The 72,089-nt window shown below is 33.7% G+C and overlaps 3 protein-coding genes and 1 non-coding gene across 9 annotated transcripts; 2 read left to right on the top strand and 2 right to left on the bottom strand.

The window, feature by feature from the left end:
* Positions 1-9,126: 9,126 nt before the first annotated feature.
* On the top strand, positions 9,127-20,941 carry LOC141684193 (CSC1-like protein At4g02900). Of its 4 annotated transcripts, none has more exons than XM_074489035.1 (12): positions 9,127-9,346; positions 10,143-10,493; positions 10,669-10,818; positions 11,545-11,680; positions 13,035-13,136; positions 13,382-13,501; positions 13,634-13,714; positions 15,590-15,930; positions 16,754-16,999; positions 18,750-19,074; positions 19,550-19,783; positions 20,526-20,941. In XM_074489035.1, exons 2-12 carry the CDS (start codon positions 10,183-10,185, stop codon positions 20,748-20,750), a joined length of 2,271 nt encoding a protein of 756 aa, XP_074345136.1. In that variant the 5' UTR covers positions 9,127-9,346; positions 10,143-10,182; the 3' UTR covers positions 20,751-20,941. The 4 variants fall into 4 exon arrangements, with proteins under 4 accessions (XP_074345136.1, XP_074345135.1, XP_074345138.1 ...); XM_074489034.1 differs by having other exon boundaries at positions 10,158-10,493; XM_074489036.1 differs by lacking the exon at positions 9,127-9,346 and adding an exon at positions 9,425-9,794 and having other exon boundaries at positions 10,158-10,493.
* Positions 20,942-21,822: 881 nt separating this feature from the next.
* On the top strand, positions 21,823-25,487 carry LOC141683155 (isoamylase 2, chloroplastic). 2 transcript variants are annotated; one of them, XM_074487842.1, is made up of 2 exons: positions 21,823-22,069; positions 22,447-25,487. In XM_074487842.1, exon 2 carries the CDS (start codon positions 22,540-22,542, stop codon positions 25,123-25,125), a length of 2,586 nt encoding a protein of 861 aa, XP_074343943.1. In that variant the 5' UTR covers positions 21,823-22,069; positions 22,447-22,539; the 3' UTR covers positions 25,126-25,487. The 2 variants fall into 2 exon arrangements, with proteins under 2 accessions (XP_074343943.1, XP_074343944.1); XM_074487843.1 differs by having other exon boundaries at positions 22,457-25,487.
* Positions 25,488-25,936: 449 nt separating this feature from the next.
* LOC141683157 (protein PALE CRESS, chloroplastic) lies at positions 25,937-30,401 on the bottom strand. Of its 2 annotated transcripts, XM_074487844.1 has the most exons (7): positions 30,226-30,399; positions 30,038-30,132; positions 28,616-28,810; positions 27,838-27,924; positions 27,114-27,164; positions 26,673-26,852; positions 25,937-26,332 (listed from the first exon to the last, which is right to left on the bottom strand). In XM_074487844.1, exons 1-7 carry the CDS (start codon positions 30,323-30,325, stop codon positions 26,099-26,101), a joined length of 942 nt encoding a protein of 313 aa, XP_074343945.1. In that variant the 5' UTR covers positions 30,326-30,399; the 3' UTR covers positions 25,937-26,098. The 2 variants fall into 2 exon arrangements, with proteins under 2 accessions (XP_074343945.1, XP_074343946.1); XM_074487845.1 differs by lacking the exon at positions 27,114-27,164 and having other exon boundaries at positions 30,226-30,401.
* Positions 30,402-47,915: 17,514 nt separating this feature from the next.
* LOC141688513 (small nucleolar RNA R71) lies at positions 47,916-48,022 on the bottom strand. The gene has a single exon (XR_012561951.1). It is a non-coding gene; the product is annotated as a small nucleolar RNA R71 (small nucleolar RNA).
* Between the last annotated feature and the right edge of the window lie 24,067 nt (positions 48,023-72,089).

The following is a 72,089-nucleotide window of genomic DNA, read 5'->3' on the forward strand; positions in this document are numbered from 1 at the left end:
GACTTTCTACACTCATTGGAAAATGCCCTGCCAAGCCACATTTGAAACATTTGAATTTGAATTTATCTACCATGTTTCTATTTGGCTTGGCTGCTCCAAAATTCTTTTTAAATTTGAGCTTGGCAAATCTTTTGGATAGGAATGCTAGATGTTCATCAATATCATCCATGTCATCTTGGCTCAAGTGATCTTCATTTTCAGCTACCAGCCCTTTACCCTTGCTTTTACAGACCTTTGATGGAGACTCAACAGCTTCTACCTTCATCTCTTTCTCCTTCTCTAACTCAGCAACCAATGTTATGGACCCTCCTTTCTTCCTTCCTTTCTCCATCCTCTCATCTTGCTCAATTTCAAGCTCATAAGTTTTTAGGATGCCATACAGTGTTTCCAAGGTGAACTCCTTGTAATCCTGAGAATTTCTCAATGAGACTGTCACTGGCTTCCACTCTTTTGGAAGAGATCTAAGGAACTTGAGGTTAAAGTCTTTTATTTGATAGACTCTTTCATGCAACTTCAGAGCATTTAGTAGCTTTTGAAATCTACTAAAAATATCTGTGAGAGACTCACTTTCTTCACAGTGGAAATGCTCATATTGCTGAATCAGTAGCTGCATCTTGTTCTCCCTTACTTGCTCGGTACCATCACAAATAATCTGGATTATGTCCCAAACCTCTTTGACTGTTTTACAGTTAATGATGTTATCTAAACATATCACCATCAACTCCATTGAACAATATATTCATGGCCTTCTTATCTTTCCCGACTTGCTCAATATCGGGGTTTGACCATTAATGTTTAGGTTTGGGAACAGATGGTTTATTGCCAGTTGCAGCTCTCATTGGTACATGAGGACCTCTCTCTATGCAATCCACATAAGCCTCATCTTGAGAAAGAATATGGAGGTGCATCTTCACCTTCCAGTGATGATAATTGTCTTTATCCAGAAATGGAATTTTGACTCCAACATCCTTCTTGTTTATCTTGCTATTTGTTTTGATCTTTATACTCTTTGTACTTCAAGAGTTTCCTCTGATACCAATTGTTATTCCCTAACAATATAACAAGAATTACAGAAGGGCGGTTGAATGTAATTCTGGCTACCTTTTCAGATTATAAAAACAATTATAATTTGATAAATATAACATTGTTTGATTAGCAGTTGTGCGGAATAAAAAGATGATAGAAATCAAAACACTAAGTCATAAAAACTAAAGCTTTTAAAACTTTCAGGTGGATTTGAAAGTATCCACCATATATATATATCATATGAGAACCCTATGAAGCTTGAATAGCTCACAACTGCTTACAAGTTTTAACAACTAAAGCTACAGAGAAATGCTTACAGGATATAGCTTAATATATTTCTCAAAAAATGTATGTGCTTAGTTAATTATTCTACTTGCTACACTTGGTTTATATATCACCAAGTTTACATGATAATAAGATAAGATAATAAAACAAAGCATATCTAGTCTAACTCCATGCTGCTTCACTACTCTATTCCAGCATCTTTGAATATCTTCACAATTACATGGAAATGGGAATGCTTCTTTGTTCTCAAATTCCTGTTTAACAGGCTGCCACATTCCTTTTGCAAACACCCGATGCATGTGACTGTGTTATCACTATCAATAGTTATTTGAATTTGATCATCCGTCGGGTCTATGCTTATCATCCATCGGGAAGTTTTGTTGATCATCTGTCGGGAGTCTTGTAAATTATCTGTCGTGTGTCTATTTGTCACTTGACTCCATTTTAGTTATACAGAATTACAAGACATCTCATATATACAATTAATCAACCTACTCTGCATATCAATCTAGTAGTCAACATGACTTACAAATCCCTAAGCAATCTACTTGACTTATACATGTTGTTTGCAGAAATGTGCTACAGTTCTTATTATTACATAAGCTACTCACTCGATGGATGTTAATTTGTCATCCGTCGGGACTATAAAGTTTATCCGTCAGGACTATATTAGATCATCCGTCGAGTGCTACAAAATTCACTAAGTTAAATCTACTAAGGTGATTTGTTTAACTTATCATCAAGTTCATAACATATTCCTAACAAAAGTCATCTGATAAAAAATACCTTGGATCTTATGTTTGAGACTCCAAGGCCAGATGAAAAGAAGCTGTTGGAAAGGTCCATTGCATTCTTCAAAGATCCAACTGACTCGGTGCTAAAGAGAAGAATTGCTAAAATCTACAAGAATGGGAAAAAAAATTGTGTGGTGGTTGGACACCCTCAGTTTGCAGAAGCTAAGAAGGAAGAAAAGGAGAAGATTAAATAAGAAAAGAAGCAAGTTGATTTAGATGCTAAGAAGCTCAAATAGAAGAAAAAGCAAGCTGCTATAGTAGCCAAGCTCCAAGTTGTGAAAACTACAACTGAAATTTCTAAGAAGCAACCTGTGATAGCTGAAACTCAGGATCAGAAAATGCTTAAGGAACCTCAACAGAAAAGGAAGTTCAGATACAAAATCCTTCCCAAAAGAAGATTGGACTTCAATGATGATAAGATGGAAGATTACATTCCCAACCAGTCTACATCTATAACTCAAACATCCAAGCCCTCAGTGGTGCAGGAGGAATTTAAGGTGGATCCTACAAGAAATTTTCACGGTGAGCCAATAATTTCCCAAGGATGAGCCTATAGACCGGGATAGTTTGCCTCTTCCTGAGCTTAATTTACCAATCTTCAACAAGCTAAAGAATATAAAGACAAGAGCAATCAAGAAGGTCAAGCCTGTAAAACTCAAAACCAAAACCTTGACCAAAACTCAATCAACTGTCAACAAGAGAGATCTTCTATATATCTGTGACATCAAGGAGTTTTTATATATAAATCGCTACATGGATGAACTAGAAGAAGTGAGAGCAATTGATGCTCACATGAATCTTCCTGAAAGACTGGTGTTTAAATACAAGGGTGGGAAAGAGATCATATGGCCCCTTCACAGGATTCTTCAAGAAAGTTGTTCTGTTTTGATAAAGATCTTCTCATCATTTAAGAAAAAATTTGGATTCAATGTGACTGCCAAAAGAATGATTCTAAAGAAGATAGAAGAACTAAGGAGCATCAAAGCCTTAAATGCACTTCCAAGGAGTCTATCAATTCCCTTCACAGGAAATAGAGTGCACTTGAGGCCTTACTGGTTGATAGAATTCATGAATGAAAAAGGTGTTAGGAGATTCTTCAGACTGGATGACCAATTGAGCATCTCAAGCAATGAGACTCTATTGGAAATGCAAGAAAAGTTGGATCTATCAAATGCTGAAGAACTTGAATTCCACAGACAACTCCAAAATCAAATAGAAGAAAACAACAGGAAGCTTGGGAAGAAATCAAGACAATCAAGGAGATAGATTATATCTGCTCAGACTAGAGGAGCACCTTGAAAATGATTGTGAGAACTCTTTGTACACTTTACTTTGGTCAAATTTCAAACAAACTGTAGCACTTACAAGTTTTATCTACCATAATTCAATCTGTACATTTAGGGTGTTTTGTTATCATCAAGTTTCTCTTAATTTATGGCTACAATTCTAGTATACATAAATTGGGGGAGATTGTTAGGAATATATTGTGAACTTGATGATAAGTTGAATAAAACACCTTAGTATATTAAACTTAGTGTTTTGTAGCTCTCGACGGATGTTCTACAATAGTCCCGACGGATAAAGTTTATAGTCCCGACGGATGACAGCTGAACATCCATCGAGAGTGTAGCTTATGTAAAAAAAATAAGTCTTGTAGCACATGTCTGCAAACAACAATGTATTAGTAGATGTTGTAGGATTCTTTAAGTCATGTTGACTACGAGATTGATATGCAGAATAGGTTGGCTAATTATAAATATAAGATGTCTTATAATTTTGTATAAGTGAAATGGAGTCAAGTGACAGAAAGGCTCTCGACGGATGATCTACAAAGGCTCCTGATAGATAATCAACAAGGCTCCTAACGGATGACCAATATAGTCACGGCGGATGATCATATTCAAAATAGCAGTTGACAGTGACAACACAGTCACATGCGTCAGGTGTTTGCAAATGGAATGTGGCAGTCTAATTGCAGAATTTAGAGAACAAAGAAGCATTACCATTTCCATGGAATTATGAAGATATTCAAAGATGCTGGATAGAGTAATGAAGTAGCATAGAATTAGACTAGAAATAATTTTGATTTACTTGTTTGTCTTTTTATCATGTAATTTGGTAGTATATAAACCAAGTGTAGCAAGTAGAACAAACTAACTGAGTAAGCATTATTTTCAGAGAGATAGAAAAAGCTGTATCTGTTAAGCATCTCTTTGTAATTTTGTAAGTTTACTTGTAAGCAACTGTGTGCTATTCAAGCATCATAGAGTTCTCATCTTTATATATATATCTCTGCTGGATAAGTTCAAATCCACCAGAAAGTTTTAAAGCCTTGTGTTTTATTACTTTGTGTTTTGATTTCCATTTTACTTTCATTCCGCACTTCTTGCGAAATCAAATACAGTTATATATTAAGTAAGAACATTCTTAAAATCAGAAAAAGAAGCCAGAATTACATTCAACCCCCCTTCTGTAATTCTTTTTGCATTGATTGGGAATAACATTTTCTTTTTCCACAAAGTATAGTTGATCTTGTCAAAGACTGATATCTTAATACTGCTTAGTTTCTAAGCACTCATTCTTTCAAGATCTTTATCTGTTTACTTTCAGATTTTGCTCTAATACCACTTGTTAGATATTGAATGCACAGAAAAGTAACACGGGGGGGGGGGGGGGTAATGTGTTTCTTGAAGTTTTCATTATTTTTAAGCTCTTTGAATTATGGTTGAACAAAGCATATAAGATATGTAAAGATATTATGTTTCACAGAACCACACAAAGCACACAATATCAAAAACTCACTTAATTGTATTAATTAAGTTTGTATTGCTACAAATCTGTGTTCTTGAATAATAAGAACTCAACTTCTATCTTGAGAAAATACAAGAAAATCTAGATATGTTTGTTACTTCTAAACTAAGAACCTGTGTATGCTTTATAGACTAAGAACACGGGTTTACAAAACTTGCACTAAAATGTACTAAACCAATTTCTAAAGCAACCTTGTCTATTTCCTTTTATGGTGTTATCAAATCTGTGCAGAATCTAGGTTTGTGACCACCCTTTGTCCAGTGAATTTTGACCCTTGATCTTGTATTTTTCAAGCTGCTTTTGTAGACTTTCCAATTCAGTGAATGAATAATTTGTTGACTGATAATCTTGAATCTTGAACTTGTTTGTATTTTGAATTTGAGATAGTATGTCAAGATCTTTTTTTGTTCTATAGATAAGTGACATATCGATAAGTATAATGATTTATCGATATCTTGAGTTCTCTATAGGTATATTTAACTTGTCGAGGTCTCCAGTTCTTTACATGTGAAATGAATTATCGATATTTCTGAGATCTCTATGTACACAATTTGACTTGTCGATATCTCTAGTTCTCTACATCTTCATTTGACTTGTCGATATATATCTCTAAGATCTCTACATGCAGAAATGACTTGTCGATATCTCCAGTTATCCACATCTTCATTTGACTTGTCGATATCTCTCAGACTTCTCTACAAGTCATTTTAGTCTTCTCGAATGACTTCTCGATATACCTTGATATGTGACTTGTCGATATCTTAACTTAGAATATTTTTCATAGAACAATATTATTCAACTCCAAGTTTCAACACCTTTTCTCTGAGTCATAATCATGACTTGATCTTCTTCCGAAGTTTATCCTTTAGCTTGAAACTGTTTACAGAAAAATCCTCCAGTATAATCTACTAAACATTTTTACAGACTCAAGAAATACAATTACAGAATACAAATATTGATCATCATACAATTTAATTTTAGGACTGTGAATATGATTTAGTTTTGTTATTATACAGACATGTCTTGCACAACAAAAAAAATACTTCGTTAATTGCAAACGCTGATCTTTATGTTGTAAATTTCACTAACAAATATTGCAACATAGAGGCAAATATATATAAAATTTAGCAAGTTCAGGCCAAGACCACAGTTAACAAAACAAAGCATGCATGTAAACAAAATTAGTAACTGAAATAACGAAGAGAAAAACGAAGATGTACCCGAAATCATAGCTTTCAAACATTTCTAAAAATAATGGTGCACAGATACAAAACGCCAAGAAAATACTATCACAGCTGAGTCACCAGGCCTTGCTCGAAGCCCTGGTTGTTCTTGAAGAGAATATTGCCCCTACCTGCTGCGTTTGGGATGCGTGCAATATCTCCACCAGGATAAAATAGCTCGGAGTTTGTGTTAACAGCAACAACAAAACCTCCACCTCGACTTGCACCTCAGTCGCCGAAAAACTAAACTAACAGCACCTCGAACTTGTGTTTTTGGGAGAGAAATGCAGAGAGGAAGAAGAGAAGGGAATGTTGTGTGGTGTAAATATTACATTCACTTTAACCTCTATTTATAGGAGAGGAAAAGTGAAACTGCCCACACAATTAATATATGAATTAAACTGCTCCATTAATAAATAAAATCAAAACTGATCAGATTTTGAATTTAAAATATTTGTAACAGTTTTTTCACTTAACATCCTCATTATTATCAGATTTATATTTTAATTCAATATATCGGTTACAGATCAAATTATATATGCATGTCCAGGTTCATTAAATTAGACCAAGCCCACAAAGTGACTTAGCCCAATTCAGTATTGAACCTAGCCCAACAATTATAATAATAATAATAATCCAGTCGCTGATAAATAAATTTGAATTAGAATATTAATTCTCAAATAAATAAAATCCTCGCTCAGGCCGCCTCGCGTACGCCGAGATATTCGCCCTTCGACCCGACCTGGTGCATGGCGCGGCGGCGGCGCGCGTGTGTGCGCGTGAAGCACACAACAACACAATGGTCCATCACACACATTAGTAGTTGTATACTACTCATGTGTGTGATACCATATAAAGCACACAACCCCTCTTTATTTATTTCAACGTGGGACAAACATTCTCAAAATTTCAAGTTTTTCCAAACTACTTTCAACTCTCATTTCGTATGAATTTCATTAAGAAAATTCTTAAAATCATACATGAAAATTTAGGTTCAAATATCATTGAACAATTTTCAATCATTAAATTTTAGGATTAATATCAAGAACATAATTAAATTAAGTTCTAAATTCCTAATTTTCTAACAGTTTATCCTCCTGTGTACATATATTAGTCATCGGTAACCCGTTAATCTCACAACTTTTGTTTTCCAATATTCATGTATATCTCGTCATATTATCATGCTGCTGAGTTTGGAGAAATTGGGTATATCTCATTTATTTAGGTATCCTAATTGTTAAAATTAATCATTTTTTTTCAAAAATTGTTAATTTTTATTTTTATTGAAAAATAGTTACTTTTAACATTTTTTTTTCGAATTAGGGGGCAGCTGATTGCATAGTTGGTAAAATTTAGTTGGTAAAATTTAATCATAGCCCTAACATTAGGCGACATATCACAAATTTTTAGCGGTCACAATTTGAAGATGCTTTGGTAATTGTTGTAGGGACATTTTTATTTTTTAGTTGTCAACTTTAGAATGTTTTACTAATATATTTTTATTTCTACTTTAGACGAGCTGTTCGTCTGACTTTTGAGTTTGAAAAGGAAGGCAACCTTATTTTAGCGACTTATAGAATCATACAACGTTTATTTATATAAAAAAAACATGTTAAACTAACACTTACTCAAATAAACATGTGATAATATTGCCGAAATTAGATTCAAGATTATAATTCAACAAGTAAATAAGCCCTCTTTGATATATTAGTTAAAAATAATTATTTTGATTAGTTTACTGGGTTAGCGGTTTTAATTAGCTCATTAAATTTAACTGTTTCAAATAAAATTATTTGATAAATAAATATTTTAATTATATTTTTTACATTATTTACTTCAAAAATTCCTCCATATAATTTTATCAAAATTAGCTTATCGAGACAAAAGAATTATTTAAAAAACAAATTAACAAAAACTAATATTAAAAATTACAAATCTCTAATTTCATTTAAAATATATTTCTTGGCCAACAAGTTACTATCTTCCTAACATGGCGTCCTAATTTGTAAATGACCAAATGACTCTTTTGTATAAGTTGTTCCGACGAAAAATGGCACTTAGAAGTTGAAGGATCAGCTGACCTTCATCATGTGCCACATTCGAAGAAGCATATAACCGATGACCGACCTTTTTAGATCCACACTTGCAAGAACCTAGCAAGCATTATGGGGGCACATGATAGCGGGGTCTTTACCCTTTAGCATTTTTCTATTATATATTCAAAAATATTTTATACACAAAAATAAAATCAATTATTTGATGCCATTTGCCAATTTTTAATATTCATCCCCAAGATATAACATTACCTTTAAATAATCATATTAAAGACATTATCTGATCATGATAAAATATCTCAAATTATTAAAAATTTATCTCTTTTTATCCATGAATTTTGTCGGTACAAATAATTGATCGTAAGATATTCTCAATAAACTTAGAAGTTAAAGAGTAGTCTTCCAATCATTGGAGTATAAATAAGTCTAATTAGTTAATAGAAGCATTAATCTAACTTATCAAAATTCCATTATGATTAGTTTAGAAAAATCGGGATGTATTAAATTAAGGGAAACTACTTTTTGTACAGATTTTTGTACAAAATTTTGTACACTGTGATAATATATGGTGGGTTTGTTTCAATTGGAATGAACCCTGTATTTATATCAATAAACTCAATTAAAATATCCCATATTAATTATCATATTATTCTGTACAATTTTTTTGTACAAAATTATGTACCCGTAGAACAACTCTAAATTAATTTAGAAGTTAAAGAGTATTAATAATTATCAGCTAAATTTGTTATCCAATGATGGATTTGTTAATAAAATTTTGGCAATAAAAGAAGTGTTGTTAATTAGTCGGCCAAGGGTAAATCAGGAAACTTAACATTTAAAAAAAAGTGCCCCCACACGTTATGCACACACAAAACTACATTACTTAAAATGTAATATAACAAACGAAAGCGATACATACAATATACAAACTAAACACAAGCACAACAACATATGCATACACATATTTATTCGTGCATCCGAACACAGGTTCCCGAACATGTTCACGATTTTCGAGGAATCCCTATTATCATCTCCCCCTCAACCCAAACCCTAACATCCCTCACTTTCACATTCAAACTACGTCGTTTATCTGCATTGTCCATTTATAATTTGTGTAGCGTTTTTTCATGCTCTCGTTAACGACAAGTTATTGGTATTATTTTGGAAATATTATGTGTTTGTTGATGAAAAGTTAAGATAATATTATTTGAATCGTAAACTATTAGTTAAATGTAGCTCATGCATTTTTTGTTTTGCTCTTTCATTTTTGCACTTATTTTTATGAGTGTTTAAAGCTGTGTGTGTGTGTGTTTATATATGTTTTGTGTATATGTGTGTGTGTTGTGTGTGTGTGTTTATCATGTTAGTGAATGAGGAGATATGAGGTCCACTAGTTTTAGGTCCATTATTACTAGGCCACCTTGAATGTGTGTGTTGTTAATTGTTAATGTTTAAGTAATCTTTTATTAGGATTAATTGAGCTTACTTTCGAGTGATTTGATTGGTAATCAGTAATTTGGTAATTAGAAGGAAATTTGTTGAGGAATTTGGTATGTTTGGTATCAATTTTTCTGGATGACAGCCATTCGTGATTTGTTCAGGTTAATGTTGTGTAGAGAGTTTTTCTATGGAATTCCGTACTAAATTACGTTAAATGAAACAAAGTTTTTGATTTTTAGGTAAGAAATTGGGATAATATATATGTGTGGCAGGTTGTGTAGATCATAGCCGAGAGTTTATGAGATGTGTTCTAGTCTAGTCAGAGCTAACCATACCTATCTATATATTTATTGATGCAAATTTGCATTTCCTATATCATTGTGAGGTCACTGTGTCATGATAGTAAATTGCAAAGTAGACATTCTGAGGAATTATATGGATGTATTAGAGCTCATTTGAAGAATTATTACTATTGTATTTTAACTGCAGCGCATCTTACATACTTTTAGTTTAATGTGATTCAGGTGATTATAATATATAAGGGAAGAAATGGCTAGTCTGCAAGATATTGGTGTTGCAGCTGGAATTAATAGTCTCTCTGCACTTGTATTTCTTTTGGCATATTCCATATTAAGGCTTCAACCGATCAACGATAGAATTTACTTTCCAAAATGGTACTTGAAGGGTATAAGGGCAAACCCAGTAAGTTCAGGAACAGTGAGGAAAGTTGTCAACTTAGATCCCAGAATGTACCTGAGGTTCTGGAACTGGATGCCTGCTGCCTTACGAATGCCTGAACCAGAGCTTATAGATCATGCTGGTCTTGATTCTGCTGTATATATTCGGATTTACCTTCTTGGGTGAGTTAATGTTTCCACTTCCATTTATATTAATTTTTGGACTGCAATGGATTGTGTTCTATTATTTGGATTAGCATTATGTTTTCTTGGCAGTTTTTAAAAAGCATAGACTGCAGAAAAAAGTGTATAACCAATGTTTAAAAAATAATTAATGTAACCATTTTTTTTCATGCAGTTTGAAAATCTTTGTTCCCATAACTGCACTTGCTTTTGTGGTTTTGGTGCCTGTAAATTGGACTAACGACACTTTGGCGAAACTCAAAGATGTAACATTCAATGATATTGACAAGCTTTCAATATCGAATGTTCCCCCCAGATCGTCGAGGTGAGATTTACTTGTAATATGTGTTGAACTATAGTACATAACATTAACATTATGTAGTAACGATGATTTCTGTACCAAATATTTTGCCATATCTTGCTTAATTATTATTATCAGATCCTTTTTCCGTTTTTCTTATTATAAAGAAAGCACTGTCCTGGAACATGAGGTGGTCTTAGAACTAAATTTCATCTTACTAATTTTTTCATCTCGCCTTTAGAATATGGTTTCATGGAACATGTTATGCATATAAATATTATTAGTAGGTGTTTTGATTTTGCATATTGGTTTAATATATTGTAATGCAACAGATGTGCAGAGGCTCCTGATCCATCTTATGTGTGCAATAAAGTTTTAACTGATATTTAGGTTCTCTCAGGTCAAAAGTAAAGACAAAATTAAAAAACCTGAGATCCTTGCATAATTGTATATAGATTAGTTTTAGGGTCAAACAGGAGACCAGATTATTTTATTTGATTATAATTCTCATTTTCGATTCGCAAAGTGACTTTTTCAGTTGGACCCGTTAAAGACGATGTACTCGTATATGGTAATCCCACCCTCAATTTTTGTCTTCTTTCACGGTGACTACCATAGAAAATGATTATATGTGTAATTTGCTTAAAAAAAATATCTTAAACCACTTGATGATTGGGAATTTACTTTGGCACCGGTACTTCACCCTCTGTGGACAAGTGTTTCTATGTGGTAACTTTCACTGGTCAACAGGTTTTGGGTTCATATAGGAATGGCATATATCTTCTCTTTCTGGACATGGTATAAACTTTACAAGGAATACCAGATCGTAGCAACTATGAGGTTGCAATTTCTAGCCTCTGAAAGTCGCCGTCCAGATCAATATACAGTAAGTTTGTTGGCTTTTGTATTAGATTTAGCTTGCATGTTTTTCTGTGAATGTGACTTTATCAGTCTATAATTTCGGCTTCTTGTTTGTATTTGGGCACATGCTCAGATGTATCTTCTTCAGAAACTGTAACAAGGGTATGTATGATGTGGTTGAAGTCATTAAATTCCAAAAGGATATGCTTTTTACTCATTTAACACTAACATGTAATAGGAAGTACCTGATATAGAAAGTGCAGGTTTGAACTGCTATAGTGCTACGTGGATACATAAAGTGTTCTACTACAGAGAGAGGAGGTCAAATACACCTAATAATGTATAGGAATGTGGATTTGCGAGTATAAAATACACCAGTATTTGACGTAATACACACGTTGATGCATATTTGACTATGACGTAATATACACATTGATGCATATTTGACAATGTCTGCATCAAAAAAAATATTTTACACTTGACTTGCTAAAACAGGTACTAAGGCCACTGAGCAGAACATATTCTTGTAGACACGGGAATCAAAAAAGAATCAAGGGATCTTGATTATGTGATTCACTAAAAGCCAAATACAGAAGAAAGTATAGTGATGTACTCATGATAGATATTGTTGTATGAACTGTTCGAAATCTAAGAGTTAAGTGAATAATATTTTTATGGATTCTGTGTTAAGCCACGGAGGCCGCTTCCTCAAGCCATTTTGTGTCTATGCCAAGTTATTTTATCACACCATCCCTGTATAAAAATATCCCAGAGTATGCTGTTCTTTCACACAGATTCTTGCACGAAGAAGACCACTCAATAAACACTCTTTACTGCTTGAAATTATATTGATTATATTTGTGGAAGAGTATGTGTACGTAAGAGCGCGGGATGACTTTATGTTGTACTGGGCAATAAAGAAAAAATCCGGACATTTAAAGGTGCGAGGGCTGAAGTTTTTTGTGGAGAAGGGAAAGTGACTATGACTTGAGAGAGAGGGAGAGTTGGTTGTTTTCTCATTTTTTTTACACTTATATATCCATGTGAATGTCTTTATATGTTTATATACTTCTTGAGTTTGTATTTTATGTAAGAGGTACTGCCATTAGTAGGAAAAGAACCTGGACATCTTTTATTTTTTGCAATGAAACAATTGATTTCTATATTAGCTGCTGTGATTACCAAAAAAATATGATTTTCAGTATATACTTAACAAACAAACTAAAATAAATCAATTCAAAAGTCTGGTGTTTCTTCTGTGAAATGATATGCCATGACTGCTAATGAAATTGGTATTATGAGTTTACGAAAAACGAAATATGACACTCTAATTCCCAAAATTTGCCTGGATGTCTAATCAGTTTTAACTCCTGTTGCAGGTCCTTGTGAAAAATGTCCCTGTGGATCCTGATGAATCAGTTAGCGAGCATGTTGATCACTTCTTTTGCGTTAATCATTCTGATCATTATCTTACTCACCAGGTCAGCATATCTGTTATTATATTGAAATTAGTACCTCTTACAAATGATGGAGATATTTTATGCATAGCTAGGGTTACTACTTGCGAGTTTGGGAAGATTCAACTAATGGGGTTTTCTATTTGTTATTTAATAGTCATAGAAATAATTTTGAAATTTAATTTTCTATGTGTTGGCTAAAAGTTTAAGTTATATAATTATTAATTTCCTTAGAATTTATGTAAAATAACTTTGTTCTAAACTGTCAGGTAGTATACAACGCAAACCGCCTTGCTACTTTGGTTGAAAATAAGAAGAGTTTGCATAATTGGCTTACTTATTACCAGAACAAATATGAGAGAAATCCTTCAAAAAAGCCAGCTGTCAAGGTACCAGCTCAACTTGTTCTTCTCTCAAAGGATTATTAACATTTTATTGCTGTATTGCAGTTTGTAACTTAATTACCGAAATTTCTTTTCAATAATCGATGGCAAGAACTCAGACCATGTTCATGTGTATAGACAGGTTTTTGGGGTCTTTGGGGACAGAGAGTGGATGCAATTGCCTACTATACAGCTGAAATAGATAAGCTGAGCGAAGAGGTAAGTTAACATATGCATACAATCTTTTGTTTCTTGACATATTATTATATATTTGATATTGCCATGAAGAACTTGCATACATGTTTCATTTTCAGTTATAGAAATTAGTAGTCTTATGGGGGTAGGCCAGGGAGCAGAGAAAAGAAATCTGGAGAATGACGTAATAAGGGTTAGAGTACATAAATTTGAAAACAAATTTTAAGCAAGAATTAGTTTTGTTTATATTGTTCATTTCTAGATACAACAATCATTAGCCTACAGCCTCATCTATTAACAATTAAAGGCTGGCAGTAGCACAAATTTTAAATACAAAACCAAGCACAAATGACAAAAGAACACACTTATCACTAACCAACATCCCTAACAAGCAATACTTGTGATAATATGAATCAATTATAAAGAGATTTTACAGTACATTGGATTAACAGTTGATTAGAGTATTTGAATTGGAAGGGAACAGCCTTTGATTTTTTAAAATCTTCTATAATAAGTGAAACAGATGGATTCCCATGTTTTTCTGCTTGCTAAGTCTGTTCATGGTTTTCAGGGCTCCTAGAATTCATCTTCCCAGTACTTCTATTAGGGATTAACTTTTCGGTTTGTCTAGTGTGTGCCCATGTGCACATGCTAAGAAAGTGTGATTGATGAGTTATAAAAATTTTATTGGTGAAGATTTTTGTGCATGCAAAGGGGTCCATCATTATTAATGAGCTCTCCACCAATATTTTGTGGACAGCTCATCAAGCACTAACTCTTAGCACTAGAAAAATCCTTAACTTTTTTATCTTTCAGTTTGTTAAAGTTGGGCCATGACATATATAGGGAACCCTTGTCTAGATAGAATTAATAGCTCTATTAGAAGTAATTATGTAATGCTCCTAATATTGTGTTCGTACTAGGATATACTTTAGAGTCAATTAACTATATAATTGTATATTTCTTTTTGTTATAGAAACAGAAAAACGTGGAAAGGCTGAATAGGAAATTTAATATTAAATAACATGTGAAGCACTAAGGAGAGGGGGCAATGGATCTTTGGCATCAGTTTGTCTTGATTTTCCATTTCTCTCTTATTCTGATGGTTGCACTATTCAATCAACAATGTTAGTATTATATGGGATATGGATGATACTTTGGTTACTCACCCCGATCTAACTTTGTGTTCTGCTGATATGTAAGGTTATAATGCTTATAATGTATGTTTTGTTACCTGGTATCACACAGTGTTCGTTGTCAAGTGACAGAGTTTCCTTTCCCACCGCTCAACTGGGTGGGCTTATTCATCTTCCCTCTGACCCAGCATAAATGCACCTCACAAGTTTATCTCACTTCATCTAGAGATCATCTGACCAGCCCTTATATTATATCATATGCAAGAAAGCTACAGACGTAGAAACGTACAAGATGAATTAAACAGTAATTTTAGACATTCTATTGCAGTAACAATTTTAAACCTTCTTGATACAGATATGTATTTGGGTTTATGTAAACCTTATCAACTTGTTTTAAAAAATATATTTATTTCTTAAATTATCTACTTAAATATACAAGGTCAGTAGTCTTAATAATTAGTTGTGCAAATTACAGTAATATCTTAGGGTGTGGAGCAAAATATTATATTGAGATATTATGAGCTGAATTAACTGCTCTTATGTAAGAAGCTCTATGCCTAAATTCATCTGATCATGGATCATGTATTTTTCCATATTTTATTATGCACATGTGAACCTGCTAAACCGCGTCACAAGAAGAAATAAATGATTTTTTATACCCTGTTTTGGTTGTCTTAAATGACCAGTCTCAAGTCTTTGAACAGCACAATCAATTTGAGCAGGGCTTGTGTCCTTGACCCTGATTGACACTTTCTGTTTTCAGGAAGTTGCGGAAAGAGAAAAGGTTATAAGTGACCCTAAAGCAGTGATTCCTGCTGCATTTGTTTCATTTAAGTCGAGATGGGGAGCGGCTGTTTGTGCTCAAACCCAGCAATCACGTAATCCTACCACGTGGTTGACTGAATGGGCTCCTGAGCCACGTGATGTGTATTGGAGAAACTTAGCCATACCATATGTTGAACTCAGTGTCCGAAGGTTGCTCATGGCTGTTGCTCTTTTTTTTCTTGTGTTTTTCTTTATGCTACCTATAGCAATTGTTCAGTCTTTTGCCAACATAGAGGGTATCGAGAAGGTCCTTCCTTTCTTGAAGCCAGTAATAGAAGCGTAAGTTATTTTTCTTGTCGGAATTAATTAATTTTATCTAGGGTAAAGTGATGTCCATTTTCTTTATAGTATTATGTAGTTGCAGAACTTTAATACTGAAATATTGAATCAATGAGTTATGAGAAAAATATAAATTGTTCATGTCAAATGCTGACAGATTTACCTGTTCACACATAGGTTTTGGTATGCACAACACTATTTAAAAATAAAATAGTTTAAAATTGATATTGGAATGTGCTTAAAAAGAGTGGTTTTTACTATATATAGAATTTTGCTAGCGAGATATGGTGGTAAATGACATCACATCATTACTACAGATTAAACTGATAAATAAAATATCGAAATATGAGTTTTGTACTGAAGTACACTGTTTACTCCTTACAATCATCTTAGATGGTTAACATCAGTGGCTTCTGTCGTGAATAGGTACAACTGTCTAGTGTGTGAATAAGTACAGTATAGTTGTCTGGGTAAAATATATTATATATCTATTTGAGATATAAATTTGACATATTTTATTTGCCAAATATTAAATTTTATGCAATGATCACCAGAATTTCACGACACACTTGAAGAACAATGTTTATATTAGTGTCATAGGGAAAATACCTCACATGTCTGTGTTTTAAATTTAAATGACATAACCTGATAGGAGCTCCCTTGAATGAAGTATCACATGTCTAGGGTATCTACATTGCAAATAAATGCAAAAATTAGTGCTTCCTCATTTCCACAATCTTATGTTTAATTTATTTGTATTACCCTTTCCTGACAATATATTGAGGTGCTTATTACGTTTCTGTTATGATATTTTCTTTCGCAGAAATACCATCAAGTCTTTCATACAAGGGTTTCTTCCAGGCATCGCACTAAAGATATTTCTCATTATTCTTCCAACAATACTCATGATTATGTCCAAAATAGAAGGATATACATCTCTTTCATCTTTAGAGAGAATGTCAGCTTCCAAATATCATAAGTTCATACTAGTCAATGTCTTTCTTGGAAGCATTGTTACAGGAACTGCATTACAACAGCTCCACCAGTTTTTGCATCAGGCTCCAGCAGAGTATGTATCCTTGTGTAATGCTTTAACACTCGCGTTTCTTGTTTGATTCTTATAAATAATGTCTCTACTATTTTGCTTGACAATTCTTTTGGATGTCTATGGAATAAGTTGAGCTCAATTATGAACATATATTTAAGTGAGAATAGAAGGTTCAGCATTTGCTGTTATTTTGGTGTTTACATTTTCTTGTTAATAAACACCTCTTCCCACGTTGGTAGTATTGTTGTGCACTTTATTTTGGTAATTCCACTGCTTTGGTACTTGGTTCTTGGGCAACAACCACTGAGTAAGGCTGACTATTTAGTGCATCACATTGGTTTTGCTGGGTAAAGGGTGTCAAATTCAGGCTAAGTTTGGGTTAAAAATCTTTCCCTTGTGAGATAGTGGAGCTCCTTGGCTAAATAAATTTCTTTTCAGGAGATGTTTAGACCCAATTGTGTATAGATTATCTGGATTCGGGGCTCAAAGTTAACTGTTCATTGTACGATAAACTGTTGTTTCAGAATTTTTACCAGGTTCAGAATATTTCTTAATCAGTTTTTGCAAAATAAATAAATAAGTACTCCCATAGTTTGAGAAATGGAAGCTAAAGCTAAGGTTACACTGTTTAATGCACAACTTCCTATGAATTTTACTGAATCGTGACAAGTAACAAAGTGAAACGAGTTCCAGACAAGTAACCACTGTGTGAAATTTATAATTAATCCCCATAAATGGATCAGAAAGGAGAAATTGATAAAGAACAGTCCATCAGATTATTTTAAAGGGATTAGACATGATTGGATGAGTGAAAATTGTTTATATTGGGGATTATAGTCCTTGCCACAGCTTAAGTCCCTCAATAGAATCTATCTTTTGTTTGCTCACTCAGGTCAATAGGATATATCTATACCCATAATCTCTAGGGTTCATCATTGCCAAGTAGGAAATAGTTAAATCCTTTTCGAGGTGCTGGCTAACATAAACAAGTATGTTATAATGTCATTTTAACTAAGCTTATAATTATATAATATCATTTGCTCCTCATTGATTAACCATGTCTGACTTTTGGCATACTCCACATGTTTTTTGTTTGAGCTGAATGATCTTAAATTTTGCAACACTCTGAAAGCACACTATTTTGACCTTTGACCTCTATGATCAAGATGAAATAACAACATCAATGGACATGACTGGATGGAAGAACATATCATGAATTCCTCTACTTAAAATCTTATGTACCCTTATAACAGTGGAACTTCATTACCTTTCGAAGTGGTCCTGCTAATAGACTTGTATTATTGGTATGATGTGAAACTTGTTCTTTTGATTTCATAATGTCATAATATTTAACTTAAATGTTAAACTTATATTCTGCCTGGTGTATCCCAAATTTCAGTATTGGACTTTAAGATATTACAATTACAAGAAAGCGGAGTATGTAATGGTGCAGAAATGAGGCAATTAGAAAAAAATCCCGATTAAAAACTCATATGATGTTATGTTGCTGCAATTAAGATATAAGCTTACTTATAGATTATAATTATACTTGATGTACTTTTTGTTCTGAGTTAGATATTTTGACCCCTGTTTCAAAATTCATTGGGCCTGTCAGTTAATATCAAATCTGTACAGTGACCCATTTGTGCCTCTTTTAGTATGTGTTCAAAATCATCAGGTTATCTTATAAAAAGATCTGCCTTTTTGTCTAGTGAGAATTTCACGAGTCATAGAGAGAATATTGAACCACAAAATTGTGCCCTCCTTGCAGGATACCAAAAACCATTGGCGTGTCCATACCAATGAAAGCCACTTTCTTTATATCCTATGTAATGGTCGATGGTTGGTCTGGAATTGCTGCGGAGATCCTCAGATTGGTCCCCTTTGTTATTTTCCATTTAAAAAATACATTTCTGGTGAAGACAGAAAAGGACAGGGAAGAAGCGATGGATCCTGGTTCATTGGCTTTTTCTATAACAGAACCTCGCCTTCAGTTATATTTTCTGTTGGGACTTGTGTACGCACCAGTCTCTCCTATACTTCTTCCCTTCATTATTGTTTTCTTTGCCTTCGCCTATGTGGTTTTTCGCCATCAGGTATGTTTGCTTTTTAATTGCCATATGTTAGCATTTGGATGGATGCACATGCTTTAATAGAAAACGATGATGGATCTATAGCATTTTATGTACATGAATGGATGAATTTTATTTTTTTTGCTTAGCAAGTTCTTTTATTTTTTTTGCTAAGCAAGTTCTTTACTCTTCTTATTGTAATTATCCAGATAAAGGGAGTGTGTTCTAGGGGAAAAAATAATCAGGAAATTTAATCTGAAAAAAATCTTGATCAGGAAATGATCATAGTTAAGGGGTGTAACTTGTGACAGGACTACTTTGTTAGCTGCGATTACATATTTAAATTTGGAACCTAGTTAATTAGCTAATTAGATATGTTAGATGACTATGGATCTTATAGATGTCTTACATTTCTATGCATACATGGTTCCAAGTCTCTTACGTTATGTTTCTATATTTTTGGTTGTACCCAGCTAATTGATATGTTTTTCACTTCAAGATAATCAATGTTTACGATCAAAAATACGAGAGTGGCGCCTCATTTTGGCCAGATGTGCACCGTCGCATATTAATTGGTCAGGTTATATCTCAACTTTTGCTTCTGGGATTATTGAGCACAAAGGAGGCAGCCAGAACAACGCCTTTCTTAATTGCCCTCCCTCTTTTAACAATTTGGTTTCATCTATTTTGCAAGGGCCGTTTCGAATCAGCATTCTTAAAACTTCCATTACAGGTAAGTTCAGGTTATATGTACAAGTTATAATAGCTTATCATAGAAATTAATAGCTAATTCTAGCACTAATTTTGGCGTGATTATTTTCTGTTGGATACACTGCTGCCTAGTGTCACCACTATATACAAAATTTAATATAGAGAAGCATGGGAAGAGTTTCTACATAAAATGGCCTAGTAATCATAGCATGTGCATATGAAGATTATTACCATGTCCCAGATCCTGGGTTCGATCCTCGCTCACCCCGAGAATTTCTGAGAACAAATACTCATTTGTAAGGCTATAAGCCATATTTGTCAAAAAAAAAAAAACAAGTATATAGGTTATTCAGTTGTTAGTATATGTCAGTAGCCAAGTCAATATCAAGTGAATAGTCATGTTTAGACATGGTAGTCAATGCGAGTCTACTATCCTTATTAAAACTAATTTTAGACTTGGATCTGTTTCATTTTAAGTGTGTTAATATTATGATAGGAAAATCAAATATTTCCCCACCAACTTTTTCTCCAAGTATTTCTACTTCAATTTTCCCTTCAATCCTTGGCAAAAAAAAAAAAAAATTCCTTCAATCTACACAATGATTTTAGTTAGAAAAACTCAGCTCCTGACACATACACTTGTTTCCTATTCCTAGTTCCAGATTGTTTGGAACTGCAATACATTTTGAGGGTAACATTGATTGCATTCCATCTTGTTTGCGCTTGAGGTTTTAAGACTTGTTATGCTGTTTATCGAATTGCAGGATGCAGTGATTAAGGACACATTAGAGAGGGCCACGGAACCAGACCTGAACTTGCAAGTGTACCTTGAAGATGCATATATTCACCCAGTCTTCAAAGGTGGTGATTATCAAAGACCAGTTATAGACGAAGAGAGTGACCCAATTATCGTTGCAACCAAGAGAAATTCACGAATGGGAAGTAAAAATGGTTCTAGTCAAAGCAGTCAAAAACTATTTTTGAGATGATGATATATGAGGACAAACAACGAATTACTCACCTTGTATACTTGCACAGTTGCACATACTCTAGATTATATGTATACGAAAAATGTATTGTCAAGATTAGGAAATAGAATAGGAGCTGAGATCATGCCTGGTGTGAACAATTTTTTGGGACTTTATAGTGATGTATGAGATGATTGTCTCATTTCTTTGTATCGTGATCTTAGGCACATAAGCAACCTTTTGCAATCACCAATTCTGCATAACACGTTGAGATAAAGTGAACTTAAGTGAAATTCAAATTAAATCAGCTGCAATTTATTATAATTCATGCATTATTAATACTTCTAAATCTTTAAAATCTGATTGTATAACCCACAGCTAAGTTCGCATGCTTTTTATGTAAGGGATTTTTAAATTCTCTAGTGAGACAATAGATTATCTTATTTACAAAGTGACTAATAGAAGTGATGAATTCTATTTACCACTTCATGAACTGTCATTTAATTAGAAAAGTACATTATTTTAATTTTCAAGTTACAAATAAAATCTGGAAACATGAAAATCAAAATCAAAATACTTATAAACATTCGGACAAAAAATGTTCTTCTTGAATGCTCATAGTATTGCTTCATTCGTATTCATAAATCTGACTCTGTTTGTCTCAAAATATAACCCAAAATATAAGTTCTTTTGACTTTTTAGGTGTTTATTAAGGTCAATAAAAATGATAGCTTCACAAATCATTTCTCAAATTTTTTTTTCCTAAATAAAAATATACATATTAAATTTTAATTCAAGAAAAAAAAATAAAAAATATGAAATTGTAACTTTTATACACATTAAAATAAACAAAAATCTGCAGTTCCTAATGGAATAGGTAACAAAGCCAGTAAAAAAAAATAAAGCGACTTGTATTTCGGGTTAATTTTTAAAATGAAATACTCCTCGTTTTCTCCAATTTTATTTCCTAATTGTGAAATGATCTTGGAAAATTAATAGCACAGCACCAAAAATAAATTTAACTTTTTTTTTAGAAAAAAAGAGAAAGGAGTCACAGTGACATTGCTTTGTGTGGCAACATAATAATTTAAACAAACAAAACATTATTAATGGTCATCTTTTAGCTAGAATAGATATGGGCCTTGTCTTGATTCCTGAGCTGCATAACATGCAATTCCCACAAACTACAAGTACTTCAGTTCTTGATTTCAGGACACTTTTATTTCTGCCTTGAAAAGTGTGAAAAATTCTTGAAATTTTATTACCCAGATAATTGAAGTTGGCTTCTTTGAGTCTCTCTCATTTCAACATTGCAGCTTCTCTCTATAAATCTTAATGATGTAAGTTCAAGTTTTAATCTTTTTGGTTTTCTTGATTTGGGTATTCTTTATTTTTAGGATCTATGTAATTTAAGTGTGAACTGTGCTTTACCCATCATTCATTTTACTATTATCTTTAAGAAAAATCAAAGCTTGATTGTGTATCTGTGTGTATATTCAAGTTCACTCAACTGGGTTGTAGTCAAATATAGTGTTGGTTGGCTTTAGTTTAATTACATTGTGATATTTGTGTAGTGTATGAGTCTCTTGTGTTGTTGTAATCATACTTGAATGATGTGTTGCTGCATAAAAATTTGAACTTTAAGCATAATTTACAAATATTAAGTATAATATTAATGTTTTGTTAGGCTAAAACATTGTAATTATTCTTATTTTAGACACTACCAGGTTGAAAATCAGATAGAGGAATCCTTTTGTTGCAGCAAGTTTTATGTCCATATACGTGGTTTTACCATCATTAACATCTATTGATGGCTACATTTCCGGTATCCTCTATTATAAGATCAAATGGCTTTAATGGTCGAGCCACTGATTCAAGTAATTTGGTTTTTGCTGGTGGCATCACCTCTAAGAGAATAGTGGCACAAAGTTTAGGAAGAAAGGATGGGCAAAGAAATTTAGTTTTTGGAGGAGTTGCAATGAGTGCGGAAACTAGGTCTTATCATGAACACAGGAAAAATGTGTTGATCACTTCACAATCTTTTGTTCTTCACACTCCAGATAAGGTCTGGAAATATCTATTTAGAACAGAAAGTGGTGATCTGGTGAAGGTGTGGATTGAAATGAAGAATAATAATTACAGTGTCTATGTCGAAGTTTCATCCCCGCAACTTTCAGAGAGCAATAGTGATCTGCTTATGGTTTGGGGAATGTATAGATCCGATTCATCATCTTTCATGCCTATGGATCATCGAAGTTCTGGTCTAATTTCTGCACAGAATACAACGGAGACCCCGCTGTTGTTGAAGTCTTCTGGGAAGATTGCTACTGAGCTAAATTTGGAAGCAAATTTGGCCCCCTTTTACCTCTCATTCACACTAAAATCGCGTTCAAGCGATGGCTCAAGCATTTCTGAAATTCGAAGCCACAGAGATACAAACTTTTGTGTGCCAGTTGGTTTCAGTTCAGGGTATCCAGCTCCTTTGGGTCTTTCCTTCTCTCCTGATGGTTCCATGAACTTCTCCTTATTTTCACGAAGCGCAAAAAGGGTTGTCTTGTGTTTGTTTGACAAGACAATTAATGCTAAGCCTGCTCTCGAGATCGATTTAGATCCCTATGTCAATCGAACAGGTGACATCTGGCATGCATCAATAAATAGTGCAATTCCTCTTGTAAGCTATGGTTATAGGTGTCAGGCTGGTACCAAGCGGGAAGGAGATAGTGTCCTTTTAGATCCATATGCTAAAATTGTTGGGAATAATAGTACCAGTTTGCTTCCACAGTATCTTGGACAACTGCAGAAGGAACCTAATTTTGATTGGACTGGTGACGTTCGCCCCTTCATACCTTTGGAGAAGCTTGTGGTTTATCGATTGAATGTTATGAGTTTCACTAAAGATCAATCAAGTGAGTTAGCTAATGACATTGCAGGTACTTTTGCTGGTATCTCTCAGAAGTTGCAGCATTTCAAAGATCTCGGCATCAATACAGTCTTATTAGAACCCATCTTGCCTTTTAATGATCAACAAGGACCCTATTTTCCCTATCATCTATTTTCTCCAGAAAATATATATGGACATTCGAAAAGTCCTACATCCACTATAATGTCATTGAAGGAAATGGTGAAGACATTACATGCCAATGGCATAGAGGTTTTCATGGAAGTTGTGTTTACACATATGGCTGATAATGAATCACTTAAAGATATTGATAACTCATCGTATCATTATGTAAAAGTGTATGATGGTATTCACAAAAATACTCTAAATTGTAATTTCCCTGTTGTCCAGCAGTTGATTTTGGATAGCCTTCGGCATTGGGTGATTGAGTTTCATATTGATGGCTTCTGTTTCATAAATGCCGCTTCATTATTGAGAGGGTGTAACGGTGAGACCCTCTTCCGCCCTCCTTTGGTCGAAGCGATTGCGTTTGATCCAATACTCTCAAATGTCAAAGTCATTGCAGATTGTTGGGATTCACATGATGCAGAGCCAAAGGCTGTACGATTTCCTCACTGGAAGAGATGGGCAGAAGTAAATACAAAATTTTGTGAGGATGTAAGAAAGTATCTGAGAGGTGAGAATCTTCTTAGTAACCTTGCAACTAGGCTTTGTGGGAGTGGAGATAACTTCTCGGCTGGTCGAGGCCCAGCGTTCTCTTTCAATTTTATTGCCAGAAATTCTGGACTCTCTCTTGTAGACTTGGTCAGTTTTAGTGCTAGTGAGTTGGCTTCGGAATTAAGTTGGAATTGTGGTGTAGAAGGTGCAACAACTAATCCTGCTATACTTGAAATACGACTAAGACAAGTTCGAAATTTTCTCTTCATATTGTTTGTTTCATTAGGAGTTCCTGTCCTAAATATGGGAGATGAATGCGGTCAATCTGCTGGTGGTTCTCCTGCATATGCAGACAGAAAACCTTTTAATTGGGATTCTCTAAAAACTGGCTTTGGCACTCAGACCACAGAGTTTATTTCATTCCTGAGTTCACTGAGAGTGCGGAGAAGTGACCTTCTACAGAAGAAGAACTTTTTAAAAGAAGAGAAGATTGAGTGGTGTGGGATTGATCTGAATCCTCCAAATTGGGAGGACCCAGAAAGCAAATTCCTAGGCATGACATTGAAGGTTTGTAACGAAGAAATCCAGCCAACCTCCTCTGCACCTTGTCTAAATGGTAACATGTTTATTGCTTTTAATGCTGGAGATCAGTCAGAGAGCATTCTTTTACCCCCAACCCCAATAAACATGGAATGGCGATGTTTGATTGATACAGCTCTGTCATACCCGGAATTTTTTTCCATGGATGGTGATCCAGTATTTGAGCAGGTGCCAGAATTAGTATACGACATGAAGTCTCACAGTTGCATTTTGTTTGAATCTAGACTCAAAAGTGGTTAGTCTCCAGTCTCTTCCAGCGATTCCCGTGTTGCCACTATGGCAGAGCAAATCGTGATCATATAAGCTGCATGTATCATCAGTTCAAGTTCTCAACACACAATGCAGCTTGATTGGAGATACATTATACAGAAGATGTCCTTCGGGGAAGATAGATATACATATTGCATACCATGTAACTATTAGATATCCAAGAGTATGATTCTTTGGTTCATTTCCTATGATTTAATTTTTGCAGAATGCTAATTGAAAAATAAAGTATGCATTGTGCAGATTTAGTTATTTACCAAATTTATGTATCGTATCGGCTCAGTTTATTGAGCATAATTCAAGTTAATGTCATAGAAGTCCCTTCTGTCAGTAAATGTTGCACCAAGGAAGCTATAAAGAGATTTTTACAAAGTAGGGAGTGATTTTCCCCAGCAGGCTAGCCATGGAAATGGCCATCTAAATAAATGTCCAACATCTAGATTACACTGGTGCATTCAGGTGAAAATTGTACACTGCTTTACTTTATATTTTTTATTTTTTCCTGAATTGTACACTGCTTTACTTTTTAGTTTTTATTTTTTCCTGAATAGTTAGGCTTATATGCTTACAAATTAAAATATCTCCTAGCAAATCCCGGGATAAGCAAGAGACGAGAAAGCCCGTGCTGCACTTGAACTGTACTCTGCTTTACTAAAATCAATGTAGATGTACATATATTTTAGGAACTTTGCCATTTGCTATTGTATTCAAAATCAACTTGGACTGTAATTGCGCTCAAGGTAGATACCGCTAAAATTTTATATAAAAACTAAAAAGTCATACGTCATAACTTCTACCTTGAAATACGACTAAATTATAATGTTAATTTCCATATAATCTTTACACAACAATAGAATTACATCTAGTTAACTAACTATAAGGGCTAAGAACTGGACAAGATTCTGCAAATTTTTAGTGAAAAAACAATGTGCAAGGGAAGACCAGTCTACCACTGTAAATTAATAGCCAAATCCAAGATGGCTTCTACTTGACGTATAGCTTTTTGTTTTTCCTGTTGTTTCAATTTTCTTGCAACAGATTCAGGGTCAAGCCCTTGTCCTGCGGGAGTTTGAGTTTGTTCATGTCGTACTTCTTGCAGCAATGCATCAATTTCTCTAACGAAATCTACTCTCAGAAGAATATCATCAACTTCCAACGGCAGTCTCAGTGGGCCTTCATGCTGCATGAGATAATAAAAAAGGTCATCTTTTGCAAACCATGAAGTCATTGACTAATTTAATTAGTTATAGTCCAAGACATAGTTGACAGTAAACTCAAAAACTTATGGCCCCGCAGTAATAACAAGTGTAACACTTAAAGTGCATTCTATTTGAGATACCTCTATATTTGGTGCTTGCACCATTATCTTCATTGGCTTTGGTATACATTAGATTATTAGAACTGTGAAATATTTGAAAGGGTATGATACCTAATCTTTTGTGATTCTTAGGTAAATTAAGATAAAGCTAACGATTGAATCGAAGTATGTAGAGCGTTAGACATTGCATTCTTCACTGTACCTTATCAATGTCAAATCCTGCTGGAACTAATATACTAAATGGATCTTCACGTGGAAAGGTATCACTCATACGTTTTTTGCATGCTTTCAGCCACCCATCATCATCAAATCCATCATGCATGATCAAAAGATCATTGAGTAGTCTCATGGCAGGAGTAGCCTCGCGTTTCAAAATCTCTGTCTGAAACAAAAGTACATTTCAGATTTTTCTGATATTTCATGTGAAAATGATGTAACTATATATATAATTTAATAGAACATACGTAAAAGAAAATGCAGGGAAAGTTATTTGATTAGTATTCCTAACTCTAGCTAAGCCTTCCTTAAGCATGGTTTTCCTGTCAATTAAGTATTTAAGTTTCTGGTATTCATTTTGGCCTGTTTAATGGTCGAGTATGAATATGATATACAACTCTAGTCTCTTAAAAACAAAGAAGTGTACCTCAACTCGCCTGTATAAAAGATCAAGACTTCTAATTGCATCTTTCTCTTCCTGGTACAATGTTGTAGATATTAGAAAGATTAGAAAGGCATAGAATTCTCCGGAACAAGTCAGAATATATATTTCTCAGCAAGCCTTTCGATTTGTACTAAAATTCATTTCTTTAAACCAGCTGAAAAGTTTAAAGGCTGCAAAAGCTTAAAGGTTCAGAGTAGGCGAGTAGTACAATAAAAGGTACTATAGGCAGGGGGTGGCTGATGTCGACTGTCGACCCAACCTTATGAAACTTGATAAATTAAAATCAGAGGATTAGTTTCTGACAATTAACAAAAGCTTACATATAAAATTGAATGCCCTCAGAAACTGCGGATATGCCATTGACAAGAAAAGGGTAAATGACATATGCAATTGTGAGAGGTCAGATTTTATAAGCTTGAACCTATCCATCAAATATTTCCCTATATGGCTTTAATAAAAGTTATCAGGGGGATTTATGTTATGAGACAATTATGCAAAAGGCTTTCGCAAAGTCAGCCAAATACTTTGCTGCAACAAGGCATATTCATGTGATAGACCCAAAATTCTTTATCTTGGATACTGATTCATAACAATAGAAGAGGGCTGACGGTTTATTGCTATAAAGATTATAACAATACCAAATTGGTTCAACGTCTCAACTGACTTGGCATTCAATATAATAAAAAAATTATTTACTGCCACATACATCACGTCGAGCAAGATCAAGGCGATTCCAAATGACCATAAGCACAAGCTCATTAAGCTTGCCTTTCTCAGCAGCTTCCTCAATTTTCTGCAAAAATATAACAATGGAAAAACTAGATAATTTGCAGGAGTTTTAAAGATACTGTTGTCTAAGGGACAACAAAAAATTCAGATATAAATAATGGTAAAGAAACTAGGATGAGGAAATATATTTATATCCAGAAAAAATTCTATTAGACTATGTAACTGGTGAACAATGAGAGACAAAAGAGCAATTTCTATTAAAAAAAACTCTTTTAGCTTTAGGCTCTCCTATGCAGAAAAAACAAGAACTATAAACTTCCGTGATGGATATGGATTACTAAACAAATCGTAACAATGAGGTGTGCTGCAGCCTGGTCCAAAATGCAGAAAATGATAGTACTATTCTTCGCCCGGCACAACTAATACAACAGATGCTTATCAATACAGAGAGCTATATATGATTAAATTTTAAGAACCGTCTCTTGATTACGAAATATAACAGGATAGGAGCAACTGAGAATGGAAAGTAGAGTCATACACTCATAATTATCTTATTGTACAAAGTCCCTATAATAATTCCAATGTAACAAATCCTTTTTAGATGTGTCAATAATGTATGATATTCCATTTATACGTTCTTATGCCAAGTCAAATACATAAAATTAGCTTCGGGATTTTTTTTTTGCTAAAGAACTTCTTAGGCTATTTGAAAATGAATAACGAATAAAAAAGTTAGTGTTGAAACAAATAATTACCTCTTCCACTTCTTCCGCCGACCTGATGAAGCTCGAGACTAATTTCTTCACTTCCCGTACTTCTTCTTCAGGATAATCCTTTAATCTCAAGCCAATCTCACGATACTCGTCGATTTTTCTTTCCTCTTCATCTTCTTCTTCTTGACGCATGCGGTGTAATTCCTTGGTCTTCTCACGCTGACGTGCTTGCCATTCCTGGTTTAAGGAAACTTTGTGTCAGTTGTACCACTTCGTTTCTAAATATTTAAAGACACTGATTTTCTTTTTGACTACTTAATATAGTACATTCAATTAAAAGACACTGATTTTCTTTTTGGCTTAGTTTGGCAATCCCAATTCATTTAAGCTTCACAAAGTGCTTATTTGGTTTGGTAAGAGGTAAAGTGGCATCAGAAGAGATTTAAGGTTTATTAAATGCAGGTGATTGAAAAGATATACAACAGCGCCATGCCTCCATCTCAATAAAATTTACAATGCCTAGTCCACGAGAAATAATAGCACAAAGGGCATGTCGGCACAGTTTCTTACAAGGATTATGATTAATGCGAGTCTGTGACACCGACCTAAATATTATTATAGGAAAACCACACAAAGCTATAACAAAGAATAAAAAAATTGGAAGTTGATCATTCAATGCAACCTTTCATATACTAAATTTTGGGGATTTCATTGTTTACTCATATATTGAATAACATGTAGTTTAACTTGAACAATGAACTCCTCTTTCAACTGCTACATTTTTTAAGATGGAGGACTAAAGATGCAGTCTTATGATGGTAAAGGGACTCCATATGAAAAGGTTATTAATAATCATCATTTATTGATAATGGCGAGTCTCAATTTGAAACATACTGAAATCTCAATGACTTGTTTTGACACCAATTGAATCATACCGCAAGGTATAGCTATTTCCCAATTATCAATCTCAGTCGTTCATACTCAAGGCACACAATTTTTTCTTTAAAATAAAAAAACTTACAAGCTCAATTAACTTCTAGAAAATAACAGTTCCGCACTCGTAAGACAGTTACACATGCACAAATGCTTAATATTTCAATAAAGAAACTTAAGAATCCAACTGTAAATTATAAAGTACTGTCTGCCGATAAACATATAAATTAGTACAAACTCTCCGGAAACGAATACACATCCATCTAGACAATGAATTCAAACAGGCAACCACTTTTTTACTTATCACAAAATCAACCCCATAAAACAAGAACTTATCTTTATCTTGTTAAAAAAAAGAGCATCTTTAAAGAAGCTGATAGCACACAACATTACCCAAATCTTTCACAACCCAATAAAAAAAGAAATTGAAAAAACCCAAATGAAATTTCAAGAACATTTACAATGTAACACTATAAACATGAGAGAGATATACAAGTACACTATATTCAAGAAAATCAAGAAATAACATACATCATCATAATACTCTTTGGGAAGCCCCTCAAGCAGCTGCTCTTTTTCTCCAGATTTTTTGCTCCTGCACACAACTTTTAATCTAGCCCAACCCACTAAAAATCAAAGAAAGACACAAAACATGAGACATGAAAATAATATAATTAATTAAGAAAGTAAAGGATTTTAATTTAGAAAAGTAATTAAACCTGAATTCAATTGTAATAAATTTGTGGAGAGAGGTAATGGGGTTGTAGAAAATGGTGGAGAGAAAGCTAAGGGAGCTGAATGGAACAACTTTGCCTCCATTTTCACCACCTATACATACAGAATGTGTTCATCATTTTATATATACAGCAGGAGTACATACATACGAGAACCCCAAAGATATTTTTTTTTAAAGAAGAGAATCCCAAAGATATGGTACATGAATAAATAAATTTTCCTTCAAAAAAAAATTGTAATTATTTAGATCGACTCCAGTACATAAATAAATTATATTTTTAATCTCTTATCTTATATAGAGAATGGGGATAAGAGTACATAAATAAATTATATTTTTAATCTCTTAATAGGAGAATGGGGATAATTAGTGAGATTAAAAAATCTCATTTAAAAAATTAAATTACACCTATTTTTAATTTTTATATAAAAAATGTAATTTGTGGGAATCGAACTCAATATTTTTCATTCACCTATACAACATCATACCACTACACCATAATTCCACATGTGTTTTTTATCATATACATAATATGTAAGTGTGCTAAATAAATATTTTATTTAATTTTAAAGATAGTTACTTGAATTCCGTAAAAAAATAGCTGCTTGAATATTTGTACAGTTAATTTTAAATAATTAAATTTTGGATATAAAATTAAACATAGTACATAAATGAACTATTATCTTATTTATTAATCTTTTTTTTTAATTTGAAAATGTATCTCATATATTTTTAACATATTTATTATTATAAAAAGTAATTAAAATGTACATATATAATTTTCAAAGAAAATATTGAAAATAGATACGCTCATATATAAATAATCTATAATGGTATTACATATTTAGATTAGTTCGAATTAATGATTATTTCGAATTTGAAATCAGAACTTGGTTCATTCTTCAAAAAATACTCGAAATTTGACTACATACCCGGCCCAAAAACATCGTCACATTCTACGTTTAGTAAATTTAAATTATAAGTTCGACGAGTATATCTTACCAATAATATGAAATTTTTTAATATCTTATGTTAATATAAATTAATGTGTTTGAGGAGTTTATAAGATCAAGTCAATTGATTATTTATATTAAAATTACCAACTTCATCGATAACGCATTATTATTTTTGGGACTTGTCCCGATTTTAAAAATATTCGAAATTTGATATGAGATCTCACGAGATTTTTTAAAATTACGATCATGTATTAAATCGAATTATTTTTCATTTTTCACTTAAAAAAACTAGTTTTTTAAAAAGAATTATTCTAGATAAATAATAATCATCGGTCAAGATAATATTGTACAAATATTTTGAATTATTTTCATATTTTGAATTATTCAAATAAAAGTTATATCTATACTATATTGTAACATTTGATTCAATGCATTTTATACTATTTAAAGAATATATATATATATATATATATATATATAGTTCAATAATCTGAATGAATTAACCATTCGACTGATATTTATAAAACTTTATCAAATTGAAAAATATTTAATTTTAGGAGAATAGTATACAATGTTATCAAATTATTATATGAAGAAATATTAGAGTAGTAATGAAAGAAACTTAAAAACAGTTTAAATAATGATATAATTATAATTTTTGCTTCGAATCCTTGACAAAAAATCATGAATATCAATAATAAGTTTTTATAATATATAATTTATTTTTATGTTACAACCATGATTGATACTCAGTTGCGTAAAAACTAAAAATAGATTGTTTGTCAGTGATAATATAAATACCATATATAAATTATTCCAATTTATTTATTACAAAATTTAATTTTTGAATAATTATAAATACATGTTATTTAGGTAATTATTTGTCTCACTAGATGTTAATAGTGATTATACATGTACATAAATCAGATATTTAGCATATAAATAATTGAAATCATCGTAATTTACTAAGAAATGTAATAATTTGTCTCACTAGATGTTAATAGTGAATATACATGTACATAAAGATATTTAGCATATAAATAATTGTAACCATGGTAATTTACTAAAAAATGTAACATACGACAATTTACATGCTGACACACATATAATTTAATGTTACTTTGGTAACCGTAGTGTAAATAAAAAACTAATATTTTTCCATGCAAAAATTAATTGAATTTCAAAAACTAACCATTTTCATTAAAATCAACTTTTATATTAACAATGATGTAAATTTTACATTATTGTATATTATGATTGCAAGTCATCATGACTTCAATTATGCATTTTTTATCTTTTTAAATTGAGTAAGTTAATTATAAATTAGTAATGAACTCGACCAGTCCATATAGTTTATTTAAATAAAATTCAAATTTTTTGGGTAACTTTGTATTCAACATAGATGTTATTTTTTAACTTTTTATTTGTAAACATACTAACGGCATTCTACAGATTAAGTATAATCGTTTCGTTTTAAACATACAGTGACTACACTATTTATATTCATTCATTAAATACAAATTATACAACACAAATATATATATATATATATTGCTTAATGAGTTATATTTGAAACGTTGTGTAATTTGATATTGTCTTTATGAAAAATAGGGACCTTGCCCGCGCGCTTCGCGTGCTAGCCAAAAATTTGTAATTTTCATATTTTTACGATAAATTATGATTTTCCAAGGTAAAAGCGCTCATGACCAATTAGAAACAAAAATAAATAGAAACATTGTTCCAATAAAAGGAACCCAGGGGCCATATTCTTCGCCTATTTGAGTTTTACTCACATCTCGAATGAATTCAAGTACATATTCGAAGAAATTCTGACCACCGGTCGGAATGGTTTGTGGGTTCCGAACAGCTAAAGTAGCTGAACCCAATAAGATAGCAATTACAACCCAAGAAGTAATAAGTACTTGGCCGTGGATAAGAAAAATATTTTTTATTCATTTTGATAATTTAAATTTTAATTTGACGGTAAAAGACATGGTTTTGGGTTGTACCAAAAAATGAAATAGTATTCTTCTGAATGATAGGCTACACGTGCTCTAGCTAAAATTCTTGTTATTTTTTTATTTATTACAATGAACAATTGAGGATGTTTTTACAATTTATTTTTGGTCATTTTAATCTTAATTTGACGTTATTTTTAAAATATAATATTTTACTTATTCATCGCATTATTAGGAAACTTATAAAATGTTAATTCTGAAAATATGTATAGTGGACAACATTTTGAAATAATGTAACAGCTAATATGTATTTCCTCCACAAAATTTATTAAATTTAAACAAACTAAAAAGGAAATAATTAACTGTATAAGTAGTGATTTGTGCATTTAGTAAAGTAATGAAAAATATTTTTAGAAATACCGTAACATAGTATAATTCAATAAAAGGTATAAATTCCAAATGTCCAAAGTGCATATGCAAGAGAATTGACACATCTCTTTTTCATCCGGATTTCACACCAAAAGTTTTGATTTTCAGAGTAACGACATGTTAAATTAAAAATGAAGGTAATATGATTATTCACATTACCTTTTTCTATTAAAATCAAAATAACATATTAACTGATTGCTTATCGGATTCCTTTTGTACGATAACTCGTAATTTATAACTAAAAAGTAAAATAGAGGAAATAGAATAATTTGGGGAAAAAATTCAAAATAATATATCTATTGACAATTTCTCAGCGTCTCATATTCTGTAACTAAAAAGGTATAACACATGATATAAAATAATTTTGTAATTGGAAAAAAATTACAATAAAATATTAATTTAGTGTTTCTCGGTTTCGTATTCGACGACGCCTCGTAATCTATTACTAAAAATTATAATATAGGATATAAAATAATTTTGAAATTGAAATAAAATCAAAATAAGATATTTATTTACAGTTTCTCGGCGTCGTCGTATTCTGCAACTTAAAAGATATAAAAGGATATAAAATAATTTTGAAATTGGAATAAAATTCAAATAAGATATTAAATGACTGTTTCTCGTCATCATTTTTTATAAGGCCTCGTATTCAATAACTAAAAACTATAAAAGAGGATATAATATAATTTTAAATTGGAATAAAATCAAAATAAAATATTTACTGACAGTTTATCGGCGTCGTCGAAGACGATGCCTCGTATTCTGCAACTAAAAAAGGTATAAAAAAGATATACAATAATTTTGAAATTGAAATAAAATTAAAATAAAGTATTAGTTGACTAATTTTCGCCTTCGTTTTGGACGAAACCTCGTATTCAATAACTAAAAAGTATAATACAGATTAACTATATTATTTTTTTTATAAAATGAAAAATAATTGAAAATATGTATAATTCACCTTAACCATGTTAATACCATGCTATATATAGATTTCAAATATACTTTCATGACTACGAACATAAGGAACATACACACGTATATACATATAATTATAATCAATGCATATTTTTTAAAAAATTTAAATCAACAAATTTCATATATTAAATTTTTTAATTCAAATAAAAGATAAAAATGTTATATGTTAAAAAAAAGTGACAGTGCCCCGTTTTAACTCAATTCGACGAAGTCTCGTATTTTATAAGTAAAAAATATTTAGAGTATATACAATAATTTTAAAATTGATGTGAAATCAAAATAAGATATTTATTCGTATAGGAACTTAAAAATATATATGAGAGGATACAAAATATTTTTTTAAATTGAAATAATATCAAAATAAAATATTCGTTGACTGTTTTTCTGCTTCGTTTCTATAACAAAAAAGTATAATAGAGATTATTTATATTATTTTCTATAAAATAAAAATTAACCGAAAGTATGTATAGTTCATCATAAATACGATGTTATATATAAATATAAAATATACTTTCATTTCTTAAAACATAAGAAACATATAAGTGTATTCACATATAATTATCATCAAATCATATCTTTCAAAATTTAAACCAATAAATCTCATATATTAAAATTTTAATTCAAATTAAATATAAAAGCAAAAAATATTAAAAAAAATATGACAACGCTCTGATATAACTTAAATTTGCATAAAAGTATCTTTATAATTTTTTTTTTAAACTGAATCACTTATCAACAATACTCATAATATAGTAAAATGAGATGTTATACCATATGGAGAAATTACCTTGAAAGGGCTATCTTTCACTAAATTATATAGATGCTATTACAAATTCTAAACCAAAAATTTCAATAATAAAAATAATTGGTGAAAATGCGGAATATGAAGAAAAAGATATTATATATAACTTATGAAATTAAAAGTTATTGAACTTATGCAAATAATTACGTAAACTCATTTAAATTTACTAAAAACACTGAATCATGTAATGGATGATTTAATGAGCATATAATGAAAAATAATTTCAAAACAATTATTAGCTAAAAATTTCTCGTAGTCACTTTACTCGTAGTAGTAGTAATAATAATAGTAATAATAATAATGATAATAATTTTTATTTTTACTATTTTATAAATTTTATATATAGATATCAAAAAGTTTACTTAAATCATCTACTCAAAAAGAAATTTACATAATTGATTATCAAATTATATAATATAACTTCTTATATTGTTGCACTGAAAATAAATTATATAAATTCGGTTTTAAAAAATAACACCCCTTAAAAATTTATATAAATGACCGTCTTTACAAATTTTCATTTTTATTCTATATTTTTAGTCAAAAAAGGGGATGATAAATTTATATAGACACAGCATCAAAATAAGATTTATAAAATCTATATTTTTAGTAAAAAAAATTCAGTTTTCTTCTATATCGTCGGTCAAAAAACTTTATTCTAAATTACATCGACGCTCATAAAAATAAGATTTATATTTACATGGACCTCACTAAAATAATATTTTAAAACTCTATGATAATTATCTTTTTAAAAATTAGATATTAAAAATGTGTTTAAATAATTAGATATTAAATATATTTACGATATATTTGATATCTAATTATTTTATTACTTGTAACCTTGATTTGGAAGAAGTTTAATGAAATGCAAGTGCTTTATTTAAAAAAAAACCACTTTTAACAAATCTAAAAAATATCATGTGCATCATTTTCTAGTTGATACAATGTGATCATTCAAAAAAATATCATCAGTTATAAATATGAATACGTATTAATTAGAAAAAATACATTTTATGATCATATAAATGAATCTAAATAATAAAAACACAAAATTGGAGGTACAGACTTCATATACACCTACATATTTATTTTTACAAAACTTTTTTTTAATCTTATCAAAAAATGTTAGTTATAGACTTACAGGAGTCATGAACATACTTACAGAGTCATGAACATACTTACATGAGTCATGAACATAAGACTACAAAATATAATAGTAAATAAAAAGTTTGACCTAAACAATCTGATTTGAGAAAAATATAAGCCTCCTTGAACACCAGTTTGTCAGCCTACATTCAGACTACTTCCCAAGCTTTTCTTTTCCTAAAATGTTAGTCACCATGCTTCAATTTTCTTCTCTCTCTTTGCAGCAATGACATGACCTTTTTGTGTTCCTTCTATTCTCTTAGAAGGAATACAACAAAATTTAAAATACTAAAATATATGGAGAGTCACTTTCGAGGGGAAAAAAAGTGGCAGAAACATTGCAGGACATATACAATAACTAAAGACTTATAAAATATAACACAATACTCGATCTTCTTCAAGCATTTGGCAGAGGACAGTAAACACAACAATTCACTTTCCTTCTGTTAATTAACTCAATACATCTTGGAATATATATTAGAAGATTTTCTATCAACTTTTTGTGTGATCATCTGTGAAAATATCTTCAACCAACCTCATCTCCAAATCAAAGTGGAGGAGTTCAGACATTCCATCTTTATCACTATTTATATTAAGATCCTTACCATGACACATATCAAAGGGATCCTCAAGATCAATCTCCTCCATACCAGATGTACCATCTGCAAAATAGTTATTCAAGTTACTATCTCCAACCGGTGGATTTGTCAAATTATAATTTAATTGGTCAATTTTTGGTGATCTATAGACACGACCATCCCGTTCATCAACTAAATTAGAGGTTTGCCTTACTCTATGAATTGTCAAACAAATTTATTAAGTGAATCTTGTATTTTGCAACTGCTTCTTATTGCAAGATATACCACCGGGAAATTTGAACATATGAAGACAAAACGCAGAGAGAAAAATGCACATTGTACCCATTTGACAATTTTATATATCAGATTTTCTACCGTGAATAGGACATAAGGCCTAGATCAGTTCATGGCTCCACAATCATCCTCGTATTTGTATGATAATAGGATTCATCCAGACTCTAGAAAACTATAAAATGAATTTATAAACATTTATAACACAAAGAAAATCATGAGTAAGTGCACAATGATCAGAAGAATGTGAAACTACAGGAAATTATAAGAACTTTAAGTAATAAGAATAAATTTAGGTATCTCACAACAAAGAAAACTTACTTGATAAAGCCGAAAAACACATAGAAAGAATCAGTTTCATAAAAAAATTGGAATTTTTTTTCTTCTCCTTTGACGTCGAAGGCACATGCATGAGAGAGGTTTTACTAACCGTAAAAAAAAAGATATCATTTATCCAACCGTCACTCTCAACCTTTTCTTCATGTCCCCCTGCTTCACAATCACTGGAGCAATTGTCTCCATCAAATTTAGCATACTTTTCCTAGGAAATTAGTGAGTAAAAGTTATATCGGCAATAGTAGCCTTTAAGATAATATAGATGAATAAACCTAACGATTCAAACTTCTTATATCAGCAATTGGGCATATAAGGTTGTACGAAAAATGTCAATATACTCGTCATTGTTGTAAGAATGAAAGCTTTCGATATATACCAAACATTAACGAACTTAAAACTTGACAAAGACGGCTAATAATCATTTTCTCATTATTCTATATAATAAAATAAAATGGTACCATTTGATTAAGAAGATTCAAAATTAATTAAATCATTGTGCACACTTTCAAAACTAAGCATATTCAAACCGTACCATTTGATTGTAACAAAACTGGACCATACAGATTGTCGAACTTCTGGAAAATAACCTATATAACCTACATGATGAACAAAACACGATCAACAAACCTTGCAGTTAGAGAATTAGGTTCGGAGTCCATACTATATTACTCACTTCTTTTCATAAATCTTTTATCTGCAATCGTCTTTAACTTTTTTTGTACATCAGATGGTTGAAGAGAAGATGAATCATATTGATTCATATATACTGCATCCTTTCCTTCTATTTGCACACCAACAATAACATGATTAGAAAGATTCTCAATAAACCTAGAATACAAAATTTAATAATAAAGATCAGATAAAAGTTCAAAAAATTAATGAAGACCCAATTTAAAGGTATATTATACTAAGTAGAATTACTAATGTATCAAACGACAATTTGAAGCAGCATAGCCATTCAAGTAACTGAATTAAAATTTCAATTTGATACATGTCCAAAATTATAATACGTACTGCAGAATATCGACTCAATAACGATAATATTTGCTTTTGAATAATATCGATCTTGCTTATAATTTTTTGTTATTGAACTCAATAACATTGTTGAATTTGGATAAACTTAAACAAAAATTGGATCTTTAAACATTATAAGAAAAAACAAAAAGTAAAATTTTATTTAATATAATATTAAAATAAATTCATAAAATCAATATAATAAGCTGGTGGGTTAAACAAATTACATATAACCACAGTCTAAAGCATAAGAACAAAGAAACAATTTCCAATACTCTTAAATTCTCCAGGGACAAATAGTTGAATAATTTATGTAAGAAGAGTCAGCAAAATGTACCATTTTCTTCACCATGCTATAGACCAATAATCTTTTTCAACTTATAGAAAATGAGATAAAAATGCTTGTCTGATGTCTAACTAAAGATTCATGGTGTGTAAAATTTAAAATGAGACATGTTGTATAGGGAGGAAAAAAGTACCTTTAAACTACTAAATATCAATTACTACCTCTGTAGCAGACTTTAATTCATGTAAACCTAGCAAAAAACCGACCAATTTACAAATATCGAGAAAGAGTGCTTTGAGATTAAAACTGTACGTTAGCACATGAGCGATATTTCCTTTCATTATAATATGTTCATCATGCAATTTTCCTTCTAATAATGTAGATTACTACTACTACTTTAATTATTAAAACTATTACAATACACAAATTAATCGAGCCTAACAATTCTAGAAGAACCTTATTTTAATTCTACCAACAATTTAATATGCCTCTTAATCAAGAGAAAACTGAACCCCATATATAAACTGAGAGATAAATGCATATACTTTTTATAATTATTCAATCTAGAATAAAAAATGTTTGAGCAACTGAAAAGCCTACATTACACAAATGTTAAATGTTGGTATTGTGTAGTTTAGCGACGTGTTTAAGGAAACAAAGAAAGAGGGAAAAGGTGATAACCTGAGCATCCATACTGACCTTATCAGTTTGAGCAAGGTAATTTACACCATAAGCAGTGTATATCTTTGGACCCAAATGAGATTTAAGTACATCAGGTGGCAACTTCACAGAAAGATTGAGAAAACCATCTCTATGATTTGTGTATGCCTGGAAGGTAATGCACTAATAAAGTTGTCACAATTGAGAGACAATAGATCTTCAAACTTATTTGATGGAGGTCAGCCATTTAATTTGAGCATCTGAGGATGTAAATTTGCATATGTTCTTCCTTCAACATAACATGGCGAAACTCGCAAGTATGAATCTCAACCTTTTTATGAAAACATAAATTAGACTTAAGATGTGCTCTTTTCGTAGAAGGGAATAATATCTTACACCGATCATTTTATTAAAACTTAATCGTGATCTTATTTCAGACTGAATTTAAACAAACATGGATCTCAAAAATATTAGCAGGTCACTCAATTTTCTATAAATCAATAAAGTAGGTCACTTAACTACCTGGATGAAGTGTAGATGCTGATCTTGAAGTTTTTCGTCGCGCCAATAGCTCATTGACCATAAAATGGCTTGCAGAAAGTTCATATCTGATTCAGAGTCATCATATTCAGTTTAACAGATTAAGCATAATATGTGTTATTTGTCTTTCCATTCAATATTTACAGTACATAGATGTTTCTGCAGTTTAACATAACACCAAAAATGTTCAACTGATGCGCATTCCTTATATGATTAGTTGGGATAAATACATGGGATAAACTTGGCTTATTGAGTTTAAAAACTGGCAAGAACATCAAAATATGATGTCGTATTATTAAAAAAAGGGAAGTAAGGAAATGAAGGATCCAAGAACATGTAATACTGACATATTCTTGGTTGGCAGGTAAAAGACAATCTTAAATTTGGCCAGGGCCTGTTACCTCTTAAACGTAAAAATGGTACATGAAAAAAAATTTATGACTTGCCTTGTGATAAAAACATCAAAAATGTTGGATCCTCCTCGTCTATCTCTCAGGTATCGTAACTGAAACATTTACAATTAGTCCATATACAATTCTAAGTGCTAAAATTACATCATCCTAAGTAAAATATTAATTAGTCCATATACAACTGAAATTTTATGGAAACATATATTGTAAAATGTTAGTTATCCATATACAATTTTAAGTGCTAAAATTGCATCATCCTCGCAACTGAAACATTCATTAGTTGAACTGTTCTGAAAATATAGTATCATATTTGTTTACTTTGTTGTTTAAGCCTGACTTTAGAGATCTTATTGACTGCTATAAGCAGCCCATCTATGAGGCACATACACTTCCACAGTCAACATAGTTTGTATGTATTAAGGTTATAAACCTATAAACACATGAAACTCACAGATTTAGTAAGGAACTTCAATGGAAGATCGGTTCATGTGAAAGATTTCTCCACATAAGTCCATTAATTATTAGAATGCATATTCCGGTATAGACATTATATCTACGTCACAAAATGTTGTCATATTATTTATTAGTAATATCAATGTAAAATATTTTACATATTAAGGTTGAAATATATAAAATTAACTAAAGACTCTATCAAAACTTCAATTAAATATTTGATCGACAAACAAACATATAACCATTAGTAATATTTAAAAGAAAAAATATAATATCTTCAACAACTACTTGCATAATTCACAGACTGTCCACCAAGATTAGCACCCATGGCACCAAGATAAGAAATACTTCTGCGCCTAATAACATTAAGGTCGGATAATCAATTTATCAAGTAGGTCAGCTCTGTCATATACTGATCTTCCGCGAAGGTGCATTTGGATTTAAATCTCCATCATTTTCTTCAAATTCTGAATCACCACTATGTTTCAGAAAAATCATAAATTTGTTCAAGCAAACAGTTGTGAAAACTTTGATTTATGTATATGTATAGGACATGACACTTAATGTTCTAAAAATGTGTCAAACACTCCACTGGATACGGTGACACAAATAAAAACCAAAAAAATAATATAATACCTTCATCAACTACTTCCATGGACTTCCCTTTATCCTCCTCCTCTTGAGCAGCATCACAGTTCTCCTAGGTGACTCAAAAAATAGTCTGGCATAACCACATAAATCTTAAAATCAACATCCATTCACAAATTCATAGACACATACAAATATATATACACATATACAAACTTATATTCTTACAGGATGGAAAAAAACATCATTTAAAAATCAAAATACCATAGTAAATCAAAAAAGTAGAAGGGACAAAGTATGATATCTATATAAACACACACAAACCTCAATGTATCATATGTATATTGTTGAGTGGCATTTATGACACTCTATTATGCTCCGTAAAGCTTTGAATTGGTGTATTTGTACTCAAGTTGTTGGCATTTTAATGTATTTTCTAGTGTTTTTGCATTTTCATTAAATACTTCATTCAATAGCCTTTTCGTTCTTAACCTTAGCATGTAATGGTGATGACACTAATCAGATAACATGAAACTGATAAACGCCAACTGTCGTTGCACGAATACCATACTACCAGACATCCACAAAAGAGATAGAAGCTAAATAGACACCAATTATATTGAGACCCTATATGTCTATAAAATTTGACAACATAACGGTCTTGTTTTATTGAACCCAATACTCTAGAATTCGTACTTTGTTTATTATTCATTTATAAAGACTATTTTTTATAATACCATGCTTTTATTGGAACCCACGTTGATGATGAGTCCGATCATAGGCTAATCGTTATTGTAAGGGTTCTAGCGGATTTATTTATGGATTTCTTTAGTTGATTTGATTCGATGCCTTAATGTGTGGTGATTGTATGATAACCTAGTATTAGTTGGGCATATTCGTCTTATGAGCGTCGCGAACTTATAAGATAGCGTGTTAATTATTAATGAAGTGAAAGTGAATTTAAGGGTTTAGAACTTGCCATGCTAGCATAGGTTCATGTATTTGTTATGCATGATTCGTAGGTAATTTTAACCATCTTACTTGCCCTATGTAATCAAGATAGATAACTTGTGCTTAAACCGTTATGTTGTCAAATTCTATAGACATATAGGGTCTCAATATAATTGGTGTCTATTTAGCTTCTATCTCTTTTGTGGATGTCTGGTAGTATGGTATTCGTGCAACGACAGTTGGCGTTTATCAGTTTCGTGTTATCTGATTAGTGTCATCACCATTACATGCTAAGAACGAAAAGGCTATTGAATGAAGTATTTAATGAAGTTAGAATCCCATGTTTGTCATATATATTAATTCAACCATTCTCATTCTCTTAGTTATAATTGTTAGTTAGTTAAAACAATCTCAACTTATTATTTGTCTTAGCATTGGATAATAACCATATCATTGTTGCATAGATACATATTCTTAAATTAACCAAAGAGTCTCTGTGGGAACGAATTTATCTAAATCTTATACTACTTGCGAACGCGTATACTTGCGTGTATTATTAGCGCGTGTTTAGCGACTAACAAATTTTTGGCGCCGCTGTCGGGGACTTTGGTGTTAATTTTTAGTTTATGTGTTTGTCATCAGTTGTCGTTAAAGTTTACTGACTCGAACATTGTTTGTCACACCCCCAACTTAACAAACACAATATATAACTATTACAATATTTAAAAGAAAGTAAATATAACCGAATCCAAGATCTTGCAGTTTAGGGTTTGGAACAGCCCAACACTACCATCTATTACAACTGATTTTAATATCGAGTCCTCACACAAAACTATCTCTTATTCTACCTGAGCTCGAACATATGCATCAGCATCACAGGTCTTACAGGCGGTCTGCTTGAATCTAACCATAGCTGCTAGCTGTATTATCAGGGTAAGCAAGGAGTGAGCCAAATGCTCAACAAGTGCTAAACAATACGATACAAAACATAAATCGAGATATATATTAAAGAATGTCAATGTGAAGACATAACCAATGATAACAAGAGATAGAACTTTGGGTGATGGCATCATTTGCTTGTATCAAAACAATTTCAAAATCATATCTTAATCAAAATCATTTTATGACGCTACGGATTACAGTCGGTGATCAGCCGCGAAGTAATCCCGAACCTCGCTGGGTTCTAAAACATTAATGAGATCACTAGGCAACTTTTAAGCCTAATATAAGTGTGGAAAGGACTCACGTCTCAGTCCAGATCCACTATTCAAAGAAAACATTTATCCCCCTTTGGGACTGAAAATCCACATTTTATTTATTTCAAAAACTGATGCCGATTTATGACAAAATAAACATTTTTATCAATGGATTATAGATCAACTTGAAATACTGGAAATATGATACTAAATCTAGGGCCATGATTCACTAGACTTTACTCTATTAGGGTAACTGAAAGGTTTCCATATACAAGAACTTGGACAAGGAAATTTAGCAAGGCTATTGGATATTATGAAAGAGTAATACCAAACTAGGCTTAAAGCAATGGTTTTCGACAAGGTACAAGTGCTAGAACATCAAGAAGACAAGTTTCATGAATACTAAGGGTGTTAGGGTATGCAGAAATGATCTTTAACTCAAGGTATATCAGGATTGTCAAACTTCAGGGTAAGAAAGAGGGGTATCAAGATTTAGGGTAAGGATATGATTATCAAACAATCATGAACGACTTTAAGAAATGATTGGCTTTTAGGTATCAAGGTAAAGTTTCTATAGGGGTTCAAGCATCAGGGTGAGATATCAATACTTTAGGAATCATTTGCATGTTAATCAAGAGGATCAATCAAGTATTATAACAACTCTTTATTATATCATGGCATTCCAATTACTTTATTATACTAACGTGATAAGACCTTTGATCTACTTGCAATACGTACTTGAGGGTTCATGGCATTTCTATATGATTCAAAGATAAACATAAGATACGCTTGATTCAAATATATCAAAATGACTCAGGATAGTTGCATCAATGTATATGAACTATTTATAGTGAATACGAAAGACAAGTTAAATCACTTGCCTTGAGAAAAGCTGGTCTGGTCTGACTGGTAGGAGAAACTGGAAGCTTCACTCGACCTTTATGGCAAGTTTACCCTTGTCTCGAGATCCTACATAAATAATAATAATCCTCATTATAATATATTCTCACCAACTTAACCTATTTACAACCCGAATTTAAACACGAATGACACTTAGGCCTATATGCACTTAATTTATATTCACCTTCAAAATATAATTACACACAAAGCCACATATACTCACATATCATATTTTAATACCAAATAATACCACATACACCATAATGCAACACTAGGCTTGGATGATCTCGACTCACAACTTAAGTCACTATACTAGACAAAGTCTCCAAATTTTGGCTTCCTAACTCAATGTGCCTTTACTAAACTATTCAAGACCTACTGACCCTTACTTGGGACTTCTGCTCTACTGACTTTATACTATCTTACAACCATGGTGGTCCACCTAAATCTCACTCCTAAGTGTTCTAAAACTATGTGATAAGTGAAAGTGCTCATTGGTGTAAATTTCAGAATGACATCTATGGTTTCTTGAGTGCATTAGACACCCTTAAACTTCAAGTTTTCCTCCAAAACTCTTACAAAAGACTCTCCTGACCTTAGGGTATCTCCCAAAGTTGATGTGGCTCAAGGGCCTGGCTTGGGCCTCCTTGGGCCTAAGCTTAAAGTCCATGGTTCCCCTGTTTTTCTGGACAGAAAACACCCTGACTTGAATTAACTTGTGACACATGGTTCTAACTCATATCCCATGAAATATGGTTGGAAAAACTTCTCTGACACTCCCTCTAACTAAGGCCCAATAGGGCCTAATGAGGGCCTACTCATGACATGGTCAAATCTCCCTATTTCTAAGTTGCAACAAAACTGTCCCCTTCTGGACAGATTTTGTTATTCCACTTGTGCACCTAACCAAACGACATGCAAACCTCCAAAAAACTCCTAAAACCTTTTATATACACCTAATACTAACTTCTGGTGGCTTGGGCCTCAAAGTGCACATCAATGACATGGTCAAAACTCACTTTAAACCTTAGGGTACTAAACTGATTTTCTGCAGAAACTATGACTCTCCTTTCTCCAAGGTTTTTACTTGAAAAACTCAACCACTAACAACCCAATACCCAAACCAAGACTTAAACATGGTGATCTACTGAACTAACTCCCTTACACTCAAAGTAATCTTGGTGGAGATCATCCTTACCTAAGGTGTATCATGGAAAAACAAAGGAAATCATATTTCACAACTCACAAATCATCAAGTTTTTGAAAATAACAAGTTATGTATTTTTATAAAATATATACACGAATTATTACCATTCATCAAGGAGCACTAATCAAGATTAACACCTTATCCCTACTGAAATTAAAGCTTACTAACAAAATCTTTCCAAATGATCAAAATCTTCTAACATTCTAAGAGAAATCCACATGCATGCATAACTTCGAGTTTTACAAACCAAAATAACATATTTTCTAAATATATTCTATCATGGAATTGACATGCAAGCCTATTATAAGATATATCTAGATGATCACTTAGCATGCAAAGAGTTTCATCAAGTTTTCACAACAAAATTCATGCCATTACCACATAATCATGCAAGAATTGAACACAACAACAAGTATGATCTCAAGGACTATGCATTCGGCTCCCTTAAGGTCATGGCCGAATGAAATGGAAGGGAAATGGCCAATCAACATCAAGAGTTTCTTCCTCAAGACTTGGCATTTCACCATTCCTTGTAGTCCTCTAAAAAACAACCTTAAATCCATAAGAATCAAGATTGTACTTTCAGTTCCAACTAAAACCTTAACATGCAACCTTAAAACTTAAACTTTTTACTCAAAACTCTTTGAAATATATATGGACATCATGTAGGGAGTAAGATTACTTGAATATAAGATGGATGTTTGAGTGAAAGAATGGAGAAAGAAAGGGGATGGGGGCTTCGGCTATGGTGATTGCCGAGAGGGAGAAAAAGCCGAGAGGTGAGGGAGGAGGGAAGGAGGAGAGAGTGAGGGTGGAGTGTGGAGTGGGGTGAATGATCACAACACTTTGCACTTTGGGTTTTTATGATTTTGATTGATTGAAATAAGTGAGTGGAAATGAGAATTGAAAAGATTAACCTTCCCACATACTAAGACCATTTTGCATGCAAGGACAAAGGAGTAATTTGGTTAGCAAGATGAGAGTTAGTGGGGTTGTAATTGTACTTTTTAGCCCTTTAGTTGAATAGAAGAGAGTTTGCATGCAAGGATATTCATGTAATTTGATAATTATCAAGCAACAATTTTCAAAGATTTATTTTTATATAATAAAATAAAAGTTCGAAAGTTATAAAATTTATACCATAAAATAATTTGGATTTTTAGAAATTTTATAAAACCACTTTCAAAATTTATGAACAAAGTATCTTTTAAAAGAAAATTTCTCCAAGGTTTAGTATATTCCTTATAAATCAAAAAATGAAGGAAATAATTTTACTTTGAGAAAATCATGTACTACACTTAAAAATTTTATAATGCAGAAATTCTCACTAACACAAATGCGCAATCATGGAACATATTTACTTTCGACATTAATATTATACCAAAACTACAAATAATATTACACGAAAATCCGGTCGTAACATTGTTACTTATCGGTTTCCTTGTCTGATTTCAGGTACTCTAGCGAGAGTGTATGCATACGCGTTCTCGGACTCGTAAGAGAAATCTGGATCAAGCCGAGGAAGAAGCTGTAGTGGTTCGAAGGGAAGTTTTTGAGAATGAAGAAAAGGTAGAAGAAGAAAAGAAAATCGAGGAACCAGTTTTAATAGTGATGGGAGATCAAGCAGAAAATCCTAAGGCTCTGATGGACTATTCCCAGCCTAAGATCAATGATATCCAGTCAAGCATCGTCAGATCAACCATTGCGGCTAACACTTTTGAGATCAAGTCGAGCACGATATAGATGATACAGAAGTCAGTTCAGTTTGGGGGTTCTCCAATAGAAGACCCCAATATGCACATCAGGGATTTCATCGAGATCTGCGACACTTTCAAGTTCAATGGTGTGACTGAAGATGCTATCAAGCTGCGACTCTTCCCTTCTCTCTGAGGGATAAAGAAAAGTGCTGGTTACATTCTCTACCACCAGGGTCTATCACCACATGGGAGGATCTTGCTCAAAAGTTTTTCACTAAATTCTTTCCCATGGCGAAGACTGTTGCAATCAGGAATGCTCTTACTCAGTTTGCACAACAAACTGGAGAATCTCTGTGTGAGGCTTGGGATCGATATAAGGAGATGCTAAGGAAATGCCCACATCATGGCATGCCTGATTGGATGATTATAAACTGTTTCTACAATGGATTGGGTGTTACTTCTGGACCCATGCTTGATGCAGCATTAGGATGAGCCTTGTGGGCTAAGAGCTATAATGAAGAATATGAATTGATTGAACTGATGGTTGCTAATGAATACCAGAATCCTTCCCAGAGACTGACTCAGGGAAAAGTAGCAGGAATTCTGGAGTTGTATGCAACAACTGCTATAGCTGCCCAACTTAAGGCTTTGACGATGAAGGTGGACACTTTGGCTAATTATGGAGTTAATAAAATCACTAGTGTCTATGAGCTTTGTGCTGGTGCCCATGAGACAGATCAGTATGCTATTTCTAGTGAATCAGCTCAGTTCGTGAGCAACTTTCAGCGATCGCAGTAACCGGTGCCAGCCACTTATCATTCTAACAACCGCAATCATCCTAATTTCAGCTGGAGCAACACTCAGAATGCGGTTCAACAGCCTTATTAGCAGTACACAACTAAGCAGTACAACCCCCTGGTTTTCAGCAACCGCAATATGTACCAAGACAATAACTTCAGCTGCAGCAAGCTAATGAAAAATCTGAATTAGAGGAGTTGAAGCTTATGTGTAAAAGCCAAACTGTTTCTATCAAGACCTTGGAAAATCAAATTGGACAAATAGCCAATACCTTGTTAAATCGTCAACTTGGTACACTGCCGAGTGACACTGAAGTACCAGAAAATAGGGAAGCTAAGGAGCAGGTGAAGGCAATTACTTTGAGGTCTGGGAAGGTTGTAAATCTCAAACAAACTCAAGTTTTGGATGAAGAAGCTAGGTCTGAAAAAGAAGTATAGCAGCAGGAAGCAGAAGTGGAACCAAGGAAGACTACTGTTGAGCATACTCCTCCTGAGGGTAATACAGGGGAGAAACAGATCTATCCTCCACCGCCTTTTCCTAAGAGGCTGCAGAAGAAAAAGCTGGATAAACAATTTGAGAAGTTTCTGGAGGTGTTCAAGAAACTTCATATCAACATACCTTTCTCTAAGGATCTTGAGCAGATGCCTAGTTACACAAAATTTATAAAAGGTATTCTCTCTCAGAAAGTGAAGCTAGATGACTTAGAGACTGTCGCTCTCATGGAGGAATGCAGTGTTGTGCTGCAAATGAGGAGTACTTAAAGGTGGAGATGGTCAATTCGGTGGTTATATCAGAACTTGATCAATTGCTAAGGTCTGATGCCTTAGAGAAGGCCTTGTTGGGGAATTCAGATTGTGAAGATGATGAAGGTGAAGAGCAATTGCAATATCTGAATGTTTCTCCCTGGAAGAGGAAGATTGATATGCCATTTGAATCTCTTGGAGTGGAGGAGTTGAATAAAGCTCCAAAACGTCTCAAGCCATCTATTGAGGAAGCTCCTACTCTTGAGCTGAAACCACTACCTAAACATTTGAGATATGCTTTTTTAGGTGATGCATCTACCTTGCCTGTTATTATTGCATCTGACCTTTCAGGTAGTGATGAGGAAAAACTCTTGAGGATTCTAAGAGAGTTCATATCGGCAATTGGTTGGACCATAGCAGATATTAAGGGAATCAACCCTTTTTATTGCATGTATAAAATTCTGCTAGAGGAAGGTAGCAAACCTATGGTTGAGCAGCAAATAAGACTTAATCCGATCATGAAGGAAGTAGTGAAGAAGGAAATTCTTAAGTGGCTGGATGCAGGGATTATCTATCCCAATTCTGGCAGTTCTTGGGTGAGTCCAGTTCAGTGTGTACCGAAGAAAAGAGGTATCACAATAGTTGCTAATGAGAAGAATGAGCTCATCCCTACTCGAACAGTCATGGGATGGAGAGTTTGTATGGACTACAGGAAGCTGAACAAGGCCACTAGGAAGGATCACTTCCCTCTGCCTTTCATTGACCAGATGCTCGACAGGTTGGCTGGTCACGAGTACTACTGTCTTCTGGATGGCTATGCGGGTTATAATCAGATTTGTATCGCTCCAGAGGATCAGGAGAAGACTACCTTCACTTGCCCATTTGGTACTTTCGCCTTCAGACGAGTTTCTTTTGGTCTGTGTGGTGCACCAGCCACATTTCAGAGATGCATGATGGCCATCTTTTCTGATATGATTGGCCAGAATGTAGAGGTGTTCATGGACGACTTTTCTGTATTTGGCGATTCTTTTGATGAATGCTTGCAGAATCTTGGAAATGTTCTCAAGAGGTGTGTTGAGATCAATCTGGTTCTCAATTGGGAGAAATGTCACTTTATGATGCGACAGGGCATTATTCTTGGGCACAAGGACTCTAGTAAGGGTCTTGAGGTGGACAAAGCCAAGGTGGGGGTCATTGAAAATCTTCCTCCACTTATTTCTGTGAAGGGAATTCACAGTTTTCTTGGTCATGCGGGTTTCCATAGGCGTTTCATTAAGGACTTCTCGAAGATTTCAAAGCCATTGTGCAGTTTGCTAAAGAAAGATGTCCCTTTCAAGTTTGATGACGAGTGCCTTGCCACTTTTGAGACGTTGAAAAAGAGTTTAATCACGACACCTGTCATAACTGCACCTGATTGGAACCAACCTTTTGAGATGATGTGTGATTCAAGTGACTATGCAGTTGGAGCAGTTCTTGGGCAGAGAAAGAACAACATATTTCATGTGGTCTACTATGCTAGTAAGACCCTGAATGGTGCTCAACTGAATTATACTACTATGGAGAAAGAACTTTTGGCTATCGTCTACGGTTTTGAGAAATTTTGATCTTATCTACTGGGGATTAAGGTGACAGTTTTCAATGATCACGCTGCAATTCGTTATCTCATCTCGAAGAAGGACTCGAAGCCTAGATTGATTAGATGGGTTCTTTTGCTTCAAGAATTTGAGTTAGAGATCAAGGACAGAAACGGGACTGAAAATCAAGTAGCTGATCATCTCTCTTGTTTAGAAGACCCTAATGCTACTTCACTAGACATGACATTGATAAATGTGTCTTTTCCCGATGAGCAGCTTTTTGGAGTGCAAGAGGAAGAATCATGGTTTGTAGACATTGTGAACTACCTTGTGAGTAATATCATGCCTCATGACTTATCATATGCTCAAAGAAAGAAGTTTCTGCATGAAGTGAAGTGGTAAATATGGGATGAGCCATATCTTTTTTAACAATGAGCTGACCAAATATTCAGGAGATGTATTCCTTACAGCGAAATGGGGGGAATCTTGCGAGATTGCCACACAACGGCTTATGGAGGGCATTATGGTGGAGAAAAGACATCAACTCGTATTCTTTAAGCAGGTTTCTTTTGGCCAACCTTGTTTAAAGATTCTCATCAGTTCGTTTTGAAATGTGATCGATGTCAACGTGTGGGTAATATGTCCAAAAGGGATGAGATGCCTCTTAACGTGCTTCTCGAGGTTGAAGTCTTCGATGTTTGGGGAATTGACTTTATGGGGTCATTTGTCTCATCTTGTAACAATTTGTATATCTTATTGGAGGTTGATTATGTCTCGAAATGGGTTGAAGTCAAGGCATTGCCAATAAATGATACGAAGGTGGTGCTTAATTTTCTTCATAAGAAGATATTCACAAGGTTTGGAACTCCTAGAGTCATAATCAGTAATGAGGGATCACATTTTTACAATCGCAAGTTCACTGCTATGATGTAAAGCTATAATGTGAATCATCGTATTGCTACGGCTTATCATCCGCAAATAAATGGTCAAGCTGAGGTATCTAACAGAGAGAGCAAGGGCATTTTAGAGAGAGTTGTGTGTCCATCAAGGAAAGATTGTTCTTTGAAGCTTGATGATGCTATATGGGCATATAGAACAACATACAAGACTCCATTGGGAATGTCGCCATTTCAGTTGGTTTATGGTAAGGGGTGTCATTTTCCTGTGGAGCTCGAGCATAAGGCATATTGAGCTTTGAAGTAATTGAATCTTGACTTGGATGCAGCTGGAAAGAAGAGGATGCTTCAATTGAATGAGCTCGACGAGTTTCGACTTCAAGCTTATGAGAACAACAAAATGTATAAAGAGAAAGTCAAGAGGTGACACGATAGGGGTCTAGTGCTCAAATCATTGGTGTCGGGGCAGCACATTCTGTTGTTTAACTCTCGTCTCCATCTTTTTCCTGGAAAGTTGAAGTCAAGGTGGTCAAGGCCCTTCATAATCAAAACTGTGTTTCCTCATGGAGCGGTTGAAATTTTTGATAATAATTCGGGCCAAGCATTCAAGGTCAATGGTCAGATGTTGAAGCACTACAATGGTGACACGGCAAACCGCGAGGTGGTTAGTGCCGTTTTATTGTCCATTTGATCTCAAGGTTCTACGCCGAGCTAACGACATAAAACAAGCGCTTTTTGGGAGGCAACCCAAGTATGTTGTACATTAATAGGTAGAGGAAGCAAGAAGAAAGGAGAAAACACAAAAAATTAGAAAAAGAAAAAAATTTGGGCCAACTTCAGAAGCCAAGCGCGCCCGTGCTGATCTAGCGCGCTGCCGCGCTGTTTTTCCAGAAACCAGGCTCGCCCGCGCTGATCTAGCGCGCGGCCGCGCCGAATTGGCAGAAGGTGAGCGCGCCCGCGCTGTCCTAGCGCGGCCGCGCCGGGGTCCTCGCTCAGAAAAAAATAAAAACAACAGTTTGTGAGGAGAAAATCGGGATTTTTACTACAAAATCAATTTCTACCCGAATTTCCCTCTCCAAATCAAACCCATTATTCCCACGATTCCCATAATCAATTCCCACTTCTATTCCTTATCTAATTCTCTTCTCACAACCTATATATACATATACTTATACACAACTTCTCCACTACATCTCAAATTCTTAAACACAAATCTCTTTCAAACACTTATCTTTTATTCTCTCTTATTCAATCCCAATGGCACCCAAGAGACAAAGAACTCAAGTAAGCAGCAGCACCACCGATTCTTTGAGTGCGGGTGGTGTAAGGCCAAGATTTTTGACTCCCGAGGCTAAAGCGGAGTATACGAGGCTTCTCTCGAAGCCTATAGCGAAGGAGCGAGGGTTTTTGCCATCAGGGAAGGATGGTAAGTTATTGGAGATGATTCTGGAGATAGGCTGGGTTCCTTTTTGTGAGCCTCCCGCTGCTGTGCCCGTGAGTATTGTTCGAGAGTTCTATGCTAATGTGAAGGTGGAGAAGAATGGTTTCACTATGGTTAGGGGGATGACAGTGGAGTACAGTGCGGATGTAATAAGGAGGGTAATTGAGCAGCCCGCGAGGAAGCCCGACCAGGACACTTGGAACAATAAGACTCCAGAGGACTTCAACTTGGATTTGATCGTTGCTACTCTGTGTGTGCCTGAGACTCACTGGAAGTTTAAGAGGGCACTACTGATTACTCCATGTTTCTTGCGTCGTACATGAACAGGTCTGCACGTGCATGGAACTCTTTTATCTGTGCTAACATCATGCCATCATCTCATGTGCATGAGATTACTGTGGAGCGTGCTCGTCTATTGTGGGGTATTCTTCAGGGCAATTATATTGATTTGAGGATGGTTCTATATCAGGGGATTTTGAGATTTTTGCGAGGAGGTACTACGGGTTCGATACCCTATACATATGTTATGATGAAATTGTGCGTGGCAGTTGGTGTTCATTGGCCCGCACATGAGCAGTTGCAGCTTCCCAGTGCTCGTATCAACATTTCTACGCTGTTGAGCATGGTTGAGTGGTATGACGGAAAGCCCGATCCTAAGGGACTTGGTTATTCTTATGATCATCTTCTAGGAGGGCGTCCAACTCCTCAGTCATATACCGGTGGTACGCATCAGGCTAGCAAGGAGGCTTGGAGAGCCGAGTTGGGAGAAGAAGCTGGTCTGTCGCAGCAGAAGCAGGAGGAAGCAGGAGCAGAGGTTGGAGCTGGTTTGAGTTCGACACAGTATAGGCGTCTAGCGAGGAGGATGGATGCTGTGCATGATATCCATAACAGGTTTGCATGTGATCTCACCCAGGCACTAAGGACTACATTCAGAGCCACAGGTGTTAACATTCAGTGGCCATTATTTGGTGAGGACTACGTGTATCCACCTCCAGACACGCCTGACACACCACCTCTTGAGGGTGGTGATCCTGATTCGGAGTAGGTATGTCTGATTCCTTACTATTACCTTCACTGAGGACAGTGAATATTTTAAGTTTGGGGGTAGTAGTTGAAGGAATATGTTTTGTGTGAGTCACATATAGTTTGCATATTCATGATAGTTTAGTGCATATAGTTGCATATGTTGCCATGTGTTTTTTTATTTTTGGTAGTTTTTATGATAGTTGTTCATATAGTTTCATGCATTTGCATAATAACATGATCCCTTAGATGATTTTTCCGATTGATCTGTGATGTTGATGCTAGTGTAGTGATGTCGTATTTAGTGATGTTAAGTCTTGTCAAATTGATTTACATGCTAGAGACAATCGTATTTCACTAAGTCTTATAGGTTGCTTGAGTGCTAGATCATGGTCATGCTTTATTTGTTTGTCGAGGTTTAATCGCTTATTTATATTTAGAATTTAGGATATTCTCTTAATGATTAATTAACATGGATATTTAAAAATTGGAGAAAATTGGATTTTATTGCTAGTTTTGGGGCTAGGTGTCAAATGGCTAGTAGCCGGCTCGTATTTATATGAGTAGTCTAGGGTTGAGCGAGATGGAGCAAAATGCACTCGTTCAGAAATTTGTGAAAAAAAAGAAAAAAAGAGAAAAAGAAAGGAAAAAAATATAAGAGTTATGTATAATTGATCACGAGTGGGATCTTTAGTACTCGAGTTATTAAGTTCTTAGGGGACTTTGTGCCTAGTGACCTAAGGCTTTTATAGTCTGGGATCCGCTAACCTAACGCTCGCTACATGGGTACTATTGTATAAGTCTTTTGTGGACCTCACTCATTGCACGGTCAAATAAGCATATTTTTGTTGTTTTGTTGTGAATAAAAGCGTGAATCCATGTAAAACTCCGATATAAGAATTAAAGTGTTAAGAGTTATTTTGAGTCTAGCTTTTATTTTATTTATAAACTTGCGATTGCTTTGATGAGTAGTGATTCATGATTATTGATCTAGTTGTGATAGTATATCTGTAAGCATTTGCACACACGCACGTTTCTGGTTTGTAGATTGAGTTGTGAGGTTTGATCGATCTTTATGCGAATAACTGCATTTATTGAGATGATGCTTGTCGATTGGTTTAGTTATTCTATGGGGATCGTTGCATTCATTTAGTTGCATTCATGCATTCTTATTTCTTGTTCTTTGAGTATGTTTATGCTTGAGGACAATCATTGATTCAAGTTTGGGGGTATGTTGAGTGGCATTTATGACACTCTATTATGCTCCATAAAGCTTTGAATTGGTATATTTGTACTCAAGTTGTTGGTGTTTTAATGTGTTTTCTAGTGTTTTTGCATTTTCAGGCATTCTCCAGGTAATCAGGTGAATTAGCATTATTTTGGTGTTGATTTGGTGTTAGGAAGATGTTGGAATAAAAGCTCATGGAAGACCAACTCAATTCAGCAAGAAAAAAATGAAGAAGTCAGAATTTCAATCAGGAGGTCAGCGCGGCCGCGCCTAAAGTCCAGAAACCCAGCGCGCCCCGCTGTGATAGCGCGCGAGCAATTCTGTTTCTATTCTGATTTGATCCAGAAGACTTCTACTCTGTATGGGGATGCTATATATCCATAATTAAAGTTCGTTTTTCATAAAAAGACATAACGGAGCTGAAGGAGAAGACGGCAAGAGACCTCTAGCACAATTCAACAAAGGCGAAGACGATCTAGTTTATTCTTGTGAATCTTTGTCTTGAGTTGTAATCTTGGATGCTCGTTTCTTGTTTTGTTGAACCTAATACTCTGGAATTCGTACTTTATTTATTATTCGTTTATAAAGACTACGTTTATTATACCATGCTTTCATTGGAACCTGAAGTAATTTACGGACGAGCGGAAGCATGATATAACAATTATTTCGTAAAACCATGTATCGCACATATAGAAAAACATATAAAATCAAGGGAGCGGAGGAATCGTAATCATACCTTGAAAATCAAAGCTTTATAACAATGGATGCTAAAAGTTGCTCCTCAGAGTGTGAAGCACTCTACTGGTATCCACCAAGAATAATGCTTCGATGAAGCTTTTATAAAGATGAAGCTTTATAAAGTGGTGCACTTTTCTTTTGAGAGAGAGAGAGAGATGAAGAAGAAGGAGAGGGTGACAACTAAGTTTTCACAAAAGCACAAGTGCATACCAAAACCCTTCTCATCTCATTCTTTATATAGGGCTTACTAGGTTCTCATATAATTAATATATCAATATATTATTATATAATTTCCACACTTTATCTTATAAAATGTTTAAATAATAATTAAAACTATTTTAATCATTATTATTTTTCTAAACTTTTTAGAAAACAACTTGCTCTCTCAAAATACCTTCATCAATAAATTAATCTTTTTATGGTATGACCCTGTAGGTTCAATATTAAGCTGGTAGTAGAAATAAATAATAATAAACCTTATATTTATTATTTATATGAATTTTAAAATTCATTAAATTTAATTAACTGATTAATTATATTTATTCTACATCGTGAGTGATGCTTCTCAACATATCGCGACTATCCGGATAATATGAATTCACTGCTTAGAATACCAAGAACCTGTCAGTGACTAGTTACCATACAATGAATTCCTTCTACCCTTACAATATCCTGATTAAATACAAGGCATAGATCTCGTGTCAGGCCTATCAAATTTAATCATATGATTTCTATTCATAATGCGAAGTTCATATAATGCTAATTAGAAACTCATTTCTAATTTCATACACTCTGGCCAGAGATACCAGAACTCGCATACTAAGAATAACATAGGATATTCTCTTCCTATACAGGAAGGGGTAGATCCTCTATTGACGTTAACTATCTCCATACACAAATCCCTATGCCCATAGACCTAATGGATGTCCTTGAGACTGACTAAACCAAAGCACAATTCATTATATACAAGATAACTTTAACAATCTCAAGTCTAAGGACACTTGTACAACTATCACTCAGTGAATAAATATTGACACGCGAGTAATCTCCATTAGTTGTCCAACTTATCGAGTCATGTTCAGTGAACTTATTCCCTAATAAGCACCTACATACTAGCTTAGTGTCACCACACAAATACCTATGAGAACAGACATCCTCCTGAAGGGAGCAAGCATAGTATGTACCAATCTTTGCGGATTCACTAACTTTCGATTAGTTATCCTTTGATCAGGAACTGTTTAAGTCTAAATTATCATACTCTAGATCTGACTATTACAATCTTATTATAATTCTAGAAGCTTTACTCTAAACTATGGAACTTCTTATTCAAAACACTTTAAATAGATAAAGCCCATAATAAAACCAAAATAAATCTTTTATTAATATTAATGAAATCAAATAAGAATACAAGAAAGTTCTTTCTAACTCATCATACATGATTGGATTGAGGACAAACACTTTCAATCTCCCACTTGAACTAAAGCCAATCACCCTGGTATCTAATACCCATATTCTCTTTATGACGATCAAAGTAAATCTAAGACATGACTTTGTGAGTGGGTCTGCTACGTTGTTATGTGCGTCAACTCTCTCAATCTTGACATCTCCTCTTTAAATGATTTCCCTAATCAAATGTAAGCGTCGCAAAACATGTTTGAAATTTTATGAGACCTAGGTTCCTTGGCTTGTGCTATTGTTGTGTTGTTATCACAATATAACACAATAGGCTCCTCAATGCTATGAACAACTCCCAACTCAAAAAAAAAATTCTCATCCAAACGATTTTTTTTGCAGCCTCACTTGCAGCTATATACTCTGCTTCCACTATGGAGTCAGCCGTTGTAGACTGCTTGGAACTCTTCCAACTAACCGCACCACCATTCAGAGTAAACACATACCCTGACATGGATTTGCTATCATCACTTTCTTATTGAAAACTAGAGTCAGTATAACCCTCTATTTTCAACTCAGATCCACCAAAAATAAGAAAAATATCCTTAGTCCTTCGCAAGTACTTAAGGATGTTCTTCACTGCTTTCCAGTGGTCTTCTCCTGGATCGGACTGATATCTGCTTGTCACACTAATTGAGTAAGCAACATCAGGCCTAGTACATAACATCACATACATGATAGATCCTATTACTGAAGCATAAGGAATCGTACTCATACGCTCTCTTTCCTCAAGTGTTTTAGGAGACATCCTTTTGGAAAGGGATACTCCATGGCTCATTGGTATAAGACCTCTCTTGGAATTTTCCATGCTAAACCTTTTAAGCACTTTCTCGATATATGTACCCTGGGTAAGACCTATCATTCTTCTAGATCTATCTCTATAGATCTTCATACCGAGAATATAGGATGTTTCTCCCAAGTCCTTCATAGTGAAGTTCTTCGATAGCCACACTTTGACTGATTGTAGCATCGGTATATCATTTCCTATAATAAGTATGTCATCCACATACAGTACAAGAAATGTTACCGTGCTCCCACTAACCTTCTTGTATACACATGGTTCATCTACATTTTTGATAAAACCAAACTCTTTGATTGTCTCATCAAAATGGATGTTCCATCTACGAGAAGCTTGCTTTAATCCATATATGGTTCGTAGCAGCTTACACACTAGGTGTTCATTCCCTTTGGAAACAAAACCCTCTGGATGTGTCATATACACTTCCTTTTCAAGTTTCCCATTGAGAAAGGCTGTTTTGACATCAATTTTCCAGATCTTATAGTCGTAGTAAGCAGCAATTGCAAGCAAAATCCGAATTGATTTTAACAGGGCTACATGAGAAAAAGTTTAATCAAAGTCAATCCCTTGCCTTTGTCTGAATCCTTTTGCCATGAGCCTGGCCTTATAGGTCTCCACCTGGCCATCTGCTCCAATCTTTCTTTTGTATACGATTTGCACCCAATAGGCTTTACATCCTCTAGTGCTTCAATCAAAGTCCATACTTAGTTGGCATACATAGATTCCATTTCGGATTTCATGGCACTCTGCCATTTCTCTGAGTCAATATTACTCATAGCCTCATTATAGGTCATAGGGTCATCATCATCAATGAATGATAACTTATTGTCATTCTCAATGACAAGTCCATAATACCTCTCAGGTTGGCGAGACACTCTCCCTGACCTACGAATGGGCTGTTCCACAGAAGGTTGTTCAGTCTGAACAGGTGTTTCCTCTTGAACCGTAGTAGTTTGTGCTTCTTGAACTTCATTAAGTTCTATTTTGCTCCCACTGTTTCCTTCAAGGATAAACTTTTTTTCCAAAAAGGTAGCATGTTTGGAGACAAATACCCTATGATCGATGTAAAAGTAATACCCCAAAGTCTCTATAGGATATCCCACAAATCTCTATTTTATGGATCAAGATTCCAGCTTATCAGGGTCAACTTTCTTGACATAAGCTGGACATCCCCAAATCTTAACGTGTTTAAGACCCGGTTTCCTTTCTTTCCATATCTCATATGGAGTTTAAGGAACATATTTGGAAGGAACCTTATTCTGTAAATATGCTGAGGTTTCCAATGCATAACCCCAAAGGAATACTGGAAGATCTGCATAGCTCATCATGGACCGAACCATGTCTAACAAAGTTCGATTTCTCCTTTCAGATACCCCATTCAATTATGGAGTATATGGAGGAGTCCACTGAGAGACTATACCATTTTCTTTGAGATAATCTATTAACTCTCCATTCAAGTATTCACAACCTCGATCTGATCGAAGGGTTTTAATACTATGTTTGGTTTATTTCTCCACTTCATTCTTATATTCTTTGAACTTTTTAAAGGCTTCAGACTTGTGTTTCATCAAATACACATATCCGAATCTAGATCGATCATCTATAAAAGTAATGAAGTATGAAAATCCACCCATGGCTTGCGTAGACATTGGTCCATTTACATCTGTGTGTACCAATCCTAGCAAATCTGCAGCCCTCTCTCCATGTCCACTAAATGGAGATTTGGTCATTTTACCCAATAGACAAGACTCACATGTAGGATATTATTCAAAATCAAAGGGGTCAAGTAACCCTTCCTTATGCAATGTCCGCAGTCTATTTTCACTAATATGACCAAGTCTGCAGTGCCATAAATAGGTAAGATTTTCATCATCCCTTTTCCTTTTTATTAGTATGTTCAATTTATAGTAAATTATGCTCTACGTCACATACATACAGACCATTATTTAAAATACCACTACCATAAAGAACGTTATCTCTAAGAATTGAACATTTATTATTCTAAATAACAAACAAAAATTCAGCCAAGTCTAACATGGGAATAGAAATAATATTCCTCACAATCGAGGGAACAAAATAACAATTATTTAAAACAATTGTCTTGCCCGTAGGCATATGTAAATCAAATGATCCTTCAGCTTCAGCAACAACTCTTGCTCCATTTCCCATCTGTAGAATCACCTCCTCTTTCTCGAGAGTCCTACTTCTCCTTAGTCCCTGCAACGAATTACAAATGTGAGAACCACAGGCGGTATCTAATACCCAAGTAGAAATTTGACTTAGTGACATATTCACTTCAATCATAAACATACCTGATTCAGAAGTGGCAGTCTCACTACCCTTCTTCTTCTTCAATTCTGCAAGGTAAACCTTATAATTCCTCTTCCAGTGCCCCACCTTGTTATAGTGGAAGTAAACAGCTTTGCTCTTGGGGTCTTCCGCTTTTGGTGGAATAGGCTTTTTCTCACCTACTTTCTTCTTCTTCTTGGGAGGGTTCCTCTTCCTTTTCTTAGGATTAAAACCTTCACCAATTAGAAGAATAGAACTCTTTTTAGAGGGAAAATTTGATTCCGTAGTCTTCAACATGTTGTGGAGTTCAACCAGGCTGACGTCCAGCTTATTCATGTGAAAGTTCACAACAAACTGCGAAAAAGAACCCGGAAGTGATTCCAAGACCAAGTCCTTGAGTCAGCTCCCCATCCATGGAAAAACCAAGTTGTCCAAGACGTTCAATCAAATTGATCATCTTAAGTACATGGTCATTCAAAGATGATCCCTCAGACATCCTACAGCCGAATAGCTCATTCGATATCTCATATCGAGCTGTCCTCCCTGCCACATCATACAACTCTTGTAGATGCGTTAGGATAGTGTGAGCATCCATATGCTCATGCTGCTTCTATAGCTCAATGTTCATGGAAGCTAGTATGATACATTGAGCAATATTTGCATCATCTATCCCCTTATGATACACAACATGTTCATCATTATGTGCATTGTCAGAAGGTTCAACAGGCTTAGGTGAGTCAAGCACATATTCCATCTTCTCAACCCTGAGAACAATTCTTAAGTTTCGAAGCCGGTCAACAAAATTAAGACCAGTCAATTTGTGAGCATCTAGTATGCTCCAGAGTGATAGTGCAGAAGACATAACGTATATATTAAATCTGTAAATGATAAACACATAACAACACTAAGAAAATATTCAATTACATTTTAAAATACTATATGAATCGGGTCTTTATTCATAAGTGGTTCTCACTAGTTTATCTAATTTATATAACCCCCTAAGTGAAAAATTAAGCATTCATAATGCTAGTGAGAATAGGGATCCTACATTCCATCACACAACCTCGGCTGTAGCACGAAACGCCATGTGATGTTCAATAGGAAGACAACTCTTGTCAATTACATCTTATGTTATTCCCTAATAAAAATTTATCCTTTTGAATAATTTGAGTCATGGCTGTAGCACAAAAAACTCAATATTCTAAGTCAAGTCTAACCCAACATTTCATACAATTGAATCACTCTCTAACGGCCCACGGCTGTAGCTCGTAACTATAACGACTCGTGTATTTTTGTATTATTTAAATATGTAATTGTGGAAGTATTAAATAAATAAAATATATGTACGGGTTCTGTTAGTTTGATATCACCCTGTTATTAATTATGTGAGATCGTTGGTGTTTAAGGATTATTTGTATGATTGTTTCTTGAGATGTATTGCTTCGTTGTTACTTGTGAAAGTGGTTTTCGGACAAATTTATTTTCATAAATATTTGGAATATCTCTAAAATTATTTTTATGATTTTATAATTACAATAATTATTTTTAGAATTTTATAAAATTGAGAAATCAATATTTTATTAATTATTTATCTTTAAATGATTTTCTGATTGCTTTTATTTGTTAAATCCATATTTAATTCAAGAATTCCTCAGAAATTATGAAATTTATATTAATTTAAGTTTGGAATATTCCGAAAATTTTAAATTATTTTGGTAATATTTGGGATTAACTTTACCCGCGCGTTGTTTCGTTTTATTGATAAAAGCGGTTATAAGTGGCATATCAAAAATTGTGTTAAAATTACGAAAATTACATTTTCATTTACTTCGGGATATTTCTAGCATTAGCATTTTAAGCCTATTTTCGCGATTTTCAGAATTTGTTTTAAGTGAAGCTCGGTTCGTTAATCGTGAAATACGGGTACGAGTTGCGTTTCAAAAATGCTTTAAAAATTTTGAAAAATTTATTTTTAATAATTATGAATTATTTGTGATATCTTAAAAGTATTTTGGTAATTTTTGGGTTAATTTTTACCCGTAGATTTGTTCGCTATTTTGTAAAATACGGGTAAATTTGGGCTTGTAGTCAGAATTTGGACGCGTGTTGCAATTTCAGTTTATGCACTGATACGTGCCAATGGTTTATTTGTTGAAAACAAATTGATGAATAAATAAAAGGGGTGAAACCCCTGTTCTGTTTCTTCTGTGCGGGGGTTCGTTCTTTTTCTTCTCATTCCCTCTTCTTACTCTGGTTCCTTCCTTTTTGCCGTTCTTCTCTGTTCGGGTGAGTTCCGGCCACTATTTTTCCGGCTATCCCTGTTTTGACTTTGCTGCCACCGCCGCCCATCTCCAGTTGGTCAGGTTGCTTAGCTCCGTTTTGCCTAATTGTGTCCGTATATATATATACATACGTATGTGTGTATGTGTGTTCAGTTGGGTGTGTTATTGTTGTGCCGCCTGAGTTCTTCGATTTCGTTATGTTTTTCGGCCCTGTGTTCGTGTGTGGTTGTTGGCGCGTGTACTGACGCGTGTATTGTGATGGAAATTCTTTTAATTAATTTAATTTGTTTGCATGGAATTACTTGACTGATTTTTATGAAACAAAAATGATTCTGTGCGGGAAATTATAAAAGCTAATCGGTGGAATTCGCGTTGGAAACCCGAATTTAATCGGGTACCCGCGAGTTTTACCGCCGTCAGCGATGAATTTTGATGAGCTGACGGTGGACTATGATGACACAATTCTGAGTCCTAATATTTTGAATAAATAAAATTTGTGTGGTGTTTTTATTCTGGATCGAATTAGTAATTAGTAAATATTGAATCGGGATGGTTGAGTTGGTTGTGATTATTAAATTGTATCGGTGATTGGTGAATTATTGTAGATGTTATTGTTGTGAACTTTGTGGTTTGACGTCGATTGATGTTTCGAGGGGTAGTCCGATAAACAAAGGAGAAGCTGCCCGATTTTCGGGAAATCAGCTATGGAAAAGCGGGAGCGTATCCGGTAATTATCAGGACGTCGAGTGAATATATATATATATATCTATACTTTATACGAACTTGATTGTATGTTGTGGTAAATGTTCCGTCCAAAGCTCAGTAACCCTAATTTCGTAAAAGGACGAGTATACGTATTTTCTGAAAATGAACATTGAACCGATTTCGAGAAAGTGAACCCTAATTGTTGTATGTGGTATTATAATATGAATAATTATGAGTCAGAATATGCTATCATATGGGTAGGTTGTTAGCAAGGATATGTCAAGCATAACTGGATGTTTAACATCGAGTATTTCGACCCTGTAGGTTCTAGTTGAAAAACCGAAAGTGGACGATGGACTAAAGATGACCTAGTAGTCAGTCAACGAGCTCAGTAGAGTTTCAACAAAAAAACCTGAGTATCAAAGTCGAATCCAATGTGATCTAGTGATTGGACGTTAAAGCCTGAGCGACAGAGTCGGCTCAGAGTTGATCAATAATAGTTATAAAGCCCTGTAAGGCAAGTACTTCTAAACCTTTTTCAAGATATAATGCAAATGTTTCTAAATTCTCTCGTGAAATATTGTTAAGTATTCAAAATAGCTCTGTTTTATATTGAAAGTACTTTGAATTATACAACCTTGAACCCAAATCACCTTATTTGATCTTTGAGCCATAAGCCTTAAATTTTTCGTAAACCATCCTTTGTTGATTTTCAGATACCAAATCACACAAATATGACACTACTCCATAAATGTATAACTACCAAACACCAAACACTGGAACAAAATTGTTTGAAAACACAGAAACTTTTATACTCCAACCATTCTTTATAACATCAAAGAACTATACCTTGAAAAATCATTATTTGTCTAATACCCGATCCTTTACGAACTGAGAACCGTTTCTTATATATACCCTAATATACCCTTGTGATATCCATGAGTTTCCTTATGTTTTATTCAAGTGTTTAATCATCATTGATTATGATCTTTTTGTATCGAGTTATATTGTTTATCATATTGAACTCCTTTAGAATTGGATAGTTTTTTTTATGTATGGACCTGATTCGTGGTCAGACCATATCAATGGTCAAGTTAGGCCAATGTGTGCCTTGGATCCAGTAGTTAGAGCAGTGTTGTGTGCTTTGCTCGGGGTTAGTGCGTGATTGATCAGCAGCCTAACCTTGGTTTTAAAAACTTAAAATGAATATCCAATTCTAATAATTATTTAGCAATAAACTTGATTCCTCTGAATAATCTCGTTTGATCATTGATTAACCTCAATTATTGTCATTGTGACTTGCTGAGCTAGTTAGCTCACTCTTGCGAATCTTTTTATATATTTTACAGTTGAAAAGGATATGGATGATAATGAAGTTCCTCAGTCCAAAGTACGGGCTAGGGTTCCAGTTTGAGTTGGATCGAGCTAGCAGGAGCTTCATACGGTAGAGAGATAGCAAGATTGTAAGAATAATTTTATTATCAGTTGTAAGTTAAATTAGTTGGATTTGGTACGTTGTAATAAAATTTAAGGTTGTGGCTTGTTTTCATACTTTAACCTATTGCGATCCGTGGTTATGTAAAGCAGGGTCATTGCAAATAATGTTTCTTATACAGGTTTATATATTGTGTATGTGTTGTGGACCCCAAACTTCTGACCCGGGTTTGGAGGGCGCTACAGGTTGGTATCAGAGCTACAGGTTATAAGTCACTGAAACAAGCTTAGATTGTCGGGATTGGGTAGAGGGTTAGGATTAGGAATAGGAAATAGAAAGATAAGACGTTGTGAGGTTGAATGCAATTGTATAATAGGTCTCCGACACGGTTCGTATTGCGATTCGGGATTCTTAACTTGCGACGTGATTTCCAGACAACTGCAATGGCAGATCCCGATTTCCATGCATCATCTGATCATTTGGAGCTTCCCGTTCAAGGATCGTCATCTTTTTCTAGATTTGATTCGCACCTTGTTCTTTCATCAATATTAATGGTATTACCTTCTGTTATGACAATTGCACCTCTTCAAGCTATTCTATGCTATTCTACCACCTCTTGATACGAGACTACCTATTTAAGAACCTCCATCTGTTTATTCTTGTTTCACTGGACATTTGGCTGCGAGTGTATCTCTTTAGTTTACTCTACACCATGTTCTATGCCCTCAGTTTAAAACCTATCTTATGGAGCAACAGTATTTACGAGGATGGATTCGATAGCTACAGCAAATGGTAAGTGCATGAGATATTAATAAAGGTGAGAAGGAGTTTTGAAAAAGAATTAGAGAAGAGTATGGATCCGGAGCTTCCCTAGGAGTTAGATAATGGTGTTATGACAATGTGATATATTTGTAGTAACAATGTGATATGTCGTCAGTGGACTTGTTGACTATTGGATAATCTGTTCTACTTAATGACTGCAAAGTTGATGACGGGAGCATTACCAGTATGAAAGTGTTGATGTGAAGCCACAAATATAATAACATGCAACGATAATTGAAGTTTTCATCGATTAAGGAAGGCAAATGGACCCAATAAAGGAGAGAGGGTGGATTGAAGTAAATGGATCTTTATGTGATCGTTTCTTTAATTTGGTACCTTGTTATAAGAAGGAAAGACAACAACCAACTCATATAGTAAGGACAACCAGATTTGTGATTTTCAAAATTTTTAACAAGTTTTCGAAAAAGATTTTTCCTTACAAAATTTCTAAAAGCCTTTTTGAATAAAATAAGTTTTAAACCTTGGTTGTCAAGTTACTACTTGAGTTTCTTGTTTGTTAAAAGACCCGGATTACCTGGAAGGATACTTATTTTAGAATCAATATTGTTAATTCAGATAATAAAGTGATCCGCGATTATGAAGAAGTTGATTATTCGTAACGGTAAGGTGTAAATATGGTTTGACAAGGTTAATAACAGAATCCACGTACGGAGTAATTATTCATCCAGTTGTAGAGACCATTAAATTTTAAAGAATTCATTGATTTAGAAAGAGCCTGGGTGTGATCAAAGGAGATTGGGAAGATTTCCAAAATTTTCTAAAAGAAGAATATTACTAATAAAAGGATCGTTATGTTGAATGATTCGTGGTTATTCTAAATTAAAAATAGGAAACTCGAAGTTATCCGGTAGGAACGCCATTATGATCAAATTGTTAAAGTATTATACGTGTAGGTGCTATGTTAAAGACACAAGATTTAACAAGTAAGAATCTACCATAATGCTTAATTTGCGAAGGCTTCAGTGTACCTTCTAAAGTTGTTATATGACGCAATTGGGATATGATCGAACAAGCTCGAAAGATGAATACAAGTGAAATGGGGATGGTGACCAATGGTATCGTTCTTGTCGTCAATATTACAACGTATATTCCTTTTTGATTCCTAAATAAGTATGAACTTCTTTTCTTAAATAAACTCTTTGCTATGATATCGTAAAGGAGGATATTGCATTCCTTTCAAATTTAATTATTTCCCTCAAGTTTTGCTTTCTGATTGGGATAAACAGTGTTATAGTGAGACACTTTGTCAGAATGACGAAGAGTTGGGTGGGACGCCACCTAATCATGTGTTGTATGCCATATGGTATGAAAGACTGGCCATCTTAAGTACCAATGTGGTTGTCTCATTCATATTCAAATCCTTGTTTCTTCTTTCTTTTCAACTCTAATTTTTTTTGAATTGTGAATCCTTCTAGTTGTTTCGTTGTACCGTCATTCCTTGTAAGAGTTTTTCCAACAAAAATCAACATATTATGGACCAAGCGGGCAAAGTTCCATCTACCTCTCACGCATGGAAAGCAAACAAGGGCATATGGCGAGAATTGCAAATCACTAGCCCCAGTCAGGGATGCACTAAGAGTCAAGGGAATCTACTCCAATGAGGAATACGTCTTCAAGAATGAGAAATTGTGATTTTTCTGTGAAATATGTTATTCAGATTACGGATGTGGTGATGTGAATGATTATCGTGGATACCTTATGCATTAAAGTATTGAAAGATGTGAGAGAAACATGATTGTTTAGCTCCCAAGGTTTTGTTGATAAGATGAATTACCCTGTTGAATTGATAAGATTGTAATTAAAGGACTAGCAAGTCAAGAACGTGTAGTTGTTAAATAAGTGAATACCAATGGTGGAATTGAGATTTTTGGCAATAAGTTGTGAAGAATTAATATCATTTGGGATAAGAGAATTTGATATTATTCTAAAGAATGGATTAACTATTTAAGCATGATGCCCAGACAAACTGTCGTGATGAAGAGATAGTCCTGAAGACGTCAAATGAGAATATGATGAGGTATAAAGGGAGAAGGAGAGTAAATAATTTGTTAACGATGATTACGGTGATCAAGATGTGAGCATTATGGTCATTATGAGATAAATAAAAGTCAGAAGCAAATAAAATTTGAAGATTTTATAGCAATTAAGGAGTTTCAAGATATGTTTCCAGACGAGTTATCAATATTTCCTCCAGATAGAGAAATGAAGCTCGTGATTGATTTAGCACCTGAGACGAAGTCAGTGACCAAGGCTTTACCTAAAATGGTACCAGTTAAAATGAGGAAGTTAGCAAAGCAGAGGCAAGAGATGCTAGAATAAGAAGTGATTAGACCCAGTGTATCCCATGAGGTGCACCAGTACTAATTGTTAATAAGAAAGATGGAAGTATGAGATTATGCGTCGACTAGCGAAAGCTCAACAAGTTTACTATCAAGAGCAAGTATCTGTTACCTCGAACCAATGATTTATTTGATCAGATGAAAGAAGCAGAGTATTTTCAAAGATAATTTAAGCTTTGGATGTTAACAATTGGAGATTGAACCTATGGACATATCAAGGATAATTTTTAGAACTAAGTACTGCTTCTTTTAAATTTTAGTGATGTCATTTGAATTAACCAATATACCAATAATATTTAAACTTGATGGACATAATCTTTCAGAAATATCTGGATGAGTTGTATTTGTGTTACTTAAAGTCAATGGAGGATCATGCGAAACATTTAATGACAACTGGGAAGTCGGAAAAGAAAGAAGTTGTATGTAAATTTACAAGACGAAAGCTTTAATAGCAGGAAGCATAATTCTTAGCATAAGTAATCAGTGAGGAAGAGGCAAAAGGGGATCCAAAAAGGATTAAAGTTACTATAAATGAAGAAAGACCAAAAGCACCAACAAAAGTAAGAAGTTTTACCATGGACCGGTTATTATTGAAAATTTATGCAAGATTTCTTGAAAGTTGCAATACCTTTGACGAAGCTAATCAGGAAAAGCAAGAAGTTTTTATAAAATGGAGAAGGGTGAAGAAAGTTTTGTGGAGTTAAATGAAAGAATGGTTACAACACCTGCTTTATCACTTTGAAAGTATCAAGGAGATTTGGTAGGTTATAGTGATGCTTCTCATAAGGGAGTAGGATGCGTGTTGATGCAACACAATAAAGCTATTGTATATGCACCTAGACAACCGAAACCTTATGAGCAGAAGTATCCTACTCATAATTGGGACTAACAGTAACAATATTTGTTTTGAAAGATTGGGAAATATGATATGTATGGAGAAAAATGTAAGATCTATACGGACCACAAAAGTTTGAAGTATGTACTCACGAGGAAAAGCAAATGTAGAGGCAGGTGATAAGCAAAAAGGAGAAAACGAACATAGAAATCATACCAGAAGAATTATCTATGAAATTTTAGAAGTTGGAGTTGGAAGTCAAATATATAATCCCAAGGAAACAAGGATGGGTAATATGACCTTTCAGTCAGAATTGTTAAGAAAAGATAAGGAGATGTCAAGGGAAGATAATGGATCACGATGTTAATAGTTAGTAAGAGGAGGATTATGCACCCAGAAGAACGATCACGATATTCCTAGGTTTTCTTCCAGCACTTAGATGCTACAGGTAAAAGAATTAAGAAATGAGATCCTACCGGAATTCATGAGATAAAGTATTTAATGCTAAGATATATGGAAATTTAAAGAAAATAGTGATAACCAGGTATAAGAAGGAAATTTCAAGATGGATTAGGAAGTGTTGGACATGTCAAAGGATTAAGGCGAAGTATTAGAGGCCTAGTGGATAAGGCAGACCCAGGGAGTGGTTTTATAAAAAGCGAATCGTGATGTGTACCAGTGATGTTAAGGAAGAAAAGGAATGAAATTATGAGAGTATGTACTGATTATCGGGAGTTTAATGAAACAACGAATAAGAATAGGTGACCCCTATGAAGAATTGATTACTTACGAGACCTAATTCAAGAAGTATGTTATATCTCGGGGATTAACTTAAGATCCGACCTGAGAACATATCAGAGATTACGATTAAAGTGAGTTAAGAGCATTGCAAACTCTTGTGATATTATGTGAAATAACAAGTGTATCAGGTGACTATAAGGAATTAAGGAATGTGGTGTATAAGGAGTACTTGGATAAGCAAATTGTATTTATTAATAACATCCTCAGCTATTCAAGGAATAAGAAAGTCTGTGTAGAATGCCCAAGGATTTTCTCCAAAGATCAGAAGGAAAGCAACTTTACGTTGAATATTTAAGAATGAAATTTTGACTAAGGTTAACAAAAGATTCTGAATTAATCCATTAACAAATACCTAAGCAAAGCCGTATGGTAACAGATGCCTTATGCCGACAGAAAGAATTGGATGTAATTAAGATCACCGAAGAGTTAATAAATGAATTGGAAAGAGTGGAATTTGAAGTTCAAATACTTAAAGGTGATAATACGTGAATATATGATATTACTTTTCAGTCTTAACTGATGTATAAAGAGTAAGAGATGTTTAAATGTTTGGAAACCAAGTTGAAAACGAGCACCGCCTATCATCTTTAAATGAAGGGTCAAAGTGAGGAAGCGATTCAGGAAAAACAAGATATGTGGAGAGGTTGAGTTTTAAGGAAAACTGGGATGATCATTTATCATCAATGTCAGCTTTAGAATGCTACTTTACCAAGCCTTATGTGGACACAAGTGTAGGTCCCCACTTTATTGAGATAAAATGGGAGAAAAGAAGTTGTCAAATTCTACATTAATTCAGCACACCAAGGGCGTAGTGATATTGATTGAAGCAGTTTGGGATAGACAAAGCACGAAGGCAGATTTGTATCGAGAGAGTGTATGGGTATAGAAATAGGACTAGTAGTGTTAGTAAAAGTTTTACCTTGAAAAAGGTTGGATAGGTCTGAATAGAGAGGACAAGTTGAGTCCTATATTTAGTGAACCATTTGAGGTATTGATAAATATAGATAAAGTTGTTCATGAGTTGATGCTACTGTCACAACAGTATGTACATATAATGTATTTTGCCTGTCAAGGTTAAGGCGATAAGTATCTGATTCGAATCAAGTGATTGATTAAGAGCCAATGGGCTCTTGTCCAAGTTTGTTTGCATATAGTGATCGATCTAAATTATTGATCGTTAAAGGAAAGTCATTGGAAATGAGTGTATATCTATAGTAAGTACGTTTGAAATCCTCGAGTAGAAGATTCTACTTAGAAACTAGAGTCAGATATGCTTGACAAATATCCTCACTTATTTAGTTAAACCAGATTCTGAGGATAGAATCTTTTTAATAGGGGAAGGATATAACGACTCGTGTATTTTTGTATTATATAAATATGTAATTGTGGAAGTATTAAATAAATAAAATATATATATGGGTTCTGTTAGTTTGATATTACCCTGTTATTAATTATGTGAGATCGTTGGTGTTTAAGGATTATTTGTATGATTGTTTGTTGAGATGTATTGCTTCGTTGTTACTTGTGAAAGTGGTTTTCAGACAGATTTATTTTCATAAATATTTGGAATGTCTCAAAAATTATTTTTATGGTTTTATAATTACAATAATTATTTTTAGAATTTTATAAAATTGAGAAATCTATAGTTTATTAATTATTTATCTTTAAATGATTTTCTGATTGCTTTTATTTGTAAATCCATATTTAATTCAAGAATTCCTCAAAAAATATGAAACTTATATTTATATAAGTTTGGAATATTTCGAGAATTTTAAAATTATTTTGGTAATATTTGAGATTAACTTTACCCGCGCGTTGTTTCGTTTTATTGATAAAAGCGGGTATAAGTGATATTTCAAAAATTGTGTTAAAATTACGAAAATTGCGTTTTCATTTACTTCAGGATATTTCTAGCATTTTTAGACTATTTTCGCGATTTTCAGAATTTATTTTAAGTGTAGCTCGATTCGTTAATCGAGAAATGTGGGTACGAGTTGCGTTTCAAAAATGCTTTAAAAATTTTGAAAAATTTATTTTTAATCATTCTGAATTATTTGTGATATCTTAAAACTATTTTGGTAATTTTTGGGTTAATTTTTACCCGTAGATTTGTTCGCTAATTTGTAAAATACGGGTAAATTTGGGCTTGTAGTCAGAATTTGGACGCGTGTTGCAATTTCAGTTTATGCACTGATACGTGCCAATGGTTTATTTGTTGACAACAAATTGATGAATAAATAAAAGGGGTGAAACCCC

This window comes from Apium graveolens, chromosome 9 (genome assembly GCF_009905375.1).
Source record: "Apium graveolens cultivar Ventura chromosome 9, ASM990537v1, whole genome shotgun sequence".
In the NCBI taxonomy this organism is placed as follows: Eukaryota; Viridiplantae; Streptophyta; class Magnoliopsida; order Apiales; family Apiaceae; genus Apium; species Apium graveolens.

Excerpts from the sequence above, each read along its gene's own strand:
- LOC141683155 (XM_074487842.1), top strand. The coding sequence starts at position 22,540 with ATGGCTACATTTCCGGTATCCTCTATTATAAGATCAAATGGCTTTAAT.
- LOC141684193 (XM_074489035.1), top strand. The coding sequence starts at position 10,183 with ATGGCTAGTCTGCAAGATATTGGTGTTGCAGCTGGAATTAATAGTCTC. Across the intron at positions 13,715-15,589 it reads TAGATAAGCTGAGCGAAGAG|GAAGTTGCGGAAAGAGAAAA; the intron begins GTAAGTTAACAT and ends TTCTGTTTTCAG. Across the intron at positions 19,075-19,549 it reads ATGTGGTTTTTCGCCATCAG|ATAATCAATGTTTACGATCA; the intron begins GTATGTTTGCTT and ends TTTCACTTCAAG.
- LOC141683157 (XM_074487844.1), bottom strand. The coding sequence starts at position 30,325 with ATGGAGGCAAAGTTGTTCCATTCAGCTCCCTTAGCTTTCTCTCCACCA. Across the intron at positions 27,925-28,615 it reads CGGCGGAAGAAGTGGAAGAG|AAAATTGAGGAAGCTGCTGA; the intron begins GTAATTATTTGT and ends ATATTTTTGCAG. Across the intron at positions 27,165-27,837 it reads TTGATCTTGCTCGACGTGAT|GAAGAGAAAGATGCAATTAG; the intron begins GTATGTGGCAGT and ends ACATTGTACCAG.